Genomic DNA, 72089 nt, shown 5'->3' with positions numbered 1-72089 from the left:
TTTGCTACAATGTAAAGTAGTGAGTGTACAGCTTGTATAACAGTGTAAATTTGCTGTCCACTCAACATAACTCAACACACAGCCAATAATGTCTAAACTGCTGGCAACAAAAGTGAGTACACCCCTAGGTGAAAATGTCCAAATTGGGCCCAATTAGGTATTTTCTCTCCCTGGTGTCATGTGACTCATTAATGTTACAAGGTCTCAGGTGTAAATAGGGAGCAGGTGTGTTAAATGTGGTGTTCTCGCTCTCACTCTCTCATACTGGTCACTGGAAGTTAAACATGGCACCTCATGGCAATGAACTCTCTGAGGATCTGAAAAAAAGAATTGTTGCTCTACATAAAGGTGGCCTAGGCTATAAGAAGATTGCCAAGACCCTGAAACTGAGCTGCAGCACAGTGGCCAAGACCATACAGCAGTTTAACAGAATAGGTTCCACTCAGAACAGGCCTCGCCAGGGTCAACCAAAGAAGTTGAGTGCACGTGCTCAGCATCATATCCAGAGGTTATCTTTGGGAAATAGACGTATGAGTGCTGCCAACATTGCTGCAGAGTTTGAAGGGGTGGGGGATCAGCCTGTCAGTGCTCAGACCATATGTCGCACACTGAATCAAATTGGTCTGCATGGCTGCCGTCCCAGAAGGAAGCCTCTTCTAAAGATGATGCGCAAGAAAGCCCGCAAACAGTTTGCTGAAGACAAGCAGACAAAGGACATGGATTACTGAAACCATGTCCTGTGGTCTGATGAGACCAAGATAAACTTATTTGGTTCAGATGATGTCAAGCGTGTTGGCGGCAACCAGATGAGGAGTACAAAGACAAGTGTATTTTGCCTACAGTCAAGCATGGTGCTGGGAGTTTCATGTTCTGGGGCTGCATGAGTGCTACCAGCACTGGGGAGCTACAGTTCATTGAGGGAACCATGAATGCCAACGTGTACTGTGACATATTGAAGCAGAGCATGATCCCCTCCCTTCGAAGACTGGTTCGCAGGGTAGTATTCCAACATGATAACGACCCCAAACACACCTCTAAGATTACCACTGCCTTGCTAAAGAAGCTGAGGGTAAAGGTGATAAACTGGCCAAGCATCTCTCCAGACCTAAACCCTATTGAGCATCTGTGGGGCATCCTCAAACGGAGTCCTAGTTTTAATCAGTAGAGGTGGGACGTTCAAATTGAAAGTGCAAGACAAGTCGGCTGGAACCCGGGTGCCCAAGTACTTCAGTGCAGTAGATGTCCATTTAAAATTGAAGCTGGATCGTAGTGCAGACACAAGAGTAGGCGGCACTTCAACCCCATAGCTTCTGATTTACTATAATTGATCTTTAGGTTGGAGATATTCCCATAGATGTCAAATTCACGGAGAAGGTTCGGGAGTGAGATAGATGGGTTCGTTAGGGGAAAAAAGCAGGTCATGTGCATATGCAGACTTTATAGTGAGTGTCTCCTATTATAAGACCCTGTATATCTGGATTCATTCTAACTCTACACAGGAATGGCTCCAGAGATAGGGCGAGTAGGAGGGGCGACAATGGACAACCTTGCCTGGTTCCGTTTGCTATTTGAAAAGGGTCACATAGTACACCATTGGTTTTTACCTGCGCAGTAGGGGTTGAATAAATCTGAGCAATCCACTGAATCATGGTTTCCCCTATTCCGATGTGCTTTAAGACTGCAAACATATATTTCCAGTGGACGCGATCAAACGCCTTTTCCGCGTCAGTGTTTACAAAGATCGATGAGATTGAGTAGATATGTGGATCAAATTTAGAACTATGGTCGTACTGTCTCTGGCCTCTCTAGTGGGGATAAAGCCCATTTGGTCAAGATGGATTAGGTTTTGCAGATGTTAGGCTAAGCGGGTTGCCAAAATTTTGGTGAACAATTTAAGGTCCGTGTTTAGGAGGGAAATGGGTCTGTAACTGCTACATGATGTTGGGTCTTTACCTTCTTTTGGAATATTGGCAATATGTGCCCTGAGGGAGTCTCTATGAAAGGTTGCTGTCTGACTCAGGTCATTGTAAAAAGCAATCATCCGGGGGCTCAGAAATGGGAGTAATGTTTTGTAGCATTGAAGAGTGTAAACGTCAGGTCCCGGGGTTTTACCTGGTTTTGTAGAACCAATTGCTATTTCTAATTCCTTTGGGGTGATTGGGGCATCTAGATCCACTTCGCTTTCCAAAGATAACACAGGCATCAGTGCGGACTATATATAGTCATCTATGCAAGAAGGAAAGTTAGACGAGGTCGGGGTATTGTATAAGGCTTCATAGTAACCTCGAAATGTCTTAGTTATTTGTTTCGGTAAACTGACTTTAGCTCCCGTTGGCGTCTTAATGTGAGGAATACTTTTGCATCTTAATATCTTTGGCTAGAAGTTTCCCACATTTGTTTCCAGATTCGTACGTTGTGAGGCGCCGCCTTGGCCCTGTAGTTAAGGAGGTCATTGATTTGGGTTCGAAGGGAAGTAAGTTCTGCCCCCACCAGGGGATGGCTGGAGCGTTTATGATTTGTCTCAACCGTGTGTAGTTTAGCGAGGAGCGTTTATAATTGCTTTTCCCTTTCTCTTTTCACGAGAGCGCCATGTTTTATAAGTGTTCCCCTGATAACTGACTTGTGAGCCTCCCATACTGTCCCTGGAGTACAGTCCACTGACGTATTTGTTTGGAAGTAAGATTTCAACTCCGTACTCACTTCCTCTAGGACTTCTGATCTTTGTAAAAGGTTCTCATTGAGATGCCAGAAGCGAGTTCCGTGGGAGAGGTTGTTGGGGATTGCATACGTCAGAAAAATGGGGGCATGATCCGACATGTCCTCAGGCCAATTGAGGAGTTTCGTACTTCGTGAAGTTGGCTGTGGGGGATGAAGAAATAATCTATTCTTGTGTATATTTTATGGGGTGGGGAGTAGAATGTATAGTCACTTTCTCCTGCGTGCTGAAGACGCCACAAGTCAACTAATTGGGCTTTGTGTAAATGTTTGGGTGATGCGTTTGCGGGCGTTTGTTGGTACAGACGAGGAGCCTGACGAGGTGTCTACTGAGGGGGATAAGGGGATGTTAAAGTCTTCCCCGAGGATCAAATGTCCTGCTTGAAAGTCAGAAAGTTTGGATAGAGCGAGCCTTATGAAAGTACCTTGATGATCGTTTGGGGCATAGATGTTCGCTAATGTCAACTGCACATCACCTATAAGGCCCCTAATGAACGCGAAGCAACCTTCTACATCCAACATCGAGTCCTGAAGTGTCCATGGTAGTTTGCTAGATAGAAGGATGGAGACCACTCTAGATTTATTTTTGTTAGTTTGAATGGTATCTTAAGGGAAAGAATCTGTTCTTAAGGACAGGAAGTCGGTCCTCTTTTTAAAGTGAGTTTCCTGGATGAAGGCAACATCCACCTTGGCTGTCTTAAGTCATTCATAAGCACTCGTCGTCTCTGCGGCGTATTTAGGCCCTTCGCATTAAGGGAGTATATGTTAAGTCCATCCATCTTCAACCACGGGTGCCAGCGGGGGGAAAAGAAGGGGGGTCATGCAAGGGGGACAAGGAGAAGGAAGGGTGATAAAGGGAGGGAAAGGGGGGGGGAGTAGCCGCAGAGAGAAAAAGAAAGAGAGGTTTAGAACAGTGTTGCTAAAGACAGCAGGGGGGGAGAGAACAGCTAATAGTAGCAAGTAGCTTGCGTTTAACACAGCTCATCCACAATTGGATTAGAGGTTTGTCAACCTATTTGGGGGGTGACTGGGTCTAGCTGCGAGGAAACGCCCCCGATCCAGCCCAGCCCATCCATTGGATCTGAAATTTTTGGGTCCACGACGGCTCCCCACCTGACCCGCAGGGGGGGGTTGCAGGGGGCCCAGGCTGGAGCACCGCGCAAACCGCCCTCATCCATCACCTGGCATTTCAATGCTCGTAAATCAGCCCCACCGGGAACGAAGGGTCAAGCCTCCATGTCCCCATCAAGGAAAATCCAGAGCAACCACCCCCGGGGTCTTGTATCTTCTAATCTTGCTTCCCCCTCACATAACCCACCACCCTACCTTGGAAGCGAGAGGTCGTCCACCCGACAATTTTCACATCTCATTAAAATAGAGACGGGGATCTTCAATGGAGGCCACCGGGGGTGGGGGGGGGGGTCAGCAGTAGCCAGCCCATCCAAAGCAGCTTTCTTTTTGGTGAGGGCATACATTTCCCTGGTGTGGAGAAAGGCTTTGCTCAGGTGACGGCAGAACATCCATTCAGCCCTTGCTGCCCCCCCCCCCCCCCCCCCCCCAGCTCCTACTCCGGCGGAGCAGTTAAGTTTAAGTTTTAAGTGCTGGTGGGAGAGTCTCGGCCGGACCTATAGGTCTAAACAATCAGCAGAGCCTATAACAAGACCCCTCTATATTCTGTCTGGGTCATGTCCCTGCCCGGGAGTCTAAAAGTCCTGTAAACCACAGCATGTTCATATTTCAAGCTAACTTAAATTCACCGCTAAAGGAAACATGGGTTAATCACAGTGTCAAGGTAAAAACAAATCCAACAGGGGAAAAGTGTTGCATAGAATATAGCAGGAAACTGGGGAGAAGAGGACTCGTTCCCCCATTAAACATATAGGGAGACGGCCCCTTTCCTCCCAGTCAGGAGGTGCCCGTCCTTGTCCATATAAAACAAAAACGGAAAAAACAACCCTCCCTAAGTAGAGATCCCCCTCTTCTCCCAGGATTTTGGTGTCCGATTAGCCCCTCTGTGACCCCCACTGCGCTGGAGAAATACTTAAATGGCTTGGCTCAGCAGAGGTATGGGCCGTACCTAGATGTCCGTTTGATGCCAGCAAAAGCCTCTTCAGAAAGAGTAAGGGATAAGAAAAAAGGTGGGGGGGAGAGGAAGTCGGGTAAGGTCCGTGGGCTGTAGTTGCAGGGTACGTCTCTGATCAGGATCAGGATCGGCGGGTCACAAGTAGTATAGGAACCTGCTTGGTGGATGGGTGTGGGAAGCCAGACAGTGGACGGGTACTCACAATTATTGGTCTTGGCCATTGCCTTAGGACTCCCATGACCCGTCTGGCGTCCGCGCTTGTGACCTCAGGCGTTGTCATTGCTGTCTGGGTTGGGAAGTGTTTCTTGATGTCCCTGGACCCGAACAACTGCCCGACTGTGGGATAAAGAGGAACCAATTTTGCATCCTGATGGAAGCCACTTCCAGAAACACAAATAGAGCCGGCAGGTCCCTCGGTGAGCGGAGATTAAAGGTGCGCTGGTCCCTCTTAAAGAGGACTGACAGAGGGTATCCCCACCGGTATGTTACTGATTGCTGTTGGGCTAAGTCCAGGATGGGGCGAAGGATAGCTCTCCTCTGTAAAGTGGCCCGAGAGACGTCTGGCAGAATCTTGTACTTGCGCCCCGTCAAAGTCCACTGTTCCAGCTTCCCAAGCCCTACGGATGATGCTCTCTTTATGAGTGTAGTGGTGCAGACGGCAAATAACATCCCTCGGTCTGCCAGGGTCTGCCGATCGTGGACCCAACACCCTGTGAATTCGATAGAATTCCAATCGTTGAGGGAGAGCCTCTCCCAGCAGTTTACGGAATATGTCCGCCACCGTGGCCGCCAGCTCCTCGGCTCCTGTTGCTTCTGGAGGACCATGTAGGCACAGATTATTGCGCCTGCTCCTGTCCTCCATTTCTTCCATATGGGGCTGGAGCATCGTTGCAGCGACTATATGGGCATCTTGTAGATGTTCGAGATCAGCGACTCTCCATTCCAGGTCCGCCATCGAGGCTTCTCCCGCCGAGAGCCTGGTGAGAGGGATTTCATCTCCCCTTTCACTTCCCGCATCTCCTGGCGGTGTTGCTGCTCAATTCGGCCAATCAGTGACTCGATGTCGGTTTTAGTTGGGAGGGCCTTTAATAGAGCCCATAACTCTGCATCCGTGCCAGTCTCACGTAGGCCCGTCACCTGGGTCTGTGATCCTGGTTGTAGAGCCGTTGGGGTATCCGAGTATGAGTCGGATTCCATTGATGCTGCCGGAGATGCCGGCTGGCCATCTCGGCCTAGTGCTTCCTCCGTCTCTCCACATGCTTCCGCCATCTTGGAGGTAGTGGAGGTCGGCTGAGGGTGTGTAAGGTATTGTGCTATATCTCTTCCGTTTTTGATGGCTTTCACTGATTTAGCTGTCCCCTTGGTTCCCCTTGGTTCTTCTCTTCCTAGGGTACATGCCGTATGATTTTGGGTGGATATGGATCGTAGTAGGCTTAGCTAACTGGGCCAGGGACGGGAGCTCAGTAAAAACATGTCCTCACACAGCCATGTCCAGGCCACGCCCCTTGAATGAGGTTTTTACTGTAGCTTATCGGTTGTATCTATATGCATACCTTATAGACTATCTGGCTGAATGGTCTGATCTAGATGTGAAGAGGATTGGTGGTCATATGATATATCTATGTCTATCTGAATTCTTTGGATACTGGTCTGTTGGTGAGTTTGCAGTTGATTTTTATTTTTACTCCTCATTTGTATTTTCATGATGGCTAAGTGATTAGGCTTTTTCTTATTAACTTGTTATTGTGCCTAGATTCCACTAAACAGAATATTCCGGTAAAGAGATATCAAGTCCTTGAGCTTAATACCATCATTGATTATCACTTCAATATCACTGAGGTATTTATTATTTTGTTAAATTCTGTTTGATGGGAATATTAGGATAATGGATTCTGTATTTGGAGTAGTGATTATGCTTTATAATCAGATTCTTTTGGGCTCATGTCGTGAAACTAGCCAGAAAAAATATTGAGAATTGGTGGCTGACTCTTCTCTCTTTATCTTCTCTTTTGGGGTCCGATACCCAGTAAGTATTACATCATTAAAGTCATTGGATTATTATTATTATTATTGATACTAGCATCTTTTTGCATCCTTTTGGATGCCTATCTATCTCCTACCTACTATTAATTAATTTCTTCTGAATATGACCATTTGGTCAATTGCATCTGTTGGTTTATCCACCTATAGAAGACATAGGGGGTCATTTACTAAGATGAATGCACTGCGCTGGTTCAGACCTTAATTGGTGCGCTGGATAGATCCTTAATCCAGCGTGTGAACCAGCGCAGACACAGGAGTACCTGCACACGAGAATGGTTTCCAGTGCGATGGGATCGCGCTGGTTCTCGGCGAGGTACATCTCGCGCTCGCTGCAATAGGAAAAATACTCTTCCTATTAAAGCAGCACGAGAAAAAACGGCATAGGTTCCCCCCCCAGGGGCATACCAGGCCCTTCAGTCTGGTATGGATTTCAAGGGGAACCCCCTACGCCAAAAAAACAGACCCTAATCCGAGCATGCAGCCCGGTCGGTCAGGAAAGGGGGTCGGGACCAGCGAGCGGCCCTTCCTGAACCGTACCAGGCCGCATGCCCTCAACATGGGGGATAGGTGCTTTGGGGAAGGGGGGCGTGCTGCGGCCCCCACCCCAAAGCACCTTGTCCCCATGTTGATGAGGACAAGGGCCTCTTTCCGACAACCCTGGCCGTTGGTTGTCGGGGTCTGCGGGTGGGGGGCTTATCGGAATCCGGGAGCCCCCTTTAATAAGAGGGCCCCCAGATCCCGGCCCCCCACCTTATGCGAATGAGTATGGGGTACATGGTACTCCTACCCATTCACCTAGGGAAAAAGTGTCAATAAAAAAAAAACACACTGCACAGGTTTTTAAAGTAATTTATTAGATGGCTTCGGGGGTCTTCTTCCGACTTTGGGGTCTTCTTCCGTCTTCGGGGGTCTCTCCGGTTCTTCTCCACTGTCTCCGGCCTTTTCTCCCATTGTTCGACCTGTTCTTCGCGCTCTCCGGGTCTTCTGCCGGGCTCCTCCGCTATCTTCTGCTCTTTTGCTATAGCGGAGGAGCCCGGTCTGCTGCCTTCTTCCCTCTTCTTCCGATGTTGACACAACGCTCTCTCCGGCTGGAATGCTCTCTGAGCGCTCCGCTCTGACTTAGATAGGCGGTGACCCCGCCCCCTTATGCCATCACAGTCCCTGGGCATGCTTTTAACTGCGGCAGTATAGCTGTCCGTGTCAAAGGCGCCTAAGGCCCCTTTCACACTGGGGCGTTTTTCAGGCGCTATAGTGCTAAAAATAGCACCTGAAAAACGCCCTAAAGAAATGGCTCTATTCACTCCAGTGTGAATCGGGCTTTCACACTGGAGCGGTGCGCTAGCAGGACAGTAAGGCTCAATTCACATCTATGCATGTTGCTTTTTGAGTATTTCTGCAGTGCTTTTTGCGGTGCTTGCCGCGTTTTTGGACCGGCGATTTTTATGCGATTAGCGTGTTTTTTTTACACTGTATATAGCGAGTTGCTAAGGAGGGGGCCAGGAAGCCGGCCGCCGCATCCTTAACAACCCATGAGTCATCAGCTGACTTCCCGCTCAATGTAAAAAAAAAAAAAAAGAATGCTGGGCTCAAAAATAAAAAAAAAAAAAAACGAGAAAAAACAGCATGGGGTCCCCTCCCAGGTCCATACTAGGCCCTTGGGTCTAGTATGGATTCGGAGGGGACCCCCGTGCCAGAATTAAAAAAAAAAAAAAAAAAAGGCGTGGGGTCCCCCCAAAATCCATACCAGACCCTTATCCGAGCACGCAGCCCGGCAGGTCAGGAAAGGGAGGGGACGAGCAAGCGCCCCCCCCCCTCCTGAACCATACCAGGCCTGCAAGCCCTCAACATGGGGGGATGGGAGCTTTGGGGCATCGGAGGAAGGTCAGCGGGAGCAGAGAAAGAAGAACACTGGACAAAAGACAGAAGAAGAGCGGAAGAAGCAGGGGGAGAGAGAGAGAAGAGCGGAGGATGAAGATGCGGGAAAAGATGAAGGGAGAAGATTTGTAATAAAAGACTCATCAAAAACTTTCTACTGTATTTTTTAACACTACACTACTTTTTTTTTACAGGTGAATGGGTAGGGGTACAATGAACCACAAACAGACCCCGACAACCACTGGGCAAGGGTTGTCGGGAATAGGCCCTTGTCCCCATCAACATGGGGGCAAGGTGCTTTGGGGTGGGGGGCGCAGAGCCCCCCTGCCCCAAAGCACCCATCCCCCACATGTTGAGGGCATACGCCTGGTATGGTTCAGGAGGGGGAGGGGGCGCTCGCTCGTCCCCTCCCTTTCCTGACCTGCCAGGCTGCGTGCTCGGATAAGGGTCTGGTATGGATTTTGGGGGGACCCCCACGCCATTTTTTTTTTTTTTTAAATTTTGGCATGGGGGTCCCCTCCGAATACATACTAGACCCAACGACCTGGGGGGGGACCCCACGCTGTTTTTTTTTCAAGATTTTTTGTTTTAATCGGCATTTTTTTTTTTACATTGAGCAGGAAGTCAGCTGATGACTCATAGGTTGTTAAGGACGCGGCGCCCCCCTTCTTAGCAACCAGCTATATACAGTGTAAAAAAAACTAAATTAAAAAAAATGCAAAACGCGGTACTTGCGTTTTGGATGCAGGTCCATTAAAATCTATTACAAGCAAAACGCTGCATTTTGCGGGAAAAAAAGTCCACGACCCTTTCCAAAAACACAGAGGCACAAAAATGCATTGATGTGAACATGTTCCATAGGAACCCATTTTAAAAAAATTCCCATGCATTTCTGCAAAATGCATCAAAAAACGCATTAGTGTGAAAAGAGCCTAAGGCCCTTTTCACACTGGGGCGGGGGGGTGTCTGCAGTAAAGCGTTGCTATTTTTAGCGCTGCTTTACTGTCGTTTTAGCTGCGTTATTCGGCTGCTAGCGGGGCGATTTTAACCCCTCTGCTAGTGGCCGAAAAGGGGTTAAATCTGCCCGCAAAACACAGCTGTATCAGCATTTTGCCGGCGGTATCACAGCGCTGCCCTATTGATTTTAATGGGGAGGAGCAGTGAGTTCACCGCTCCAAAGAAGCTGCTGGCAGGACTTTTTGTGATGCCCTGCCATCGCACCGCTCCAGTGTGAAAGCCCTCACTGGAGTGAATGGAGCCGCTTCTTTAGGGCGTTTTTTCAGGCGCTATTTTTAGTGCTGTATCGCCTAAAAACGCCCCAGTGTGAAAGGGGCCTAAAAAAAAGTCCTACTAGCAGCATCTTTGGAGCGGTGTATAAACCGCTCCTGCCCATTGAAATCAATGGGACAGCGCGGCTATACCGCCGGCAAAACGCCGCTGCGGTGGCGTTTTGCGGGCGGATTTAACCCCTTTTCGGCCGCTATCGTGGGTTAAAACCGCTAGCGGCCGAATACCGCCGGTAAAGCAGTGCAAAAAATAGCGCAGTTTTAACGCTTCCGCCCGCACCGCCCCAGTGTGAAAGGAGCCTAAGGCTCCCCTCACATGGACGGACCTTTCAGGTCCACCTCGGACCTGAACGAACACTCCATAGACCTCTATGGAGGGTCGGATGTCAGTGGTGACATGTCCGCTGACATCCGACCCACTCCAATCCTAAAAAGTGTAACGGAGGAAAAACCTATTTTTCCCCTTTCGTCTTTCAGGACAGCCACCATGAGAGATAGTCTCCTCCTCTTCCTCTAGGAAACACTGCGCCAGCCCATAAATTCTCACTTCCCCCTGCCAGACCTCAGTATTAGTGTTTCCTCCAGTGGGGAGACACTGTGCAAGGAACCAGGCCATTCAGTCAGAGGGACTGTGGCTGTTTTTTGTTTTTTGAGCCTGTAATGGGAGCAGGGGCTTCCTAGGTGCATGGGGGGGACTTACCCCTCATTCGGTTGCCACCACTTCCTAGCTGAGCGCAGCTTCAGGCTGTGGGGGTTCCCTATCGCGGCTACAGGGCTGCAGCAGGCTGGCGTCCGCCCTTCCTGTATACTTTACAGGCCGCTCTTTTTTGGAACTAGGCGGGCCAGACGACGGGCGACGTCATTTCCGGCGGAAGGGCGAGGGCTTGCCTTTGACCCGCGGCTTCCGGTTCCGGGTCGCGGAGCTGATAGGGAAGCCAGGCACAGGCTGGAGACGAGTCTGGGACGCGCACAGGCAGAGTAGGACTCGGTAGTAGCAACCACCTGCAAGTCATGTCGGAAGCGGATGCTCAGCCAACGGACACTACCTCCAGCCTTCCTAAGGTAAGAGTGCCTTGGGGAAAAGTACTCTTTACCTAGGATTGTCCCTCCATGTATGGTTCCTGTCATGGGGGGGCAGATACCCTGGGTGGTCAGGGGAGGGAGGCTCAGATCCCCATAGATTAAGGAGGGTCTAGTGCACTCCCAGGGTTGTATCCTTGTTTTTAAAAAAAAAAAAAAAAGTGACAAAATGTTTGTTTTTTCCTTTCATGTATTTCAGAAAGCTACAGAAAAGTCTAAGTCTACCCATAGCTCTAAGAGGAGGTGTGCCTCTTGCAGGGACACATTAGGGGAAGCATGGACAAAGGTCTTGTGTAGGGAGTGCATAGACTCCCTTGTTAAAGAGAGGGACTCTGAACAGGAGTCAGGACTTGCAGCCTCAGTAAAGGAGCTCTCGTCCACCTTTTCTTCATTTAAAGCCTTATTTGAAAGGTTTCAACCTCCCATTAGTCCAGCTCCCCAGGATACAACCCCGCTTCAGTTAGGGCAGAGGAAGCTCCAGGGCCTTCCGGAGTGGAACTAAGACAGCCAGATAGTTCCTCCTCCGATTCCCAGGATGGTTCAGAGGGGGAGGACCAGGACGGGGAGTCCAGGAGATCCTCCAGATATAAATTATCCCTGGAAGAGGTAGAGGACCTCTTAGGGGCTATTTATACAACCCTCGGTATTCAGGAGGACAGGAAACCCCTGACCCTTCATGACCAGATGTACAGGGGCTTGGGGGAACAAAGGAGAAAGGTTTTTCCAGTTCACGAAGTACTGGTTGAAACTATTAAAAAGGAGTGGCAAGATCCCGAAAGGAAACCCTTTTTTTCTAGATCCTTAAAAAGGAGATTTCCGTTTTCGGATGATCCTACATCTATCTGGAATAAAAATCCCAAGTTAGATGCTGCTTTCTCCCAGGTTTCCAGACACACAGACCTGGCATTTGAGGACATGGGGGCCCTGGTGGATGTCATGGATAAGAGAATAGACTCTCTCCTTAAAAAGACGTGGGATTCAACAGTTGGTAATTTGAAACCTGAGTTGGCTGTCACAGTAGTGGCTCGCAATCTGGAGCACTGGCTCTCTAAGATTCAAGAGCATATTGAGGCTGGAACGGCAAAAGAAACCATTCTGTCTTCTTTCCCTACGATTCTGCGGGGTATCGCCTACATAGCTGATGCCTCGGCAGAGTCAGTACGTATGTCGGCCAGATCAGCGGCTCTGGCCAATTCGCCCAGGAGAGCCCTCTGGCTAAAAACGTGGCCGGGCGATAGCGCCTCTAAAGTCAAATTGTGCGGCATACCGTTAACGGGAGACCTTCTCTTCGGCCCAGGCTTAGAGACCGTCTTGGACCGCACAGCAGACAGGAAGAAATCCTTCCCGGTTAAGCGGAAAACCCCTGCACCTACAAAAAAGGGGTTTCGTCCGCAAAAGCGTAGAGACTCCAAAGCCGGTAGGGCAAAAGAAGTTTTGGGGTCAGAAAGGCAAGGGCAGAGGAGGGGCGATTTTTCGCCCTCCTGAACAGCCCCGTAAAAGTCAATGACTCCCCAACCATGGTGGGGGGAAGACTGGGGGCCTTCCTCCCACAGTGGGAGGCAATATCCCCCAATCGCTTTATCCTAGGGATTATAAGAAGGGGGTACCATATCGATTTCACAAATCCTCCTCCACGGAGATTTCTGGTCACGCACCTACCCAGGTGTACGGCAAAAGCCGAGGTTCTGTTGAAAGCATTAAGAGATCTGGTAGATCAAAATGTGGTTCTCAGAGTTCCAGAAGCCGAGGAGGGAGAGGGTTTCTATTCACACATCTTCGTAGTGAAGAAACCCACAGGGAAATTCAGACTGATTCTGAATCTAAAGCCCCTGAACAGGTCAGTGACATACAGGAGATTCCGTATGGAAACAATTTTCAGTCAGAACACTGTTGCCCCGCAACTGCTTTATGGTATCTCTGGACCTAAAGGACACGTATCTACACGTTCCTATAACAGAAGCCTCGCAGAGGTTTCTCCGGCTAGCGGTAGCTGTAGGTGGAACAACGGTACATCTACAGTTTCAGGCGCTGCCTTTCGGGCTATCCTCCTCGCCCCGCATTTTCACCAAGGTCTTGGCGGAGGTGATGGCCTTTCTTCGGCTCCAGGGAATATCAGTGATAGCATACCAGGATGACCTGCTCTTGTTTGCAGCGTGTCCACTGCAGTTAGTCAGGGATCTAGAACTTACAAAGAGAGTTCTTACAGGTCTAGGGTGGCTAATGAACTTGGAGAAATCCAGTTGATTCCCTCCCAGCGCATTACCTACTTGGGCTACCGGTTGGACTCAACGCTACTGAGAGTGTTTCTTCCAACAGAAAAAATACTAAAACTGGACAGGGCAGTGGCTGGTCTCCAGTGCAGCAGTCGGGTCTCCATAAGAGTTCTGATGTCGGCCCTGGGACTTTTGACCGCTACCCTCCCAGCAGTGCAATGGGCAGGTCTGCACTTTCGTCCCTTACAGTCCTTTGTCCTAAGGGTGTGGGATCACAGCCAGAGAAATCTGGATGCCTTGGTTCAGGTCCCACCCCAAGTAAAGAGATCCCTCTGGTGGTGGAGGAGGGTCTCAAACTTGTCGCAGGGTCGTCTGTGGTTCATCCCAGTCTCTCAGGTGGTAACCACAGACGCAAGCGGCAAAGGTTGGGGGGCGCATCTGGGCTCCCTTGTAGCACAGGACACCTGGGAGGGAGACGAACTCAGAAGGTCGTCCAATTGGAAGGAGCTGAAGGCAATCGGGCTAGCACTCAGGTTCTTCAAAAAGGAGCTACAGGGCCACCATGTTCAGGTGCAGTCGGACAACTCGTCCACCGTAGCTTATGTAAACAAACAGGGCGGCACGAAAAGCGGAGTCCTGTTGACATTGGCATCAGACATTCTGAGCTGGGCCGAGACTCACACTCTCTCACTCTCAGCAGTCTACCTGAGAGGAGAAAAGAATGTGATAGCAGACTTTCTCAGCCGAACCAAACTGAGAGAGGGCGATTGGATCCTCAACCAGGAGGTTTTCAATCTCATCTCAGAGAAATGGGGTCCTCCAGAGGTAGATCTGTTCGCGTCAAGAAGCAGCGCGAAAGCCCCTTGTTTTTTCTCCCTAAACAGAGGGGAGGGAGCGCGAGGGGTCGACGCATTGATCCAGGACTGGCATTTCAGAATCTGCTATGCCTTCCCGCCCCCAGCGTTATTACCAGCAGTTCTCAGGAAGTTCCAGATGGAAAACACGTGCCTGATTCTGGTAGCACCACATTGGCCAAAGAGGGCTTGGTTCTCAGTACTCAAGCAGCTAGCGGTCGAACCTCCCTTATTCCTGCCACCTCGAGAGGATCTCCTCTCACAGGGCCCAGTCCTCTGTCCACAGGTTCACCAATGGCAGTTAGCGGCCTGGCTACTGAGGAGGGTATGCTAAGAGCTAGGGGTTTTTCTGAGAAATTAATCTCCACCCTCCTCAATAGCAGGAAGAAGGAAACACGCCAGATTTATAAAAAAGTCTGGGTACGTTTCAATGAATGGTGTGCAGAAGGTTCCTTTGCGGTACATAGTCCCACAGCTGTGTTGGAATTCCTTCAGTGCGGGGCAGACAGGGGTTTATCCATAAGTACCCTTAAGGGTCAGGTGTCAGCACTCAGTGCTTATTTAGAAAAGCATCTGGCCACCAACCCATGGGTGGTCAGATTCTTTAAGGCTCTGTCCAGACAGAGACCGGTTCAAGGCCCCCCCTTTCCCAAGTGGGACCTATCTTTAGTTTTACAGGGCCTCACGGGAACCCCCTTTGAACCTTTAGAAGGATGTCTACTAAAGGATCTTACGTTAAAAACAGTTTTTTTGGTAGCAATAACAACTGCCAGGAGAGTCAGTGAGATTGAGGCCTTATCTGTTAGACCTCCTTTTTGCGTTATTTTTCCAGATCGGATCATCTTTAAGACCGATCCAGCATTTTTACCTAAGGTTGCTTCTGGTTTTCACAGAAGTCAGGAGGTAGTTCTACCCTCATTTTGTCCCAACCCCTCGGGGGAAAGGGAAGTAAAATTTCATTCTTTGGATGTAAGGAGATGTATCCTTCAGTACCTAGAGCTGACCAAGATGTTTTGTTTTCTGGGGCCAGAAAAGGATGCAAAGCGTCTCGACGCACTATTGCCAGATGGCTTAGAGTAACTATTGGCCAGGCCTATACATTAGCAGGGAAAGAAATCCCAATGGGTATAAGGGCACACTCTACCAGAGCTATGGCAGCTTCTCAGGCAGAAAAGGCTGGAGCAACGCCAGAGCAAATATGCAAGGCGGCAACATGGTCCAGCTATTCCACTTTCGTAAAGCACTACAGAGTGGACCTGGTGTCGGCTAGTGAGCAAGCCTTTGGGCGAAAGGTATTGCAAGCTGTAGTCCCACCCTAACTGGTAAGTGCTCGTTCATCCTCTCATGGTGGCTGTCCTGAAAGACGAAAGGGGAAAATTAAAGTTACGTACCGGTAACGTCTTTTCCAGTAGTCTTTCAGGACAGCCCTAGTTACCCACCCGAAATTTTGGGGGGTCTTATAAAAGACCAGAACGCAGCATGATAATGATATGGATTAGTATGTTATTAATGTGTTCTTGTGTCTCCCCAGCTGACCGGAGGTAATCTCGGAATATACTGAGGTCTGGCAGGGGGAAGTGAGAATTTATGGGCTGGCGCAGTGTTTCCTAGAGGAAGAGGAGGAGACTATCTCTCATGGTGGCTGTCCTGAAAGACTACTGGAAAAGACGTTACCGGTACGTAACTTTAATTTTCCATCCATCTGCGGATCGGATCGGGTGACGACGGACTCTGGTCCGTCATCATCCGATCCCCCATAGAGGAGAGCGGCACTCTGACAGGTCTGTCCCTGCACAGCGTGCAGAGACAGACCTGTCATCTGCCTGCTCAGCGGGGATCCACGGAGCGATCCCCCGCTGAGCAGAGCGGGCTCCGTACACGGGGTACAAAGTCCCATTGTGTGTATGAGGCTTAAACACCAGAAATTCAAGTTTTCATATCTTTAAAGGTCACCATACACTGGCCAATCAGTTAGATCTCCCATAAATTAGATTCATTGCAAGAGCCTGTTTGATTTTCTACAATTAGAAGTAATTCTTACAGTGCATCTTCCTATTACCGCTTTAGCCTAATGCTCTCTTTCCACTATTTCAACACCAAAGTTGCGTGATTTACAATGTGCTTTTTCGGCTTGTTTTCCACTATTGCAACTTGTGATGCCACTAGGGACCGAAAAGTTGCATCACAAGTTCTACCCCATGATTTACAATGAGTACCGTTCATATGTGTGTGACTTCAAGTCGCAGCAACTTCAAAGTAGCCCCTGCACTACTTTGGTCCCACTTTGATGTGACTTGAGGTCCATAGACCTCAAAAATAAACAGGCATTGCTTCAAATTTTGGCAAAAAGTTGCAGGAAACTCGCGGCAAAAAACACACAACTTTGGGCTTGCAATAGTGGAAACCGAGCATTAATGCTGTGTCATGCGACAAATTCAAAACATCTGAGAAAAAGTCGCACTGAAGTTGGAACAAAGTAGTACAAGAACTTTTTTTGGAGTTGCACCAATTAGAACGGGGGAACATTGAAATATATGTGTTTTGACTTGTCCTGCGACTTCACATGTGTCAAGTCGCACAACAACTCGCAGTAGTGGAAAGAGAGCCTAAGGCCACTTGGGACTGAAAATCTCCCATAAATTAGATTCATTGCAAGAGCCTGTTTGATTTTCTACAATTAGAAGTAATTCTTACAGTGCATCTTCCTATTACCGCTTTAGCCTAATGCTCTCTTTCCACTATTTCAACACCAAAGTTGCGTGATTTACAATGTGCTTTTTCGGCTTGTTTTCCACTATTGCAACTTGTGATGCCACTAGGGACCGAAAAGTTGCATCACAGGTTGTACCCCATGATTTACAATGAGTACCTTTCATATATGTGCGACTTGCTTACGCACATGCCGTATACACAGCGGGCACACATCTTTATTACAGAAATCCATAGTTGGCATGGAAATTAGCCACTTGCTTACTGGGCACTTAAACCCCTCTGCTGTCCTGACCAATTTTCAGCGCTGATCCATTTTGAATGACAATTGCGCGGTCATACTTGGCCAAATGTTTTTTTGTTTTTTTTTTTAAGTTCCCACAAATAGAGCATTCTTTGGGTGATACTTGATCGCCTGTGTGTTTTTTTTTCTTTTGTTCAAACAAAAGAAAAGACAGATTTTTATAATTTTGTATATTTTGATATTAAATTTTGCAAACAGGTAATTTTTCTCCTTCATTGATGTATGCTGATGAGGCGGCACTAATTGGTTACACTGATAGGCAGCACTGCTTGGGATCACTGGTGGGCATAGATGAGGCAGAATTGCCTCTTCGGGACCAATGTCCCTTGCACCTAAGCCAGTGATCAGCTTTTTTTTTATCCTCATTAGGAGAAAAAATAAAAACAGGTCGGCCCTTACTTCGATCTGTGATCATCCGAGTCTCAGTGACTACGTCTTATGACAGCCTCCCAGAAATTCAGGTCCACGCTGTGGCCGTCGTTTGGCTATAGCACAGACACCAAGTGGTTAATAGAAAAAACAGATGCAGATTTCTAGGACTGGCCAAAAATAATGTTTAGAGTCAAAGGCAACTGATGGCTTTCTATTAAAGGTCTAAATGGGCCATTAACATGCATCACAATTGAACTTAGGAATGTGTTGAGGACTGAGGCTGAAAACCACTGCTCAAAAACAAAATTGAATACTTAGCACTCTGAAATGTTACTTTCCTGGTCACTATCCATGCATGTGCTACCATGAAGGCACCAGGAAAGTAACTTAAAACGAAAAAATAAAAAAAAAATGAAAAAGGGATTTGTCCAAGACATGCCAATCAGCCTAGTTAAGCTGCAGCTGGGAAATCTGATGCTTGAAAAGAACACACATAAAAAACAAAAGAATTTGAAAAAATTTTTTATTGGTCCAAAAAATAAAAAACAGGACTTGGAAAAGAAGCAAGGAAAGCAAAATACACACATGTATGTTAATTTGAGACACTAAGACCCCTTTCACACTGGGGCGGTTTGCAGGCGGTATTGCGCTAAAAATACCGCCTGCAAACCGCCCCTAAACAGCCTCCGCTGTTTGTTCAGTGTGAAAGCCCGAGGGCTTTCACACTGAAGCGGTGCGCAGGCAGGACGGTAAAAAAAGTCCTGCAAACCGCTTTTTTGGAGCGGTGAAGGAGCGGTGTATTGAAATCAATGGGACAGCGCGGCTATACCGCGCTGTACGAGGGATTTTAACCCTTTTTCGGCCGCCATCGGAGGTTAAAACCGCACCGCTAGCGGCCGAATACCGCTGCAAGAACGATGGTACAGCAGCGCTAAAAATAGCGCTGTTGTACCGCCGACGCCCCCACCGCCCCAGTGTGAAAGGGGCCTTACAGAATAGGTTTGACCCTTTTGCAGTGAAAATTAACAGGAGTTAAAAGGAGTGCACCCACAAATGGACATCTATTAAGGATTAAAAACAACATTAGGCACAACATCTTGAGAAGAATTTTAAAAATAAATGCAGCACAGACAGTTAAAGCGGGGTTCCACCCAAATTTTGAACATTATCTCTATGCATTCTCTTCCTTGCCTAGATGCTGACATGCTGTGTAAAAAAATTTAAATCGCCGTAATTACCTTTTTTTTTTTCTAATCTTCTTAGCACTTCTTGGTTTTTCCTCCCATGGGAGTAGGCGTGTTTCTAGCCTCTCCCAGACCTCCCACAGTCCCCTGGGAGCTAGTCTCAGGCTTCCCAGCATGCATTGTGCAACAGCGTCATCACAACATCTCGGTGAATGCTGGGAGCACAGCATTCACCGCATCCAGGAAATACATGCTTGTGGGCTTCAAATGCCCACAATGAAGATGGAAACCGCCTTCAGTGAATTTTATAAGTTATTCTTTACAACGAAATCGGACACAGGCGGACTTATTACACAGAACATGTGAGTAGATAATCATGAGAAGAAAAGTTTGTGAATGAACTCAAAAAACGATAGATAGGTGGACCCCCGCTTTAAATCAAAGTGAACAACGTAAAAACAACAAAAATTGCCAACATAAAAAAGATTTCATGGTAAAATAACGACCACCCAAAAAAAAAAAAAAAAACAGCAAACCAAAGTAACAAATCAATTGCATAAAAACACATCTGTTTTGCAACAACATAACAAACAAAATACAAATACCTGTGTTAGAAACTCGATAAGGACACCCAAATGAACCCCCCCCAAACTTGGCTCTTTTCAGGGCAAAGTAAAGATTGCTATCGGCAAGCTTTATATAACATAGGGTTGTGTGCTAATGAGGCAATTGCAAACACATGGACAGTCCATTAACCACACAAAATGCAAGTTCACCCAACGTAGAGACTGAACTTCAAAGTGGGTACACCTGTTAAGGATGTCCTTAAATTACTAACCCAAAAAACACACTCTGAGCATGCCCAGAAACATCCAAGTGCTGTTCACACACAAAAAGCACCACCAAAAAAAAAAAAAACAAAGTCCCTGAGCATGCTCAGAACAACCCAAATGCAGCTAGCACAAAATAAGCCACCCCACTGTCCAAAATTAAGCACGTCATCCAACATGCACCAAAACTACAGATGGGACAAAACACCCCCCAGTCCAGGGGGGCAACTAAAGAGTCTAACGTGCAAAAGTTACACAACAAATACCATTGCAGTCTAAGGGAACTGACTTGGCAATTTTACTAGTCCCCACTTGGCTGGCTTATCTTCTAGTTATTGCATTAAAATGAGTATGGGGCCCAGGTCCCACCCTAAGGGACATAAATCAATGTCACCAATTGGACAACCCCAAAAATGAAACAAGGAGAAATGCCTTTAAATATGCCAAATTGCTTAAGGGCCAGTTCACACCAATGCAGTCCAGTGCATATTTTATGCATCAAAAATGCATGGAAATTCGGTTATATGTTGTGCAATGGCATAGTTCACACCAGTGCTTGCTGTTCCAGTGCGTTCCAGTTCCAGAAAAAAAAAGTAGAACATGCTGCATTTTTTCTGCACTGGACTGTACTGAAAAGCTGTAAAACGCATCAAAAACGCAATGGAACGCACTTGTCCTTATTTTAGGTTAAGAAAAAAGAGGGGGGGGGGGAAGCACTGGACTGCATCAAAAACGCACCAAAAACGCACTGAAACACATCAAAAACGTGCATGCAGAAAAGCACCTGGAACGAGTCCGGACTGCATTTCTACGGTGTGAACTGGCCCTAAGGGCAAGATCATACCATAGAAACGCAGTCCGGATGCGTTCCAGGTGCTTTTCTGCATGCACGTTTTTTATGTGTTCCAGTGCGTTTTTCGTACATTTTTGATGCAGTCCAGTGCCCCCCCCTCTTTTTTCTTAACCTTAAATAAGGACAAGTGTGTTGCAGAGTGCGTTTTTGATGCATTTTACAGCGATCCAGTACAGTCCAGTGCATAAAAAATGCAGCATGTTCGACTTTTTTTTTGGGGAGCTGGAAACGCACTGGAACTGCAAGCACTGGTGTGAACTATGCCATTGAAAACCATATAACCTACTTTCCGTGCGTTTTTGATGCAGAAAAAAAAACGCACTGGACTGCATGTGGTGTGAACTGGCCCTTAAGGAATAAAAGTTATTTAAAACTACTCGCGGCTATGAAATGTCGGTCCGGCAATTAGGGATGAGCCGAACACCCCCTTGTTCGGTTCGCACCAGAACTTGCGAGCAGGCAAAAAATTTGTTCGAACACACGAACACCATTAAAGTCTATGGGACACGAACATGCATAATCAAAAGTGCTAATTTTAAAGGCTTATATGCAAGTTATTGTCATAAAAAGTGTTTGGGGACCCGGGTCCTGCCCCAGGGGACATGGATCAATGCAAAAAAAAGTTTTAAAAACGGATGTTTTTTCGGGAGCAGTGATTTTAATAATGCTTAAAGTGAAACAATAAAAGTGTAATATTCCTTTAAATTTCGTACCTGGGGGGTGTCTATAGTATGCCTGTAAAGGGGCACGTTTCCCGTGTTTAGAACAGTCTGACAGCAAAATGACATTTCAAAGGAAAAAAAGTCATTTAAAACTACTCACGGCTATTAATGCATTGCCGGTACGACAATACACATAGAAGTGCATTGATAAAAACAGCATGGGAATTCCCCACAGGGGAACCCCGAACCAAAATTTAAAAAAAAAATGACGTGGGGGGTCCCCCTAAATTCCATACCAGGCCCTTCAGGTCTGGTATGGTTATTAAGGGGAACCCCAGCCAAAATTAAAAAAAAAAAAAAAATGGCATGGGGTCCCCCTCAAAATCTATACCAGACCGTTCAGGTCTGGTATGGATTTTAAGGGGAACCCCGCGCCAAAATAAAAAAAAAAAAAAAACGGCGTGGGGTCCAATCCATACCAGACCCTTATCCAAGCACGCAGCCTGGCAGGCCGCAGGAAAAGAGGGGGGGGACCAGAGAGCGCCCCCCCCCCTTCTGAACTGTACCAGGCCACATGCCCTCAACATTGGGAGGGTGCTTTGGGGTAGCCCCCCAAAACACCTTGTCCCCATGTTGATGAGGACAAGGGCCTCAACCCCACAACCCTGGCCGGTGGTTGTGGGGGTCTTATCGGAATCTGGAAGCCCCCTTTAACAAGGGGACCCCCAGATCCCGGCCCTCCCCCCTGTGGGAAATTGTAAGGGGGTACAAAAGTACCCCTACCATTTCACAAAAAAAACTCAAAAATGTTAAAAATGACAAGAGACAGTTTTTGACAATTCCTTTATTTAAATGCTTCTTCTATCGGTTTCTTCCTCCATCTTCTTCTTCTTCTGGTTCTTCCTCCGGTGTTCTCGTCCGGCATCTCCTCTGTGGCGGCGGTGGCTTCTTCTTCCCCTCTTCTCCTCATCTTCTTGTCATCATCTTCTTTTCGGGCCTCTCCGCATCCATGATGGCATGGCATGTGTGACGTTTCTCCTCTTCTGACGGCTCTTAAATAACGGGGGGGGGCCACCCAGTGACCCCGCCCCCTCTCACGCATGGTGACTTGACGGGACTTCCCTGTGGCATTCCCCGTTGGGGGGGCCGCTCTCTCGTCCCCCCTCTTTTCCTGCGGCCTGCCAGGTTGCGTGCTTGGATAAGGGTCTGGTATGGATTTTTAGGGGGACCTCACGCCGTTTTTTTTTTTTTTTTTAATTTTGGTTCGGGGTTCCCCTGTGGGGAAATTCCCATGCCGTTTTTATCAATGAACTTCTATGTGTATTGTCGGACCGGCAATGCATTAATAGCCACGAGTAGTTTTAAATGACTTTTTTCCTTTGAAATGTAATTTTGCTGTCAGACTGTTCTAAACACGGGAAACATGCGCCCCTTTACAGGCATACTATAGACACCCCACAGGTACAAAATTTAAAGGGATATTACACTTTTATTGTTTCACTTTAAGCATTATTAAAATCACTGCTCCCGAAAAAACGGCCGTTTTTTTAACTTTTTTTTGGCATTGATCCATGTCCCCTGGGGCAGGACCCAGGTCCCCAAACACTTTTTATGACAATAACTTGCATCTAAGCCTTTAAAATGTAGCACTTTTGATTATTCATGTACGTGTCCCATAGACTTTAATGGTGTTCGCATGTTCTGGTGCAAACCGAACAGGGGGGTGTTCGGCTCATCCCTACTCGCGGCTATAATGGATTGCCGGTCCGACAATACACATAAAAGTTCATTGATAAAAACAGCATGGGATTTCCCCACAGGGGAACCCCGAACCAAAATTAAAAAAAAAAAATGACGTGGGGGTCCCCCTAAATTCCATACCAGGCCCTTCAGGTCTGGTATGGATATTAAGGGGAACCCCGGCCAAAATAAAAAAAATGGCGTGGGGGCCCCCTCAAAATCTATACCAGACCCTTCAGGTCTGGTATGGATTTTAAGGGGAACCCCGCGCCAAAATTAAAAAGAAAAAAACGGCGTGAGGTCCCCCTAAAAATCCATACCAGACCCTTATCCAAGCACGCAACCTGGCAGGCCGCAGGAAAAGAGGGGGGGACGAGAGAGCGCCCCCCCTTCTGAACTGTACCAGGCCACATGCCCTCAACATTGGGGGGGTGCTTTGGGGTAGCCCCCCAAAACACCTTGTCCCCATGTTGAGGACAAGGGCCTCATCCCCACAACCCTGGCCGGTGGTTGTGGGGGTCTGCGGGCGGGGGGCTTATCGGAATCTGGAAGCCCCCTTTAACAAGGGGACCCCAGATCCCGGCCCTCCCCCCTGTGCGAAATGGTAAGGGGGTACTTACCCCTACCATTTCACTAAAAAAAAACTGTCAAAAATGTTAAAAATGACAAGAGACAGTTGTCTATCTTCCTTCGGTTTCTTCCTCCATCTTCTTCTTCTTCTGGTTCTTCCTCCGGTGTTCTCGTCTGGCATCTCCTCCGCGGCGTCGGGTCTTCTTCCCTTCTTCTCCTCGGGCCGCTTTGCATCCATGATGGCATGGAGGGAGGCTCACGCTCTTCTCTTCATCTTCTTGTCTTCATCTTCTTTTCGGGCCGCTCCGCATCCATGATGGCATGGCATGTGTGACATTTCTCCTCTTCTGACGGTTCTTAAATAACGGGGGGGGCCACCCAGTGACCCTGCCCCCTCTCACGCATGGTGACTTGACGGGACTTCCCTGTGGCATTCCCCGTGGGGGGGGGGCCTGCTCTCTCGTCCCCCCTCTTTTCCTGCGGCCTGCCAGGTTGCGTGCTCGGATAAGGGTCTGGTATGGATTTTTAGGGGGACCTCACGCAGTTTTTTTCTTTTTAATTTTGGCGCGGGGTTCCCCTTAAAATCCATACCAGACCTGAAGGGTCTGGTATAGATTTTGAGGGGGCCCCCACGCCATTTTTTTTTAAATTTTGGCCGGGGTTCCCCTTAATATCCATACCAGACCTGAAGGGCCTGGTATGGAATTTAGGGGGACCCCCCCACGTCATTTTTTTTTTTTAATTTTGGTTCGGGGTTCCCCTGTGGGGAAATCCCATGCCATTTTTATCAATAAACTTCTATGTGTATTGTCGGACCGGCAATGCATTAATAGCTGCGAGTAGTTTTAAATGACTTTTTTCCTTTGAAATGTAATTTTGCTGTCAGACTGTTCTAAACACGGGAAACATGCGCCCCTTTACAGGCATACTATAGACACCCCACAGGTACAAAATTTAAAGAGATATTACACTTTTATTGTTTCACTTTAAGCATTATTAAAATCACTGCTCCCGAAAAAACGGCCGTTTTTAAAACTTTTTTTTGCATTGATCCATGTCCCCTGGGGCAGGACCCAGGTCCCCAAACACTTTTTATGACAATAACTTGCATCTAAGCCTTTAAAATGTAGCACTTTTGATTATTCATGTACGTGTCCCATAGACTTTAATGGTGTTCGCATGTTCTGGTGCAACAGGGGGGTGTTCGGCTCATCCCTACTCGCGGCTATAATGAATTGCCGGTCCGACAATACACATAAAAGTTCATTGATAAAAACGGCATGGGATTTCCCCACAGGGGAACCCCGAACCAAAATGAAAAAAAAAATGACGTGAAAAAAAAAAATCCATACCAGACCTTCAGGTCTGGTATGGATATTAAGGGGAACCCCGGCCAAAAAAAAAAAAAAAAAAAAATGGTGTGGGGTCCCCCTAAAAATCCATACCAGACCCTTATCTGAGCACGCAACCTGGCAGGCCGCAGGAAAAGGGGGGGGGACGAGAGAGCGCCCCCCCTCCTGAACCGTACCAGGCCACATGCCCTCAACATTGGGAGGGTGCTTTGGGGTAGCCCCCCAAAACACCTTGTCCCCATGTTGATGGGGACAAGGGCCTCATCCCCACAACCCTTGGCCGGTGGTTGTGGGGGTCTGCGGGCGGGGGGCTTATCGGAATCTGGAAGCCCCCTTTAACAAGGGGACCCCCAGATCCCGGCCCTCCCCCCTGTGTGAAATGGTAAGGGGGTACAAAAGTACCCCTACCATTTCACCAAAAAACTGTCAAAAATGACAAGAGACAGTTTTTGACAATGCCTTTATTTAAATGCTTCTTCTTTCTTTTATCTTCTATCTTCCTTCGGTTTCTTCCTCCATCTTCTTCTTCTTCTTCTGGTTCTTCCTCCGGTGTTCTCGTCCGGCATTTCCTCCGCGGCGTCGGTGTCTTCTTCCCTTCTTCTCCTCTGGCCACTCCACATCCATGATGGCATGGAGGGAGGCTCCCGCTGTGTGACGCTTCTCTCTTCATCTTCTTGTCTTCATCTTCTTCTCGGGCCGCTCCGCATCCATGATGGCATGGAGGGAGGCTCACGCTGTGTGACGCTTCTCCTCTTCTAAAGGTTCTTAAATAGAGGGGGGGCACCCGGTGACCCGCCCCCCCTGACGTCATGGGGAATGCCACAGGGAAGTCCCTGTGCGTCAAAGGGGGGCGGGGTCACCGGGTGGCCCCGCCCCCCATTATTTAAGAACCGTCAGAAGAGGAGAAGCGTCACACAGCGGGAGCCTCCCTCCATGCCTTCATGGATGCGGAGGTGCCCGAAAAGAAGATGATGACAAGAAGATGAAGAGAGAAGCGTCACACAGCGGGAGCCTCCCTCCATGCCATCATGGATGCGAAGCGGCCCGAGGAGAAGAAGGGAAGAAGAAGCCACCGCCGCCGCGGAGGAGATGCCGGACGAGAACACCGGAGGAAGAACCAGAAGAAGAAGAAGATGGAGGAAGAAACCGATAGAAGAAGCATTTAAATAAAGGAATTGTCAAAAACTGTCTCTTGTAATTTTTAACATTTTTGAGTTTTTTTGTGAAATGGTAGGGGTACTTTTGTACCCCCTTACCATTTCACACAGGGGGGTGAGCCGGGATCTGGGGGTCCCCTTGTTAAAGGGGGCTTCCATATTCCGATAAGCCCCCCCGCCCGCAGACCCCCACAACCACCGGCCAGGGTTGTGGGGATGAGGCCCTTGTCCTCATCAACATGGGGACAAGGTGCTTTGGGGGGGACCCCAAAGCACCCTCCCAATGTTGAAGGCATGTGGCCTGGTACGGTTCAGGAGGGGGGGCGCATTCTCGTTCCCCCCTCTTTTCCTGCGACCTGCCAGGTTGCGTGCTCGGATAAGGGCCTGGTATGGATTTTTGGGGGGACCCAACGTCTTTTTTTTTTTGGCGTGGGGTTCCCCTTAATATCCATACAGACCTGAAGGGCCTGGTATTGAATTTTGGGGGAACCCCACGCATTTTTTTTTCTGAATTGTGTTTTCATCAATGAACTTGTATGTGTATTGCCCGACCGACATTTCATTAGAGCCGCACGAAGTGAACCAGCGTTAAAAAAAAAAAGTCTAGAGGTGCGCCTGTTCAACCTATGCAAATGCTTTTACGTTGCCTGACATTTACTAATATTTTGCCGGCGCACTGAACTAAAGTATTTTAACAAGCGCAAATGCCGTTTCAGCATGCGCAGTGTATAAATTCACCTCCCGCAGTTTAAATGTATTTGCCGGCGCTGCCAGCTTGTTCCGAGAAAGTCACTTTCTCGTTCTATATTGGCCAAATTTGTGACTTGGGCAGTTAGTACAACACTTCCCCACATCACCCCCAAATTATTGGCACTTCCAGCTTGTTTAAATTTGAAGTTAAACATGCCGTGCACCAGGTCCATAGTGGCGTACAGATCACCTCTTCCCGTGCATCGGGAAGAGAATAGTAAATGGGGCATCTCGCTGTGTTACCGGCACAAATGCTTTGTAAATACGAAAATGTCATTTGCGCATCGGCGTGCACCGCAAGTCATGGCGCAAATGCTTCTTAAATCAGCCCCATAGTCTGTGAACCGCTTCCAGATGACACTAGGCACGCCACCTCTATGAGAGCGTTTTTCCATCTGTAAGTGGCACTCCTTGCACATTGTACCTCATATACATATATGGGGATTATATTGATAAAATGTTATGGTGCACTTTTTTCCCCTCCTTTCTCTTTTGTATAGGATCTCTGTCTATAGTCAAGGGAATAAAGGTCCTGAGGAAGCATAAAGGCGAAACATCGACCTCTTTTGACCTAGTAGTGATAGAGATCTATTATGATATCAAATAAGTAGTCATATTAATGAGAGCTCAATTTTTCTTGTTTTTATAGTGTACTAACACGTTTTAACCTAATAATTCCTTTGTAAAAAAAAAAAAAAAAGATTTGTAATAAAGAGATTTGGTATTATTATGTAGTGTTGGTCATTTTCTGGTACCGGTAAAGTCCGCTCCAATTCTCTTTACATGGATGGAGGTTACTGCAATATTTATGTGGAAGAATAACAGACAGTAACAATATTTATTCTAGTAATCAACATAGAGAGCAATAACTGAGATTTATGAGCAATATAGCTCTCAAGCTGCATTCAGGGGATTCCAAACACTAGAATGTCTCCAAGAGCAGAGGCACACTTAAATGGTAAATAAATCACCATATGGCACTTCAAATTAGATTGGTTACCTCTACTCAGATTGGCTCTGAGTCCAGTCTGGAGGAGAACAGAGGAATGACTCCCTTTGTGTCAAGCCTCTCTCTACTGTCCCCTGACACCACAGGCCCAACTTTACACACCTATTCAAGTCAATAAACAATGGTTTAACTTTACAGATAAACTATCCCACAAACCCAATACATATGCAGAGCCCTTGAATATGTGTGTGCGGATCCGTATGGCACTAACAGCTTCAGTCCTTTTTGAAGCAAAGGTAAAATTTGGTGTCTTCAGCTAGCTACTTTCGATGGTGCACTTTAACTCCTGGGTAGCAGGGCAAACAACATAACTGGCCCAGATTTTTAAGTGAAACAAACAGGATTTTGTTCAAGGTGAGAGGACAATGGTGTCTGTATACAGAGTCCCAGAAATGGATAGTCTTATCCTTTATCCCTGTAGTACTACAAGTGTCAGCAAGATGACTACTAGCAATGATGTTTGTATACAGTGTTCAAATAACTTGTTCTGTAGTGCAGTGTCTGTTCCCTGCAGATAGGCAGAAATGCCCTCTCACCAATTCCTGCAAACGTCCCCCTACACTGGAACGGTTCACCGTTTGTGGAGATGCACGTCAATATTCACCTGGGATCCCCCTCTCTTAGGCTGGATGTCCCAACTCATGGTGGAGGCCTGAATCGCGCAGGGAGATCGTCTGAGAGACAACACCTCTCCCTCAGGTCTGGTCTCTCCACTCTCCCATTGCTGACTAAACTTTACCTCAGGACACAAAAATGGAGTCTTTTACTTTCCTGTCAGCAAAGCCTGCTGGGATTTGTATTTCTCACTGTACACAAGTCTATGGGGCCGTTTTTATGTGGGAACTACATGTCCCAGAATCCATTGCTGTTCTCCCTGCAGTTCAGTACAATCTCTTCCATTGGCTGTTGTAACTGTGCCCTTAATTGGTTTTCCTCTTCCGGCCAATAGGAGCACAAGAGAGGCCACTGAATGCAAAGCTCTGTGTGTGTCAGCTCAAATTACATTAACTCAGTCAGTGAAAACAAGAAGGGGGGGTGTGGGTGTGTGTGTGTGTGTGTGTGTGAGAACCCCCCCTACAGCTGCTAGCAGGCAGCTCTCCCTAACTCAAGCTGGAAAACCTGTGTACAGTGTTCGGGCCATCTTGGTGGGATTTGCAGGTTATAGTGTATAACGGTGGTCATCAATCCTGTCCTCAGGGCCCACTAACAGGCCAGGTTTGCAAGATAACTGAAATACATCACAGGTGATATCATTTGCTGCTCAGTGATTGCAGTATTCTAGTCTGCATCTCCCATATGTAATACATAAAACCTGGCCCGCTACATATAAAGTAGATAGATCTGAGTTTGACTCCAACACTGACCTAAATCAAAGCTCAGGGTCAGTGTATTTTGGGTAAATTTAAAAATGTGTTTTTTGTTTTTATTTTTTACTATTTTGGACAATTTTTCCATTGATAATTAACCACTTCAATACTGGGCATTTTCACCCTCTTCCTGCCCAGGCCAATTTTCAGTTTTCATCGCTGTCACACTTTGAATGACAATTGCGCGGTCATGCAACACTGTACCCAAATGAAATTTTTATATTTTTTTCCCCACAAATAGAGCTTTCTTTTGGTGGTATTTGATCATCTCTGCGGTTTTTATTTTCTGCGCTATAAACAAAAGAAGAGCGACAAGTTTGAAAAAAAAACAATATTTTTTACTTTTTGATATAATAAATATGCCAATTTAAAAAAAAAAAAACAAAAAAAAAAAAATTTTTTTTCCTCGGTTTAGGCCGATATGTATTCTTCTACATATTTTTGGTAGGGAAAAAAAAAAAATAAAAAATCGCAATAAGCATATATTGATTGGTTTGTGCAAAAGTTATAGTGTCTACAATATTGGGGATTATAGCAATTTTATTATTTATTTATTTTTTTTTACTAGTAATGGCAGCGATCTGCGATTTTTATCGTGACTGCGACATTGTGGTAAACATATCGGTCCATTCACATTTATACAGTGATCAGTGCTATAAAAATGCATTGATAACTGTATAAATGTCACTGGCAGGGAAGGGGTTAACACTAGAGGGGCAATTAAGGGGTTAACTGTTACCTAGGGAGTGATTCTAACTGTAGGGGGAGGGGACTCACAAGGGGAGGAGACCTATCGGTGTTCCTCTGTACTGGGAACACACGATTGGTCTCCTCACACCTAACAGGACGTGGATCTGTGTGTTTACACACACAGATCCACGTTCCTGCTGTTATCAGGCAATCATGGGTGCCCGGCGGACATCACGGCTGCCGGGCACGCGCATCAGCTTCCGAGTGATGCGGCGCTCACGCCCCCCAGAAGGCCGGGAAGCCCAGGACGTCATATGATGCCCGGCCAGGATGGAAGATCCCTCCTGCGGACGTCATACGACTATGGGCGGTATTGAAGTGGTTAAACAAATTCAAGAGATACCCATCATCATTTACCACCAAATGAAACTCCAATTTGTCCTAAAAAATAAGGTATAATCCAACTAGATACACTAAGTACTTGCAATGATATGTAAAGTTTTACTAACACGTGTATGCAGGCATTAGAAGTTGTTTTAACCTCCATCTTGAAGGGGATTAACCGCTTGCCTACTGTATGACTTACATATATGGCAGCAAGGCAGCTCTGTTGCGCAGGATCATGTACCTAGTACGTGATTCTGCACTTCTGGATCTGTGGCGCGCATTCGTACCAGCACGCTCCTGCTGCGATTATGCGGGTGATCTGCGGGTACCATGGACTCAATGTTTCCTGGCACCCGCTGATCATTAGGCAGAGAGCCAGAACAGTAATCTGGCTATGTAAACAAGACAGATCGCCCTTCTGTCAGTAAGGAGGGCATATATCCTGTGTTCCTGCAAAGCAGGGACACGGATCAATATCTTCTCCTAATAAAAGCACCTCCCACACAGTACACAAACAGTGGCTAGGCACACATGGAAACGGCTACTAAACCCTCTTTATTTTATTTTTAAATAACAAACATAATATTTGCGTCCACTGTGCAGTTCATTTTGCACAGAGTGGCCCCGAACCTTGCCTTCTGGGGTCCCCCGGCAGCACTCGCGGCTCCTCCTGGCATCAGTAAAGCCAGCATGTGTGTCCATAGACACAGAATGCTGGACTCGGCCCCGCGTCATTGGATTTAAATGACAGCAGTGGGAGCCAATGACTGCGCTGCTATCAATCTATCCAATCAAGAGCCGAGAACCCCAGGCAGAGAGGTAGAGCGTGTCTCTGCCATGGGAACGAACGGGCTTAGGTGAGTAAAACGGGGGCTGCTGAGTGACAGTTTTTCACCTTAATGCATAGGATGCATTAAGGTGAAAAAAACTCAAGGGTTTACAACACCTTTAACCCTTTGATCGCCCCTGATGTTAACCCCTTCCCTGCCAGTGTCAGTACAGTGACAGTGCGTATAATTATCACTGTATTTATGCAGCTGGTCCCCAAAAAGTGTCAATTGGTGTCCGATTTGTCCGCCGCAATATCGCAATCCCGCTAAAGGAAGTCGCTCATCGCCGCCATTACTAGGTAAAAATAAATAAAAATTCCATAAATATACTATATCCTCCGTAGATGCTATAACTTTTGTGCAAACCATTATATGCTTACTGGGAATTTTTTTTACCAAAAATATGTAGCATAAGTTGATGAAGAGATTAGATTTTTTATTGGATAGGTTTTATAGCAGAAAGCATTTTTTTTTTTTAATTGTTGGGCTTTTTTGTTTATAGTGCAAAAAAACAAAATTAAAATTAAAAACCACCTCCAAAAAAAAAAAAAAAAAAAAAAAAAAACCCTGCAGAAGTGATCAAACACCACCAAAAGAAAGCACTATGTGTGGGAAAAAAAGGACCTACATTTTATTTGGGTACAGTGTTGCAATTGTCAGTTAAATTAACGCAGTGCCGTATCGCAAACAATGGCCTGGTCATGAAGGGGGTAAATCTTCCGAAGGTCAAGTGTTTAAGTACCTGAATTTGGTGTGGTACCTCCTTCTTGCAAACCCCTGCACAAAAAAAGCTCAGATTGGGAGAATGAGCAGCAGTACAAGGAGCCAATAATAATAATATGCAGCACCAATGTTTTCACTAGGGACAGGCCGGTTGAAGGAGACAACAAAGTGTCAAAAAGATGGGTTAAATCAGTCTGCTAGTTCTCCTTAACTGTCTAGTTAGATAGGGTTGGGAGGAGACCTAGCTGGATTGATTGCAACAGGATCTATTCCCCAGACCGCCTGTGTTCTGTCACAGAGCTGTATAAATCTCATGCGCAAATAGGCAGAAATCGTAATTCTTTGGCAGGTAAAACAGCTTCCATACAAGTATTTCATCTGTGGATTTAGGACACTTTTACACTGACGGAGCGATCGGGTCCGACTGAGTTTTACAGGCGGACCCGATTGGACCATGCGTTGCTCTCCATGGAGCGGCGGATGTCCGCTGACATCTGCTGACATCCGATCCTGTCCCCTAAAAATAGGCTGATGGGGATTCGTTCCCCATCTGTCTGGCGGATCGGATTGAGTGAAAGTCTGATTGGAGAAAAAAAAAAAAAAAAAAAAAAAACGGGCAGGCAGCCCGCTTCCATCCAACAATCACATAGAGAACAGTGGGCTATGTCCATGTCCGCTCTGCGTAGTGGAGCTGACACGGACCTGTTAGCCACCTGCTCAGTGGGCATCAGCAGACACAGATCCCTCCCTGAGCAGGCAGATCCGCTTAGCAGAGTCTGCCCCGTCTGCAAGAGGCCTTAACTGTTTTTTTTATGTGGGGCTCAGCTCTAAAGTATCTTCTGGTGAAATTGTAGCATAAGACTCAATCAAAAACATATCACCTTCTCATTGGATTTATTTATCATCTACAAAGTTTACAAACAAGTCCCAAAGAAAGGAATTTTTAGGGACCCATAAAAAGCAAATACATTAAAAGTGATACAATATATTCTCAAACAGTTTTCACAGAAAACAATTTTCCAGAACAGAAACCAAAACCTCCTTCCCACTTTGTGGTACCAATGAGACTGAAAGCCAGAGTTTCCCCCGTTAACACTGTATTTAAATACACTTTGGGAGTGATAACAAAAAAAAATGTATTAAACTGGTATCAAAACTGCAAACTTAGTATATATACTGTTGAATAGGGGATGAGCTGTGGGCCAAAATAGGTCAATGATGCAGCAAGTATGGTAGGGCCCATTTTATATACATGCAGCTGTGCGGTAGGGATGCTTCAGATTTAAAGTAGAGCTATAGGCAAAACTTTATTTCCGTTTTTTTTTTTTTTGCAATCTTTGTCCCATTGTGGAGATTTGCCTTCACTCCCTGTACCATAGCCAAACAGGAAGTGAGAGGAAATACCTGTAAATAAAGGGAATTCCTTGGGGACCCCCAGGTTACTGGAACTAGCATCCCTATTGAAAGATTTTCCCTCTTACTTTTCTGGGGACAACCCAAAATTTGGGGTTTTCTTTTACTTTCAATGATAATGGTAAACAGGACAAATAGAGAGGGTGAATCTCCTTAATGGGGGTAGAGACAGCAATAAAAACTGACAGGGGTTTTAATCCCTCTCCACTCTATCCAAAACTAAAAATAAAAAGTTATACCTTTAGTTATACTTTAACCCAATATGGTCCTGAACTCATATTGGGTCAATGATGTCATGAGCATCCCTGCCTCTTTGTGTATGTTAGCTGCAGGGTGGCAAATCTCCTGCCCACAGGTCATTGGCCCAGCAATGCCAGCTAACCTCCAGGGTCGGGCTGAGCCTAAGCTTGAACCCGAGCTCATCACTACTGATGAACATAGCTCATATCTGCTTCATGGTAAACATACATAATTTTTATATATATTAAAAAAAGTATAAAACACAGATAGTTCAGAGATTTCCATTGCTGGTCTAGTACACCACAGTGCATATTTTGGGAAATATTCCCATTTTAGTGTAAAAGTCAGCAGTCAGTGTTAATACTTGTAAGTGCAGGTTTTTCTTTGAAGTTGCACTGAAGAGAGGAGCCAAGTTACCCGGCTAAGGATAAGACACCTCTGAGCCATGTATTTAGTGTTATCGGGATGTCAGAAGATAATGAATGCTGGGATGGCCAACACTGAAAAATGTGCAAGAAAAAAAAAAAAAAAAAAAAAACGACAACTGGAAAAAGCCAAAAGGTCTCATCTTCATCAGTGGTATTTCAAGGTCACCCAAGCAACGAGTGGAGAAGAGACTGGCTTTTTTTTTTCAAGTAACAGAAAGTATACTGAAGGAAAAATTTAGGCCTCACAGAAGCCATAATATAATAAAGTTCAACTTGTTCGGTTATTTTCAGGAAAACACTGATTTGGTCAGTTTTTAAGGTAGAGGCGGTCCATTAATTCCTGGGTGGTAAAAGGCACAATCGTTTTCATATCGACAGCTGCCCTTGTATCTGAAATGTCGACACACCGGTCGAAAGGACATATCTGAAAAAGAAAAAAAAAAAAAAGGATTTGTAAACCATGACATGGATTTTATGTCTTTAATCACTTCAATACAGGGCATTTCACCCCCTTCCTGCCCAAGCCAATTTTCAGCTTTCAGCGCTGTAACATTTTGAATGACAATTGCGCGGTTATGCAACACTGTACCCAAATAACATTTTTATCAATTCCCCCCCCCCCACGAATAGAGCTTTCTTTTGGTGGTATTTGATCACCTCTGCGGTTTTTATTTTTTGCGCTATAAACAAAAAAAAAAAAAAAAGCGCAACAAGTTTGAAAACAAAAACACAATATTTTTTTTTATTGCTATAATAAATATCCCAAATTTTCAAAAAAATTCTCCTCAGTTTAGGCCGATATGTATTCTACATATTTTTTTAGAGAAAAAAAATAAAAATCGCAATAAAAGTATATTGATTGGTTTGCGCAAAAGTTATAGCGCCTACAAAATAGGTTATTGATTTATGGCATTTTTATTAGTTATTTATTTTTTTTACTAGTATTGGCGGTGATCTGCGATTTTTATCATGATTGACGTTGCGGCGGAAAGATCAGACACGTCAATATTTTGGCACCATTGACATTTATACAGCAATCAGTGCTATAAATATGCACTGATTACTGTATAAATGTCACTGGCAGGGAAGGGGTTAAATGTGTTACCTAGGGAGCAATTCTAACTGTGGGGGATGGGACTAGGGGAGGGGTCCTATACACTAGGAACATGATCTGTCACCTCCCCCGACCGATCGCGGGTGCCAGCGGACATTGCAGCCGCCGGGCACGCGCAACGGCTCCTCGGTGACGCGCGACAACCCCCCCCCCCCCCCCCCAATACCGCTGGGAAGACGAGTACGTCATTTGACGCTCCCACCCAGGATGAGAGATCCCATCTGCGGACGTCATATGACACAATGGGCGGGATGGGAAGTGGTTAAAGATTTCATAATCTTTTAGGATAACAATAATAATAAATTACCTCCACCTTGACCATGACCGTGCTCTCCTCCATGGCCTCTGTGCTCTCCTCCATGGCCTCTGTGCTCTCCTCCATGGCCTCTGTGCTCTCCTCCATGGCCTCTGTGCTCTCCTCCATGGCCTCTGTGCTCTCCTCCATGGCCTCTGTGCTCTCCACTGTAACCTCTGTGCTCTCCACCATGTCCCATACTATGTGGACCATCGCGTCCACGAGGCCCCCTTTCTCCTCCCCTTCCACCTCGTCCTCTAAATCCTGGGTCACCTCCTCTGCTTCCTCTGCCTCTGTGAAATGGGGGAGGATGTCCTCTATCCCCTCTCATTCCGCCTCCTCTCCCCACCATGGGCTCGTGGTGTTCACCTCTAATTTCATTTGGCGGCGGTTCCCAATAACCTTCATGTTGTGGAGGTGGTGGACCCATCATTCGTGGACCACCAGGAGGTCCATGTGGCCCTACAAAATAAAAACATATATGTTGAGTTTCTGTTTTAAACCTTACTGCATGGATTTGACAACAAGTATTACTTCAGTATTTCAAGGACTGGCACGACAGCAATAGGCAACCAGACAAGATTGCATTCACTTATTTATATAGCACTAACAATTTTCTGAAGAGCTTTAGGCTTGGTTTACATATATGTAACATAGGATGCGTTTTTTAACCGCATCCGATTCACATAACATATGAACCAGACCGGCTTTCAATGGAGCCGCTTCACACGTTCGGGGTGGCCGCGGTCCATTGTTTGAAAAGAGTCCTGTGTGATTTTGGGTCTGGTTCAGGTGCAAATTTAAGTAAAAATTTGCACCTGAATCACACCTGAGCAGGTGAACAAAACAGCAGCTGGACATCTGTGAACCTAGCCTTAGAAAACTCTAAACCAGTTACAATGAGATTTTTTTATTTAAAGCATACCAAGGAATAAGGAACATAAAAAGTTTACGGAGTGGATAAAACTCCAGACAGGTTTTTCTTTGTATGCTCAAAGGGTTGGTTCAAAACAACTGCATATTTAGGCAAGGGGCACCTGTAGATAAACTATGCAGCTTGGGACAAGGTTGAATGATGCCCTTGCTATAGGTGTAGGCCATTTACGTACCTCCCGAAGCCTGTCTGAAATGCCCCCAGAAAAGGTATCATCCCTTCCGGCTTTGTTGTTAGGGCATTGCTTATTTTAGTTAAAGCTGCACAGTTTGTTTTTATCTATAGGCACCCCTTACCTGCATAAGCAGTTTTGGTAAAGGTGAACTAACCCTTTAAGATAGTGAATTTGATGGTGCAGAAACCCTACATGGATCTTATGCTGCACCTGTGATTGATATAAAAAAAAAAACTCCACCAATATTACCACGATAGGCCATCTGGGTGATGTGTAGGCACCACAGAAAGCCTCGAGAAGTATACTTGTTGGATCAAGAGATTGGAGTGCCAAATCAAAATGTTGTAATTAAAAAAAATACAGCAGTTTTAAGCCACACATGCAGTTAAAGTAATAGCCAACACGTTTCGGGGACTTGCGTTATAAATAAAATCAGAATAATTGTACATTAAAAATCTTCAGCAGCTGGTGGACTTTATAGTCTATGTCCTGTTAGGGGGATTTCCCTACACTTCTGGTCACAGAGCCACAAAAAGACAATAAGTAGTGATGTAATCAAATCCCCTTCTTAGTTGTCATTAGAATAGGTGTCCCCACTGAAAGATTTCCCTTTACCTACTGCTCGGATAAAAACATTATTATTTTGGATCTCTCATTGTTGACAGTGGACACAAAAGACAAAATAGGGAGGGTGAATCTTTCCAGAGGGAGGACACTAATAGAAACATGATACAACACATTCACAATCTATACAAAATTAACCCTTTCTCTGATCTCAGGTACACGCTAAATAACGGCGAACAGATGCCTTGACTTTCTTCACTAGGAACTTGGCTGTTCGAAAGCCCCTTAACCAACAAAGCAATGCAACACTGTTAATGACAAAGTTTGGAAAGCCTTTCTTCCATGTGCACCCAAAGAATTTGTTGAACAATTATTTCATAAGCATTGCAAATAGTGACAGATTTTCTTACAACCTCCAAAAAACATTTTATGGCAAGCCCAGACAAAAATAAACTACCTGGGAATGGCCCACCAGGCCCAGGTGGTGGGTAATGTTGAGGAGGCAGCTGCTGTGGTGGGTTTTTAGGTGTAGGTGGTGCAAAGCCATTGGAGGCAGACATGGGTCCTGCTAGAAAAGAGATGAGAAAATAATTATTAAACTAAAATCCTGAGAGATCTTAAAGCTAAACTCCAGGTACAAAAACTCCCATGAAATAAGGTGATTTAACAGCCATAAAGGCTAGAAATCTATTTTGTCAAATATCTTTGCAAACCCAGGTATTACCTAAGAAAAGGCAACCAGCATGCTCCACCCAGTACAGTCTGCCTTCAGAAAACTGCAGGAGGGGGGAGTGACCAGGTCACCGTGTACAAGTAGAGAGTAGCAGTGTATGTGTGTATATATATATATATATATATATATATATATATGTATATACATATATATTAGATATCTATATATTTATTCTTCTTTGAATCTTGGCATGATTTGTGTACACAATGTGTGTGTAATAAATATATATATATATATATATATATATATATATATATATATATATATATATATATATATATATATATATATATATATATTTTACACATACATACATACACATACATAGTATCTCACAAAAGTGAGTACACCCCTCACATTTTTGTAAATATTTTATTACATCTTTTCATGTGACAACACTGAAGAAATTACACTTTGCTACAATGTAAAGTAGTGAGTGTACAGCTTGTATAACAGTATAAATTTGCTGTCCCCTCAAAATAACTCAACACACAGCCATTAATGTCTAAACCGCTGGCAACAAAAGTGAATACACCACTAAGTGAAAATGTCCACATTGGGCCCAATTAGCAGTTTTCTCTCCCCGGTGTCATGTGACTCGTTAGTGTTACAAGGTCTCAGGCGTGAATGGGGAGCAGGTGTGTTAAATTTGGTTATCACTCTCACTCTCTCATACTGGTCACTGGAAGTTCAACATGACACCTCATGGCGAAGAACTCAGCTGAAAAAAAAGAATTGTTGCTCTACATAAAGATGGCCTGGGCTATAAGAAGATTGACAAGACCCTGAAACTGAGCTGCATCACGGTGGCCAAGACCATACAGCGCGGTTTATCAGGTTCCACTCAGAACAGGCCTCGCCATGGTTGACCAAAGAAGCTGAGTGCTCAGCTACATATCCAGAGGTTGTCTTTGGGAAATAGACATATAAGTGCTGCTGCAGAGGTTGAAGGAGTGGGGGGGGGGGTCAGCCTGTCAGTGCTCAGACCATACGCTGCACACTGCACCAAATTAGTCTGTATGGCTGTTGTCCCAGAAGGAAGCCTCTTCTAAAGATGAAGATCAAGAAAGCCCGCAAACAGTGACCACACAAAATATTGTCACTTTGGGCCCAATTTGGACATTTTCACTTAGGAGTGTACTCACTTTTGTTGCCAGCGGTTTAGACATTAATGGCTGTGTGCTGATTTATTTTGAGGGGACAGCAAATTTACACTGTTATACAAGCTGCACACTCACTACTTTACATTGAATTTCAGTAGCATGGCAGCTTTCAACGGACTACACATGTACAGTTAGGCAATCTTGTGGCCAAGGGCTTCTTTGTGAGGTACTGGGGCCACAAATTCAAACAGTTGGACATCCTGCCATTTAGGCAGGATATATGAAGCCCATATTTGGCTGCTGGGTGGCTTTTACAGGCAGCGGGAGGGGACATCCTCCGGTGCCTTATCGGGGCTCTCCCATGCGATCAGGAAACCAGAGATCCGATGGCGGCGCTGGATTACCATAGAGTTGGGCGAGGACAGGATGGTCCCCGGCCATCTCTATGACCCTGGAAGCTACGTCATGAGGTCATGTCCGGCTCTGGCAGATGTAAACACTGCCATTTTTCCCTGAAAAGCAGAGATGGGTTGTTTTTTTATCTCAAGCTTTCCGGGGTAGAGGAGATATCTGGGGTATTACTGACTCCAGATCTCTTTATAAAAGGAGGACCTGTCATGCCTTATTCCTATTACAAGGGATGTTTACCTTTCTTGTAATTGGAATAAAAGTGATCGGAAAAAAAAAAATAAAGGGAACAGTGTAAAAAATAATTATATAATAAGAATTTTAAAGTGCCCCTGTCCCCTCGTGCCCACACACATAAGCATATAGATACGTAGGTTGCGCCCGCATATGTAAATGGCGTTCGCACCACACGTGAGGTATCACCATGAACGTTAGAGTGAGAGCAATAATTCTAGTGGAAGACCTCCTCTGTAACACTAAAGCTCCATTCACATCAGGGCAACGAATTGCAGTAAAATCGCGCAAACAGAATCGCAGGACACCTGCCGCCCAAAAGAAGTTCAGAATCGTGGGACTTAAACCACGGTTTCTCGGGAGACAATCGCAGCAAAATCGCACAGCGATTTGGATGCAAACATAATGGGGATCGCAAGGGCATCCCGCGATTTGCCGTGTTTCAGAATTACAGGCGGAATGGAACCCCATGGTGTGAATGGAGCCTAAACTGATAACCTGCAAACATTTTTAAAGAATAGCCTTTGCAGATTTTTAACCACTTGCTTACTGGGCACTTAAACCCCCTTCTTGCCCAGACCAATTTTCAGCTTTCAGTGCTGTCACTCTTTGAATGACAATTGCGCGGTCATGCAACATTGTACCCAAATATTTTTTTCCCCACAAACAGAGCTTTCTTTTGGTGGTAGTAGTTAAGCACTGCTGGGATTTCTATTTTTTGCTAATAAACAACAAAACAGACTGAAAAAAATAACCAGTTTTAATTAATTTTTCTCCTTCATTGATGTGTGCTGATAAGGCAGCACTGGTGGGCCCTGATGAGGTGGCACTGAGAGGTGGTACAGCTGGGTGGCACAGATGGGCGGCACTGAAAGGTGCCACCGATAGGTAGCACTGATAGGTGTCACTGATGGGTGGCACTGGTGGGCACAGATACTTGGGTGATGTCTCATCCTCTCTTCGGAACCGCTGTCCTGACAAAAGCTGGTGATTGGCTGATTTTTTTTTTTTTTCTGCTCGCGCGATTACCAATCTTTTGTTTACATCACATGATCAGCTGTCATTGGCTGACAGCTGATCACGTGGTAAGGGGCCAGGATCGGCCCCTTACTCCGATCTGTGATCAGCCGAGTCTCATTGACTCGATGATCAGAGAGCGCAGACAGCTCATGCACGGGAAGATGTCATATGGCGGCCTTCCGGCAATTAAGGTCCACGCTGTAGCAGTCATTCGGCTACATTTAAAGAAACAGTTAAGTACTGAAGTTTGGTGCCTTTCCACGAGTGTGCGCAATTTTAAAGCGTGACATGTTAGGTATCTACTTACTCGGCGTAACATCTTTTATATTTTACCAAAAATCGGGTTATATTATTGCGTTTGTTTGCATTAAAATTAATGTGTATTTTTTCCAAAAAAAATAAATTGTGTTTGGAAAATTGCTGCACAAATACCATGTGACATGACAAATTGCATCGACTGCCATTTTATGCTCTAGGAGATACATACATACATATATATATATATATATATATATATTTTTTTTTTTTTAATATGTTTGGGGGTTCTGAGTAATTCTCTAGCAAAAATAAAGATTTTTACATGTAAGAGAAAAATTTCAGAATTGGCCTGGGTGGAAAGTGGTTAATGTACACTTAAATGGATTTACAAAAATTAAATATTTAACAAATTACAAAATAAAATTAATTTGAAGCCCCCCCCCCTTTTAAGTGTTATATGGATTATCACAGCTGGATCTACTGGCAGGATCAACAGTAATAAAAACTATGTTATGGGGATGTAAAAAAAAAAAAAAAAAAAAAAACACTCAAAAAACTGCTGTGTTAATGCAGTAGGCATCAAGGGGAAAAGTTAATTTCCACATTGACCAGTTGCTTCAGCTTAGCAGGAAAATTGTAGCTTACATAATAAACTTTGTGACCACAAAAAAAAAAAAAAAAAAAAATTACCTGGTGCTGGTGTGGCCTGACTCTGGTTTTGCAGTGAGCCAAGAAGCTGCTTGATCTTATCGGAGAAGTCTGGTTGCTTCATCAGATCTTCTGGTTTAGCATTACCCTGTGCTCCCTGCAACACAACATTTGTGGAAAAGTGATAAATACAAATAGCACAATGCAAAATAACACTTAAAAGTCTCAGATGCTTCAGGAAAATGCATGTTATTTGCAGAAATATTTAGCCAGGTAAGCTATCAAATCTCATTGGCTGTTACTGCTGAAAATAATCGTCATTATAGCAAGTACTGTTATAGCGAAGTGAACTGAGCTATGATGGTTATAACCATAGCACATACATAACCTCTAGTAATCAATTAGCAATAGAGCTGAATACAGAACTCCGAGAGGTTTCCATGACTAACTGTGAGGAATAATGCTGACAGGGTTTCGATTTACAAAATAGACCATGGATCATAAATGGTGCACAACATGCAAATCTACTCACCATGATGGAAGTCAGAATCTCTTGCATGGTCCCGGGCAGTGGGTTTGTTTGTGACTTTGGATTTCCCACACTGCCCATTAGGTTAGCAAGTACAGGAGGCAGCTTAGCACCAGATGACAGGTCTGGAGATTGAGACCCTCCAATTTCATCCATTGCTTCAACATAAGAACTATCATCCATGGAACAATCCTAATGAATGTAAGAAAAAGTGATGTTTGTAATAAAAAGTACTTTTTCATACTTGAGTCAAACGGTAACTAATTATATTGTTTTAGTTACAAAACATGCTATCCAGCCGACAGATCTTTTGATATGTTTGTTTATTAAAGCGGAGGTCCGCCAGATTATACATTTTTTTTTTTTAAAGTCAGCAGCTACAAATACTGCAGCTGCTGACTTTTAAAATATGGACACTTACCTGTCCAGGGAGCCCGCGATGTCGGCACCCAAAGCCCATCTGTCCCTCTGCTCTCAGGTGGAGGCGCCGCCATCTTCGGTAAAAGAATCAGGAAGTGAAGCCTTGTGGCTTCACAGCCTGGTTCCCTACTGCGCATGCACGAGTCGCGCTGTGCGATCCCACTGATCCCTGCTGCCTTCTGGGACCTGTGTGTCTCCCAGAAGACAGCGAGGGGATGGAGGAGGTGCCGGATATAGTATACATATCCGCGGATACTGCAGCTATCTATGCCCGGAAGTGGGAGCAAATACGTGGATTATACAGGTATATGCTCCCCCCTGAAATGTGCCAAATGTAACATGGGGGGATCTTTGTACTTACCTATTTTTAATCTGGTCCAGCAGTTTTGGCACTGTCAGTGAGCAGCTACTGTAGGGGGGAGGAAGGAGTGCTGACTATGGCTGAACCATGGGAGCCTATGGGTTTTATATTACAGCACTGGAATTGTTGAATGCTCACTTACACAGGGGAGCCAGAGCTGATGAATCATATAACCGGACCAGATTTAAAAAAAAAAAAAAAAACAAGTAACAAGTACGCGGATAGTATGAAGAGAAGATGGGCAGGACTTTGTTGCAGGAAATTATCGTTGGATTAGAGAGTAAAGTTATGTCAGGTGGGCTTCATGCTGGGGGATGACTAAAGGTATCATTGTGGTGTGAAGTAGTATCTTAAAAAAACAAAAAACGTACCTCATCCAATGGTATGAGCTTTGGAGGCATCGGTTCATAAGGCTCAAGGTCCGGTTCATGTGGGGTGTCAGGAACACTGCAAGGAATGAAATTAAAAAGAAAAAAAAAAAAATGAATAATAAGTTTAAACTTGGCAGTCTGAATAAAATAAATTCACACCCTTAAAATCTTGTGTACATACCATGCTGTAAAAAACAAAAAATAGGCTTATGTAAAATTTGTTTTACAGTGCTTAATGTGCAAACTAACCTTTCCTTGGAGAGAAAAAGCTCTTGCAGGATGCCCATCTCCCGCTCAGCTTGGGTGTGCTTTTCTGTGCTGTTGCTCCCATTTTGTACAAGTGTTCCCAGGTGCAAAAACGGCCGTGGAAGGACCCAAGGAATGACTTCCTCCATGGTGTCATGGCTAAGACGGCGGGCGTTCTGGAATGCCTGACGATCCTTCTGCATCTCCCGCTTGGCGGCTTCACCAAAGTCCTTAATCTTGTTCACATTAACTGTAAATAGGCATAGAAGGAAAGACGGTTATAAGCACAAAGCTGTACAGAGCCATGTGGATTACAAGGATATAATGTCAGAGAGTTAGATATTCCATGTACCTCTCTCTGTTTCATCTAACTCAAAGTAGAAGTACTCCCGAAGTTGACCCTCTTCTGGCCAGCTAACCGTTTTCTTCTTCTTTCCCTTTTTAGTTAGTTGGGGAACTTCTGGCTCAGCAGGTTTCACTTCTGCTGGGGCTGGGGCAGGTGTAGATGCAGATACTGATGCTGCAAAATGAAAGACAAAATTAGCCATATGAGAAATATATTCAGCAGGAGAAAGGACGGGAATGGTTAAAGCTTGGAAAAGTATAGAATGCCTTACTGTCCATAGGCTCAGGGAGTTCAACAGGAACTGGAGTCCCAGGTCGTTCCACTTCCATTGCCTCAGCTGGGGGCTCTGGTTCTGGAGAAGAGGGCTTGGTGACTGCTGGTACATCACCTTGGGGCTTGTTGTCAAATGGACTGGACTGTATAAACAAAACAGATGTGGTTTTAGGTCTCTGTAGGGCAGTTTCAAAAACATTTCAACACAATCTGTATTTAAATGATTTTTATATCCCAGATGACCAACAAATACTGTAGATTACGTAAATATATCAGACTACCATAAGAACATTCCAGTGTTTTTTAAAGCAATTAAATTACCTTATTGCTAGTTGGAGAAACTGCTTTCTTCTTCTTTTTAATCTTAGTTCCAGTTATTGGTGCTGAATTCAGTGCATCCAAGAAACCTAAACTCTCCATAGCTACAAGGGAAAAAAAAAAATGCATATTAGGACCCTTTCACAGGGGCGGATAGAATTCAGCTTTAGCTGCGGATAGATGAAGTAATCTACCGCAGCTAAACTCACACAATGCTTTCCTATGGCCCCATTCACACACTGCATTTAGTGATGGTTTTATTACATGGGGTTTTGTGCAGTGAGAAAAAATAAAATTTGACTGCGTCTATGACTGATTTAGCGCAGCTATCTTCACAAAACCGCAGGTAATCGCAGTGTACTATTTCTCCTGCGGATAGCAGTGGCAATGAGGAAAGAAAAACAACAAAAAGCACATCAGAAATGGTAAAAATGTTCCACCACAGCCGCACGTAAACGCTGCTAATCGCAATGTACAACTGCAAGTGATCGCTGTGCCTGGAGTCTTGAAATTTCAAAATAACAAAACGCGCTTTTAACAGAGGCAGAACATCCGCCCATGTAAAAGAGGTCTTACTGAAGAGTTTAAAATATTGCAATTTAAAATAGCATCTTGAAAGAATGCTAGTCCTGTGTAGCATGCACAATGGGTCTCTACATCACCATCTAGTGATTATTAGTGGAATTACATGAATCTGTTTGACAACAGTACTATAACAGCATGTGTCATTCTTAAAGCAGAACTTCAAGTGTTTGATAACCCCCCAAAAAAACAACAAAAACAGATCCTGTTCCCTTAAAGCATGTTATACAGCACATCATGTAATTTGGCCCCCTGTATCACCTGTAATAAATCGGTCCGATCCTGCCTGGCTATACCTTCCCCCCTGTACTTTGGCCACGATATAGCAAGGCTGCTGAGCCCTGACAGCATACGTGCCTCCGTCAGCCGCAGCCCTGTCTGTGTCCTCTCCCCTCTCTGACTGTCAACACCTGCCCCCCCCCACCCCCCCGCTCTCTTCATACTTAACATTAAAAGCTCCCACCCCCTCTGTATTAGAACATGTTCCCCTGTGTTATATCATAAATATGCTTATCTGTACTGATAACACACTATCTTCCTGCGATCATGTGACTCCTCGGCTCTGTCTCTCCTGCCCGGCTGACCTCAGCGGCAGTGCTCGGCCCCATCCGCTGGGACTGTCACCCGGGCAGAGGAGAGGAGGCAACCAATCACAGGAGGACGGTGTATTAGCAGTACAGATAAGCATATTTATGCTATAACACAGACACAGGGGAACTTATTGTTCTAATACAGAGGGGATGGGAGCTTTTTATACAAGTGGCTTAACAACCACTTTAAAGAGGAGCTTTGTCATTTCTTTCGATCCAAGCAGAAATAGGAGCAGGCCCCTTTTGGGTGAAGTTCTGCTTTAACTGTATGTGAGCATCACAAACTGAAAACTATATTCAATGCATGCCCATAAAAGACTCGAGATGTATAATATAATTTTGGCCTATACCAGAAACCAGGAAGCAACTGAGGAAATGGAAGTTTAAAATAAAAAAGTATATATATATATACAGTCCTATCTATTTACTAAAGCTAGCAGCATAGCACTTAAAAAATAGTTAATGTGGATTGAGAGTTTACTTTCACTTGAAGGACTACTAATCCTTAGGCTGCATTCACATTACAGCGTTTTGAAACGCGGGCAGATTTGCCACGGATCTGCCTGCGATTTGACAGCGCCAAGGTGTGAATGACAAAACGCGGGACTCACATTCGAGATGCCATGCATTTGAATGACACCTCAAATCGCGGTGCGGGTCTGCCGCGATTGCAACGCGTTTTATCATGTGACAATCGCGGGACGCACTATGCCCGTAAAATAGTTCAGGTGCTACTTTTGGGCGACATGCGTCCCGCGATTTATCACGCGGCAGACTAGCACTGCTATTTGAGGTGTCATTCAAATGAATGGCATCTCGAATGCGAGTCCCGCATTTTGCCGTTCACACCTCGGCGCTGTCAAATCACAGGCAGAATCGCAGCACATCTGCCCGCGATTCAAAATGCTGCAGTGTGAATTCAGCCTTAATAAAAAAAAATGCTAGTCCCCAAACGCAATCAAAATCATTTCCTAAATAAAAACCAAAAAAAAAAAACGCTTCCTTAAAAAGGAGTACAGCCAAAGCTCATTTGGCTGTACTTATCAGAGGAGTGCAGTTTGTTCTGCACTCCTGTGACCCGTTTTCAGCAGACAATGGGCTGTAGTTCATTGTCGGCTGACACCCGAGCCTGGACTGGCTGTGTGACAAGATTGCGACAATAAAGTCAGGATCCGCCAACATGCCTGGACCAGCACCCGGCTCAGCCTCTTAGTGAGCCACTAAGAGCCTGAGCTGGCCACTCCCATCCCCTCCACAGCCCAGTGCTTCAGTAAGAGCAGGGGGACAGAGCAGAAAGCCGGCAAGTATGATTCTGAAAAAAACTAAACCCATACATCTCTTTTAACACTTTTTACATTTACAAGAGCCATGCACATAATCACAGTATTGTGTACTAGAACCTTTGAAGGCTGTGTGCCCCTATGCAGGATTAGAAGCTGTAACTTAGAGCACTGCTGGAATCGAAAAGTTCCAGAATGCTTTGCACTGTCCCAGTGCACAGCGTATGGTGGTCTGGAGGCTGGCCAATGACACTGCCCACTTCAGCAGAGAGCAGAAGTATCGGTTCTCATTGAGTCAACACTTCCCCTTGGGAGCAAGCAGACAAGGATGTCAACACTACCTCTCAAAGATTAAAATACAAATGCAGCATTCTCACAATATCAGTAACAATGTGGGAGGCTTTTTTTTTTTTGGATGTTGGTTTCTCACTAAACATTCTATATCTACCTCCCAAATGCTCCACTGATCGGGTGTCGAACCATATAGGAGTTTATTTACCCTTTTGCTATACACAGGGCGTTGCTCTTTCCCATTGTCCTCGTGTTAGAGCTTGGGCCTGACCATTACCTTTCAGGCTTCAAGCGCCATATTGTGGGAGTTATGGGTAGTGTAAAGTTTCCTCAAAACCAAAGTATCCGGGCTTTTTGAAGTAATCCAGAAGAAGAGCACTGGAAAAGTGCTTACAGAGTGCTTACTCTGGTTGTAATTAAGCAAGTTGTTGCTCCTGCTAAGGTACACCTTAAAGCGGAATTAAACCTCCCCTGACTAGTGATCCCCTCAAGCACTGCAAGTGCTCCAAACAGGCACTGCACGCCTCTCCTGGTCTTCCTTAGGAGTTCTGAGTTTTTGGTCAATTGGTTGGTCACATGTGCTTGGAAGTCACATTGTCACAACACAGAGCTGTGCCGTAAATCTACGCTTAGCTGCAACTGCACAACTCAGGGTAAACAAAAGCTGACAGGAAGGGAGAAGGGTTTATGACAAAAGGGACCAAAAGGGGTCTCTTCTGTCATAAAAATCCTACCCGTCAGTTTGTTTTGTTTTCACTTTAAGTGAACTTTGAAATAAAATGCAACCACCGTAAATTAAGGAATACGAAGTAGGTTATGACACATACGCTGTGGAGGAATGATCTTCACTTTGATCTCCTTGGCAGAATTTGGTATAGCATTGAGTGGTTTGTATTTCTTTTCGGCAGGTGTTGCATCACTGGGTGGTGGAACCGAACTAGGAAAGAAAAAACAAATGTAAGCAAAGCAACACAGCTGTAAACATAAAAAAATAATGCAGCTTGTATTTTAAAAGAAACACTGAAGTGTTAATAAAATGCATTTATTTGGAAACCCTTTAAATGAGTCCGCTGTTGTTAATCAGCAGGCCTCTTAAACCCAATGACTGAGGCCACAAAACCACTGGCTGAGCATGCACACATTACAACCATTTAATGCTGACAGTGTCCACTTTGTGTTCTCACCTTTGTCGTTTAACAGGAACAGGTTTCATGTATTTGTCTGATATAAGTGGAACAGAAGCTGGCTTCTTAATGGGAGCTTGCGATGGCGTTTCCACCTCAAGACCTGTGTTAGGGTAATAGAACAAAATTAGTCAAAGATAGAGGAAAAGGTTAATTTACAGAGGACAGTGCTTGTGGTTCCTTACCTGTAGATCTGAACTTTGCATGACTAGGGGCAGTAGTGCGCTGTATTTTGGGCTTTTCTTTCTTTCTATCCCCTTGATCCTCTACACAGGACTCAGCTTTGGCTTCTGCAGTCTTATCAGGCACAGCAGATCGCCCTTTTGGGTCCTCTTTCTTTTTCTTTTTATCCTTTTCTAGAAGAGTAAGACAATTATATGAGATTTGTAAGGCTTGTTGAAATGGTAAGGTTTAGGGAATGGCTGCAGTAGGAGAATGTGCTGTGGTAATAACAGAATAAACAAAGCTGCTCTGTTTAGAAATCATGTGCAGTGATAACAGACCCAGGCACACTCCATTTTCCCAGAAACAAAATCTTTATTTAATATCCAAACTAACTTCTGTAAATTACACAACCCTTAATAGAAGCTGCACCCTCTTTAGTTACCATATTATGTGACAGCAGAATGTGTCATGTGAACAACTTCCAGCTTTATATGCATAGGGAAACATTATGCTCTAAAGCTACTAAAATGTAATAGGCAAAAGAAGAGACAGCTGCGTCTCGTATGTCTTCCTCCCAGAAGCTGTTGTTCCTTTTAACAACTTTCCTACCAGAGGAAAAAAAATCTGCTTTGGAGTGACCACCATTAACTCCTACTGGCCCATCAATGCTTTAACTCAAAGAGACACTGCCACCTTCTTTCTCATGCAGGGCAAAGTTATATAGTCTATGAAAAGCATTGCCCAACCACCCTGTACTAATCTTGCCTACATTCCCCCAGAGCAAATCCCCAGTCAATGACACTACATAGAACTTATTGATATGGGAGAGCACGAGACTTGCTTCCCTATGACAATACTCAGCCTAGCAGCCAAACTGCAGGCCTTAATCTGTGGCAATTGTGGAGCAGCAAGGAGCACATGTAAGGTGAAGAATGTGGAGGTCGGAGGCTGACATTTACAGAGACAACTCTATAGACAAGGCGAGAGTCTCTAGATACACCTCTGTTGATAAACAAAGTACCAACTCACCAGCAGGCAAAAGATTACTCTGGGTCCTGATTACATTCATCCAGTCATTGACAAGTATAAGTGCTACCTTCCGAAGTTCTGAGGTTAAAAAAATAAATTAAAAAAATGTAAACATACTTCCAAATGCAAGAAACACATTGAACTATTGTAAATCAGCATAAACTATGTACCATACCTTCATCCTCACTGGTTTTGCTAAGCTGCTTCACCAGTTTAGCTGTGTTATTCTGTAAATTCAAGACAGAAGAATATATTATATAGCACAATATTAGAGTCTGCATCCTGCATATAAATGATCAAAACATCAGTCTAAGACTTTTTACCTGCTTTAGGTGGTCCACGGTCAGAGGTAAATGCTGAAGTGTCAGCAGAATTCGATGAAGCAGAGGGCTGTTGTTGCTGTTACGAGCATATGTCAGCCAAACATTTAAAAGTTTGTATCCACCAACCCGGATGAACCTGAAACAAACATTCAGTAAAGGTCAGTCCACCAAATATATAAAAACATAAGAAATTAAGATTAGAGAGCCCTGAGAATGCAGTCAATTTATATTCTCAGATTCATATATGTTATGTACAAAAAACATTTACTTTATTACATTATGCTGAAAATAAACAGATAAATGAAGCACCTATTGTAAAACGTTTTGATTCAGACTTGCTCAGCAGAGATTTGCCAATACATTTAACCACTTAAAAAGAAAATGTAAACCCAATTCATGAAATTTGAGCTGGGCACATATCTGTAGTGTTTTCTTATCTCTCATCAAACTAAGTCCAGTAGGGTCTCTTGCTCAGTAGCTCTGTTATCAGCCTGATAACTTATCACAGGTTCTCAGTGATGGGAGATAGAAGTGTGTGTCAAGGGAGGCTTCTATAAATAGATTAGCAGTCAGTCTGCCATCTCAGAGCAGAGCTGTGAAAGCACTTTCATTCTTCTACCAATGTGGAGGGGGTGTGCCTTTCCTCCAATCAGCTACTCCCAGTGTAATCCAAGCCTTCTCTAACAGTACAGAATGAGGAAGTGAAAATTCATACCTGATGTAAGTATTCTAAAGCATATATACAGATGAAGACAGAAGATATACATGTAAAACTTGTAGGGATATTTGTTTCATCTCTGTGTATCATCTGAGGCTGTTCACTTCACTGGGTATATGTGAGGGTTTACATCCACTTTAAGGTCCACCCTATTGCAGTTTTACACACAGCGGAAGCTGATCGCGGGTGCACGGTTCTCGATGTCCTCCGGCACCAGCTGATCATCCAGCAGAGACACAGAACTGCGACCTGCCCAAGTAAACAAGGCAGATCGCTGTTCTGACAGAAGGGAAGGGATGGAATTTGTGTCCCTACAAAGCAGGAAATAAATTCCATCCTCTTCCCTAGTAAAAGCAGCTCACACGGTATAGGAGGCATGCAGTTAACCCCTTCCCAGCCAGTGTCATTAGTACAGTGAAAGTGCATATTTTTAGCCAGGATCACTTTATTAGTGTCACTGGTCCCCAAAAAGTGTCAAAAGTGTCAGGATGTCCGCTGCAATAAAAAAGTCCCGCTATAAGTCGCTGATCACCACCATTACTAGTAAAAATAAATCAGTTTTTAGACTAAATTTTGCGCAAACCAATCAATATACGGTTATTGGGATTTTTTTTTTTACCAAACATATAGCAGGATATTGGCCTAAATTTATGAAGAAATTAGATTTTTTTCAAATTTTTTTTTTTTATAGAATATATCTTATAGCAGAACATAAAAAAAACTTTTTTTCAAAATTGTGGGTCGTTGTTTATAGCATTAAAAAAAAAAAAAAAAAAATTAAAATTAAAAAAAAATATATATAAGTAATCAAATACCAAGAAAAAAAAAAAACTATTTGTGGGGAAAAAAATGACAAATTTTATTTGGGTACAGAGTTGCATGACCGCGCAATTGTCAGTTAACCACTTAAGTCCCGGACCATTTGGCTGGCCAAAGACCACAGCACTTTTTGCGATTCGGCACTGCGTCGCTTTAACTGACAATTGTGCGGTCGTGCGACGTGACTCCCAAACAAAATAGACATCCTTTTTTTCCCACAAATAGAGCTTTCTTTTGGTGGTATTTGATCACCTCTGCGGTTTTTATTTTTTGCGCTATAAACAAAAAAAAGCGACAATTTTGAAAAAACACATTTTTTTACGTTTTGCTATAATAACCCCCAAAAATATATCAAAATACAAATTTTTTCCCTCAGTTTAAGCCGATATGTATTCTTCTACATATTTTTGGTTAAAAAAAAAAAAAAAAAAAAAAATTATTATATTATATATATATATGCGTTTATTGATTGGTTTGCACAAAAGTTATAGCCTCTACAAAATAGGGGATAGTTTTATGGCATTTTTATTGATAATTTTTTTTTTTTACTAGTAATGGCGGGGATCTGCGATTTTTATCGTGACTTCGACATTATGGCGGAAAGATTGGACACTTTTGGCGCTATTTTGGGACTATTCACATTTTTACAGCGATCAGTGCGATTAAAAATGCATTGATTACTGTGTAAATGTGACTGGCAGTGAAGGAGTTAACCAGGAGGGGGCGCTGCAGGGGTTAAGTGTGTCCTAGGGAGTGATTCTAACTGTAGGAGGCATGGGCTACGTGTGACACAACACTGATCACCGCTCCCGAACCACAGGGAGCTGTGATCAGTGTCCTGTCATTAGGCAGAATGGGGAAATACTTGTTTACATCAGCATTTCCCCATTCTTCCTCTCCGTGAGATGATTGCGGGTATCCCCGCAGACATCGAGTCCATGTGACCCGCGATCACAGTCACGGAGCGCGCGGCAAATTTAAAGGGATGTACCATTTGCCCGTCCATGCCATTCCACCAACGTAAATGTTCGTGCGGCGGTCGGCAAGCAGTGCCGTATCGCCAAAAATGGCCTGGTCATGGAGGGGGTGGGGGAGGTAAATCTTCCAGAGGTCAAGTGGTTAAAGTAGACCTAAATACTTCACTAAGAAAAAATATACAACACATCCCTATGCCCCACTAACAAAGGCTATATAGTGGTTAGATACTAAACTGTCACCAAAAACGTTTTATGCCTTTTTGCCCTTTGGTGCCAATGATGAGGTCTACCTTGACTAGGAGACAAAGCCACTAATAACCTAGTTCTACTTGAATCACCACAGAGACCACATGACTGAAAGCTTGGCATTGATTACATGATTAAGGGATTTCAGCACTTTCTACAGCTTACAAAAAATACTCCCCACGTGCTGCTTAAAAGTCCACTTTAAAAATTAGACATCTGTGATCATCAGAGCGGAATAAGTTTTGAAAAAAGGGAGGGTATAAATCACATTTGCTGCTTACTTAGAAAGGAGTTCTGGGGAATTTGTCTGGCATATGATGTTCATGTAGATACACCGACTAACCATCTTCTGAGATTCTTTCATCAAGCTAAAAGACAGGTAAAAAATTAATAAAACAGGATCTAAAAACAGCACACAGTCACCAGTATATGTATTATTATAAAGGATTTATATAGCACCAACAGTTTGTGCAAAGCATTACAACATTCATGTTCTTACTTGTATATTTTTGTTATTCCAGTGACAGCTTTTACTTCTCCCTTTTGTCCCAACAAACAATCCAGACCCTTGAGCAGCTCATTGGGATCTATGGGTCCTGACCCCATTTTACTAACCTGGAAAAATGAAAACAGAGGACATTATATTTTGATATATATGGACATGTAGCAAATTACTATACGTATAAGTAGATCTAGAATTTCACTTTGAACATATACAAAAAAGATGTTTTAAAGCATATTGTTTATTATGTTTCACTTTTTGGAGGATAATTTGTACAATACAAATTTTAATTGACAGTGACAGGTATAACCACTAAGAACTTGTAAGAATTAATGTTCAGTGTGGCTATATATTACCATTACCAGGAATGCAAAACCTAAAAAGAAGCCAAGGGTTACAGCGAGTATCTAAAATCTGCAAGGGACTGCACCCACCTAATCCCCAAAAATATTACTAAACTTTAGTGATTACCATATTTACAGTCATTTATAATATTCTAACCTAAAGGGGACATAAAACATCTTTCTGATTTACCTGTAAAGTACATATAAAAGATGAAGCTATAAATATGAAATCTAGTATGGTTCTTCATTTCGTTTGAATTCTTAACCTGACCAAAGGCTGCAAAGGAATAGTGAATAGGCCACATTTTGAAAAGCTTCTTTTAAATTGTTATGCGACGGGGGGCACTTTATTTTTATTATTTTATTTTGAGTTATCAAAATGTAACATGGCCTATCAAATTGTGATCATACTACAAACATGTAGGATAAAGTCTACTTTCATGTATTTCATGGTTTTCAGCCATCGTACAACATATTTAAGCTCCAAAAACTATTCTGACTTATTGGATAAAAGTGTTCAGGAAACAAACATTATGGCTGCTACATACAGTAGATTGCCATGAATGTGAGCTTTTAAGGGGCCACATACCACCACTTTTTTAGTCTAGCATTATACATTAAAGCAGAACTTCACTCTCAGTCAACATTGACCTTTTTAACCCGTATACTGCTTGCATTAATAAATAGATAGGAAGGAATATCATATTTACTTGTTTTTTTTTTTAAACATTCCTTTAGTTAATTGCTGGTTTCCCAGCCTCGGCAAAGGATTTCATACATCCCAGGAGTCTTCAGGAGGGGTTTTCTTAGCTAAGCACACCCTCCTGCCTGTATGTCTGAGCTAAGGGCAGATAGATCCCTCTATCTGCCCGTACTCAAGATGGCCAGAAATGCTGGTAACATGATTTCTTAGCAAAATAAAGAATGGAGGCATGGCTGGATGGGCGAGTTCATTTTGAATATTAAAAATGAATTAAACAGTGTTTTTGGTTTGTGATGCTCAGATGCAGTGAAGTTCCTCTTTAAGTTGTGTCAGAGTTCTATTACTACTGTGTTGATCAAGTTGAGCTCAGTCTGAACACTATAGGTTCAATTGACTAACCTATAGCAATCATTACAATTAATGTTATAAATAAAAAACATTATTATTACAACTAAAAAAGGCAATCATATCAGAGACATGACTTGCACTTAAATCAATTTTGAATATGTGGATTTAGAACAACCATGTGTTAGCCCATTGACCCATTCCACACCTGTGCATTCCTAAACATACAATGGGGGTTATTTACGAAAGGCAAATCTAGTGCACTTGAAAGTGCAGTCGCTGTAAATCTTCCCACTCTGTGGGAAGATCTAAAATGCACTTGTAGTGCAAAGTGGATTTGCCTTTCGTAAATAACCCCCAATATGCGTTGTGTTAAGATGACTCATTAATTTACAATTGGCTCTCAACTCACCAAAAACTATACCTGCACCTTCATTCCCCTATGAAACGCACCATAATGCAAAAGGAGTGTGATACTGTGTGTTTCACTGCCATACAGATTAGATGCATAAGTGTGTTGGGGTGCCATTCAGAATGAATAGCATCACACTGCACCAGTGCACTCATGCTACAGTACCACAATGGTGTGATGCCCGTCTGAATTTTTTTTTTCTTCTAGTACCAAGCTTTACAGTGTCCATTATAGTGAAGCTTATGTCAGTCAGTTTTATAAGCCAATTAAAATGCACTATAGAGCATAAGGTGCTTAACCTTATGTTTAGGCACCAAGTGTTAGTATATTGTTGTCTGGGACCCCAAATGTCTACCATAATTAAAATCACAAATATGGTATACCCATGTATGTGGGACACACTGCTGGGTCCCAAACCACATGTAAATACACCAAAGTACATATAGATGACACAAAACAATCATTGAATAGCTGAAGGTTGTGTAACTGCAATTTTACAAGCCAAAAAATATAAAACAAGATGTGGCTGTGCTTTTAGTTTGAAACAACAAGTTTAAAGTACACTTGTCAGGAGTGAATCATTTAGACCACCATTGCTGATCTCTTTTGGGAATGTTAGCTTGCTGCCTGCAATACCGGTTCTTTAGCTTCACACTTTGAGTTGGCTGACCCAGAATAAGAAGAAATGAATTGTACACTTTTCTTGCAGCCCCCATAGTTCATTCATGAAAGTTGTACTAAACAAGATTACTAAATTGTAGATTGTACTAAACAAGATTATATAGCCATCTTTAGGAAAATTTGTGTGATGGGACTTGTAGCACCCTTCATTTAATCACTGTTAGGCTGGGTTCACACTGCCATATGGAGCGGCTCACAGCAGGGGTCCGATACGTCCCTGTTCACCATTTCAGTCCAACTTTTTGGCTGAATTCAGACCTGAAACTGACCAGAAGACACACAGGACTCCTGTGCAATTCACTACGCAGCCGCTTCGGAGATGTGTGAACTAGCTCCATTGAGAGCCAGTCACAATCTCCTGACATGCACAATAGTGTGAACCTTAGTCAAAAAAAGCCTTAGTAAAAAAAAAAATATATTATTTATATATGTGTGTGTGTGTGTGAATAGAGGCGTTTGTTTCCTTCCTATATAAAGGGACTATTACAGCCGTGGTCAAAAGTTTTGAGAATGACACAAATATTTATTTTCACAGTCTGCTGCCTCAGTTTTTATCATGGCAATTTGCAGATACTCCAGAATGTTATGAAGAGTGAACAGATGCATTGCAATCAATTGCAAAGTCCCTCTTTGCCATGAAAATTAAATTAATCCCCTCAAAAAACATTTCCACTGCATTTATGAAGAAGGCTTTAGGGCGCCCAAGAAAGTCCAGCAAGCGTCAGGACCGTCCCCTACAGTTGATTTAGCTGCGGGATCAGGGCACCACCTGTGCAGAGCTTGCTCGGAAATGACAGCAGGCAGGTGTGAATGTATCTGAACACACAGTGAGACTAAGAATTTTAGAGCATGGCCTGGTGTCAAGAAGGGCAGCAAGGAAGCCACTTCTCTCCAGGAAAAACATCAGGGACCGACAGATATTCTGCCAAAGGTACAGGGATTGGACTGCAGTAAAGTCATTTTCTCTGATGAATGCCCTTTCTAATTGTTTGGGGCATCCGGAAAAAACCTTGTCCAGAGAAGAAAAGGTGAGCGCTACCATCAGTCCTTTGTCATGCCAACAGTAATGCATCCTGAGACCATTCATGTGTGGGGTTGCTTCTCAGTCAAGGCAGTGGGCTCACTCACACAGCCATGAATAAAGTACAGTACAAAAACATCCTCCGACGGCAACTTCTCCCAACCATCCAAGAAGAGTTTGATGATGAACAATGACTTTTCCAGCATGATGGAGCACCTTGCCATAAGACAAAAGTGATAACTAAGTGGCTTGGGGAACAAAACAGACATTTGGGGTCCATGGCCAGGAAACTCCCCAGACCTTCATCCCATTGAGAACTTTTGGTCAATCCTCGAGAGGCAGGTGCACAAAAAAAAAAAAAAAAAAAAAACCCAAGCATTGATGCAAGAATGGGCTGCCATCAGTGAGGATGTGGCCCAGAAGTTGATTGACAGCATGCCAGTGCAAATTGCAGGTCTTGAAAAAGGGTCAACACTGCAAATATTGACTCTTTGCATAAACTTAATGTAATTGTCAATAAAAGCCTTTGACACTTATGAAATGCTTGTAATTATACTTCAGTATACCATAGTAACATCTGACAAAAAGATCTAAAACCTGAAGCAGCAGACTTTGTGAAAGTTAATATTTGTGTCATTCTCAAAACTTTTGGCCACGGCTGTACATTTGCCAGCATTGATGGATTCTTGAACATGGCTCACACTGTTTGGGATGATTTTGACAAGGAGTCCATAAAGCTGCAGAGAAGCCTTGCATAAACGGTTTTGTTTCTTCCAAACTTATAACTTTTTATTCAGTCTATTTGTTTACATTAGAATATGTTACCTGATGAATACATGTTATAAAAGTCAGAACAATTCTGAACCTTCTTCTACCTTATGGAAGTTGTAAACTTACACTATCCATGGGCTGACCTCTAGCATGACTAAGTCGAACAGCTGCTTGCATTGCCCTTTGCTGTGTAATATACTTTGTACAGTGGAGGCGGACGGGCACATGTAGCTATTTCTCCTTTAACAGATAGAGGGAGATGGGGAGACTTCAAAATGATGTAACAGTCCCCGCCTATCTCAATTCTCCAGCAGCTGAAGCGTACACACACACACACACACACAGGCTCTGTAGTCTATCAGATGAACACGCACACTGCTTATACCAGGATGAACTCACACGTCTAATCCCATGTCACTGGGCATGTGCTCAAATCTAGAGGCAAGGACGTGAATTTTTATTTTATACAAGAAAAAGATCATTGCTCTTATATCAAGTATATTATATATGCATGCGAATGTGAATGTATTACACCAATTCAGGAAAAAAGCGTGCAGGGTTAGAGAGGACATTATTGTATATATTGCACCTATAGAGAAGAGTATTCTGCACTGACATGTAAGCTATCACTGCTGGAATTTTGTTATGCACTGTACAGACCTAAGCTTAAAAGTGTAACCAATAAAACTGGATTTTTATGAAAGTTAGGTTATTTTAATAAAAATGTTGCCTTTCATAACAGGTTATACTTACCGGTTCAGTGCAATAGTATTGAACATTGTGGCCCCAAACCTCCTCTTCTGGGATCCCCACCAGAGCTTTTGGCTCCTCTTCTGTCTGCTCCCACAGCAAGCACTTGCTATGGGGGGCAGACGTCTGGGCTTGTTCCCAAGCGGGGCTTTGTGTGTCCATAGACAGTGTAGCTAGTCCCCCACCCTCCTCACAGGATTTGACAGCAACAGGAGCCAATGGCTAATCTGGCACAGTACTGGATCCAGAAAGGGGCAAAGTAAGTATTCAGGAGCAGCTGCAGGAAGCCAATACGGGAAGATTTACCTTAAGGCCCCTTTCACACTTGTGTGACTTGTCCTGAAACTTGGGACTGCAAAGTCACATGACAACTCGTACCCCATGATTTTGAATGAGTACCATTCATATCTGTGCAACTTCAAAAGTAGTCCCTGCACTACTTTGGTGCGACTTGAGGTCCATAGACCTCAAGATTACACGAGCATTGCGACTTTCAGGTTGCACAAGTGTGAATGGGGCCTAAAGTGGTAGTAAAGCCTTTTTTGTATATATTGCAAATGATGCATACTAGCACATGACGACATTAATTTGCAGAGAGAGGATTTTTTTTTTTTTTTTCGCAGTTTACTACCGCTTTAAGGTCTCGCGTTCCTCCTGGCAGCAGCGCTTTGGCAAAAAAAAACACCTGGTGCTTGTAAAAGTGTGCCTTTACCCACGTGAAGCACTTGGGTGTTCATTCATTTTATTGCCCAGAATAATTCTGGCCATGGAAATGAATTACCACTCAAGCGCTAAACGCGCTTAGTGTTAACGCATGTTTACACGCATTTACAAGCATCAAGCATTTTTTTTTTCTGCCCAAACTCTGCTGCGCCTGGACGCACTAGCAGTGGGTTTTATTTCCTGCCTCTAAAAGCTGCTAAAAGTCTGTGTGCATGGACACATAGGCTAACATGCAGGGGAGTTTAGCGAGAGGTACAAAAAAATAAAATAAAACCACCAGATGCTCATAGGAGCAGCTGTGGAAACATCCAATGTGCAGGAGGTCTTATAAAACCCTAAGCCTTGGGAACAACTTTAAAACTGTACCTATGCCATACCATAATCTTGCCCATGCCATCATCTTCAGTATATTTTGCTGGGAGTATGTCATCAGACTTTAAAATGGAACTAAAGGCTAAAATGTAAAAACTGCAAGCGGGCAGGCTCTTTATTGCAAATGTCTCTCTGCAATAAAAAGACCTACCTGCTAGCTCAGTCTTCTTGAAATCAAACGCTGAGCTGCACACGCTCAGAGTACATTTCAGCATAGTATCTGTGTGTCGGTTGACTGAAATTCTGCACCGGCCAATATAGGAGGCCAAAGATCGGCACCTGGAAGAAGCCAGGAAAAAGAAGTCAGCACCGGCGAGGGACCTCACACATATTGGACAGCTGAAACAGCGGTAAGTATTGCGGCCTTCAGTTCTACTTTAAGGCTTGGTTCACAATGTTGTGCTGCATTGGTGCACTGTGGTGAGCTGCATTACAAAATAAAAAGATAGCATGTGCACCTTTTTTGGTCCATTAGGCCCATTGCAGAAGGGGCAGACTCCATCAAGCAGATCCACCTGCCTAGCAGGGATCTGTGCAATGACCCCGCTGAGCAGGCGGTTACAGGTCCGTGTCCTCTCCGCTATGCAGAGTGGACACAGACACAGCTGAGCCCGCTGTTCTCTATGGGGCCTGTCCATTTCCATCCGACTAGCGGGACGGATCCCCATTTGTCTGTTTTAAGCGGAACAGATCGGATGCTGGAAGGTGTCAGTGGACACGTCCGCTGCCATGCGCCATAAAAGAGCAATGGAAGGTCCGACAGAAAAATTGACAGGTGGACCTGATCGGTCTGGCCAGTGTGAAATGGGCCTCAAATGATTCAAAGTATCTCTTTGCTACTTAGGGCTTGTTCACACCATCCCTGTTGGGCTGCATTGTCCAACACAAAGAAAAAGCTTTGCATTTTATAGGGTTGTTTACAATAATGTTCTGGTGCAGGCATACATTTTATAGAAATCCACTGAAGTGTAGAAAATTAACAGTTAAAAGAAAAAAGTGAACACTCCAATGTGTTAACAACGCATACACAATATGATGTGTTGCTGTGGGAATGAGCCTTAACACTAGAATTGTAGTTAGATTCTGCAGGGGATCATTAGAACACAACAGTGTGACTGATTTATTAAAACTGGAGCAAAGCTAGAGCTGTTAAATAAAATTCTATGATTGAATTCCCATATACCAGTAAACACTGGTTTGACATGGACCCAAAGCCACAAAGATGAAAATGTTAAATTGACTTCTGTAAATTGACTTCTGTTGGGGAACCCCTAAATCTGATTGGTAGTTATGCGACAAAAGACAGTTCTAAAGACAAGAAATGGCAGTTCATTAGTTATACCTAAAGCCATTATTTTTTTCCTGGTACCTCCATGGCAGTATACTGAATCACGTGTATGCTGACGTGGATAGGCACCAGGAAAAGAAAATTACGGTATGATACAATTTTCAGTTTTTTTAAATGTTGGATAGGGTAAAGGATGGTTAAAACCTCTGGTAGTTTTTCCCCGTGTTTTATTCAGGATTTACACCTTCCCTTTCTGTCAGAGAAACAAAAAAAGTAAGAAACCTCTCTACCTCAAACTTTTCCTGTTCTAGTGACAACTCAACTTGGGACTTTCCTTCACTTTCCTAGTAACAATGGTCTAGGACAAAGACAGTAAATCTCCACATGTGGGGACACAGATAGCAATAAAAGCCTAACAGGCATTTAACTTTTCCCTTTACTATTCAAAACGCGGATACACTTTAAAGTAGACCTAAACCATATTTAATTTGCTAAAGTACTGCACATTAAATGTTTGTCTTATTTCATAAAGTACTGGTTTCACCTTTTTTACATCTCAGTGCTGCTAATCTCCTACAGCCTTTTTCAGCCACTTCCTGTCTACATGATCTGTCTTAAGCAGTGGCTGCTCATTATTGCTCTGGGTCGGCTTCCTAGCAACAATGCACGACGTCTGCACAGCAACTTGCAGTCTCCACCAGGGACATCTGACAGGGTGACAATGCAATGGCACATTTGTCAGAAAGCTGTTAACCAATAACAGGAAGAGCATGAACAGAGGTTCTATTAATGAGAGCTGCAGATTAGGGCCTCCCCCACATGAGTATTTGCTTGCATACACCGAATTCCAGCAGCAAACTAGCCTGTATTGCTTCATAGCAACCAGATTTAAATCTAAAACCAAAGATCACTGGAATCTTAGGGATCTGTTTTTACATATTTTCCCATTTGAATCCAATTACAAAAGTGTGACTCTTGGGGGAAAGATAAAAACGCATATATATATAGCCATCAAAGTTTAAAGCTGCTTAATCTGGTGCAATACAGACAGGCCCTAGAATGTCGGTAGCCCTATATCAAGTGGACTAAACCCTAAACTGGAAAATGTCAGCATGAAATACGGAATCTGGCTAAATACCCTGAAAAAACAGACAGGTATTTTCCCAATTTATTAAATTAGGCTCATTATCTTTATTTTGGCTACGATAAGCCTTGTGTATGAAAATGGTTTTAAAGAAACGGTTGCTGACCCCAATAGCAACTGGATTTTAAGCTGAAATCTTTCTAGTTTAGATTACAACAGGGAATATTTGGTTGCTTTGTTCAACACTAACTTTTCTTAAAAAGAAAAAAAAAAATTCTAAAAGCATCTCCACTGTACAGAAAAGCTAATGTACCATAGCTGGTTAAGACTGCCATGTGTACATAGCATTTATATAACAGTTCAGTGCATAGGTTTAAACTGCAAAGGGTAAATAAACACATAAGCATGCATACATTTTTGTGCTTGCAATAACTGCTAGCACTTAAAAGATTTTCAACATCAAGTTGCAAACTTTTATAAAGTTAACAAGAGATGGGCAAAGTGTGCATATAGGCACATGTTTGCGATTGTTTGCTTACCAATACTTGAGCTGGCCTTTCATCTCAGTGACAGGGATTTTCCTCTAGTTCATCCAACACACACAATGACGGTATCTGTAACAGCTGACCCTGTGCTAAAGGCATTCATACTCATGCCAACAACTGACAGTGGCGCCTTAATACCATTGACTCCAGGCTGACCACTGCCTGCAGCTGGCTATGGTATGGGAAGCAATATCAGAATACTTACCCAGAGTGCCGAAGGTTGTGTTTCAGATATTTATACATGTGGTATAATGTGAATCTCAGCGATGAAGCAAGAACAAAATAGAATTAAAACTGCATTAAAAAGAGAAGGGGTTGTTTTCCACACTCAAGTATGATAGTAAAATAAAAACTTTCAGTAAAGTTTACTAAACATTTTAATGTTTAGGGAAAAAAAAAAGTGACAGCCATGTTTTCACCCCCAAAAACGCCAGATAAAGGAAGAACACTACAAAAAAAAAAACAAAAAAAAAAAAAAAAAAAAACGCATTTATCACTAAACAGAGCCCAATTTATACTGGCAGTAAATCACCAGAATATTGAAAGCAAAACACATCAACTGATCAACTGTAGTATCTTTTTTCTTTTGGGGGGGGGGGGGAGGAATACTTGACCGTGGCATAAGAAATAACAATAAAAAAAATGAATGGCTTTAGTTAAAATCTTAAAAAAAAGGAACATGCTTTTTTTTTTAAAGTTAAAACAAAAAAAAGGCGGAAAATAGTGGTTATAATTCTTGAGTACCCCACACATGCACACACACACACACTCAAAACATACAACACAATGCACAGTTCAATCATTTCTAGGCCTATATTTTTACTAAATTATATATATAAAATGAATACCTCAAACACACAAATATGATGAAGATTTTTGGGGGAAAAAAAAGCTTACTTGAAAAATTGCAAGTATGAAAAAAAAATCCAGTTGATAGCTAAAAGGTCTATGTTTCCGAAACTGGCTACAAAAAAATACAAGTTAATTAGTAGAGATAAAAGCACGAGTGAAATGTGCAATGTAAACTTAAACACTGTGGAGCATGTGGGTACTTAATGAATAAAATAAAAAAGTGTATTTAATTACTATAAATAATGGCTATTGTAGCAATTATCTTGTGCTTTACAGTGGTAAATATTGTTTTCCTATTTATTGTGTGCTGCATAACATAAATTACTATCTGAAAAGCAGAAAGGCTTTGGCTTATAGAATAAAATGCTGAAAAAAAACTAAACATGGCTTTCTATCCACCACTCGAACATCTATATTAGATGTCTGGCTAAGCAGGGGGCATAAGCAGAAGAGAAAAGGGTGTTTCCATGAGCTGTGCACATTGGCCAACCCCTTTGCAGCACAATTCGTCCGTCCGCCCCTGCTGCAAACAAAGAAGGAGTGACAGAAGCCATTTTGATGTTGGAACACACCAGACTAAAAAACAACAAGCAGAGCAGCCATTTTGAAGAACAGTCCAAATGCACTGCAATGAATGCTTTAAAAAATAAAAAATCCTGTGGTAAACGACTGAAAAAAAATGGTATATATAATATTTTTCATGCATTAAAAAAAATATATTAGTACAGATCCAATATCGCAGATAATTTTGCCTCAACCTTGAAATATTTAAGATGCATATTGCCTCTTCTGCATACAATAATGACCCCAATTTCATGGAAAAAAAAAAGGATGAAATGTGTGTTGTGGCAAATAATATTCAGAAATGGGAGTTATGAAATGACATACATTACTTTTTAAATAATACACGTGTCGACTTACACAAAATCTATAAAAAAAAAAGGGAATGACAGAATTAAAGAAAAAAAAAAATTAAGGGTCTACCCACGCTACACTTTTGCCACATTGCCTAAGACACAGTCATTATTGGAAAGCGTTGCATTTTAGATATGTGCCAACACTTTTTTTTAGTATTTTGTAGGCAGAAGCTATGCAATCTTTATTACTAGATTGCTTGTAATTCTCTTCTCTTAAAATGTACAGTGAAAAAAATGACTCCACTGCTGTGTAATTATATCCATACAGAGCCCACAGGATTGTAAAGAAAAAAAAGTGCAAAACAAGAGGAAGAGTCCTTGGATGGAATGGTTAATCCTCCATTAATCAATCTGCTCTCATCTACTGCTTTCCTTAAGCTCCTTTATGCTGCCTGCCTGGACACAAAATTGTTCCTGGCCATCTCGGAATATGGGGGGTCATCCTCCTTGGTGTCTGAGCAGCCTCCTCTGCCTGCAATCTTTATGTACAGATTGCTCATGGATCTATTATTACAGCTAATCTTAAATTCCCCACTAACCCAAGTTAAATGCCGTCTCCCACACAGAGATGAAGCCCTTCAGGCAAAACTCCCAACCTCATCTCAAGTATGGGAGCTCATTTTTTCCACTGAAATCTATATTATATCTAGGTTTTACAGCTCAATATTTCCTTATTGCCTAGCTACAGATTATAAATCATTACTGCCTGGCTAGACCAGCCAGCCCCTCTAATTTTAATGGCTTAGTCATAGAACAAAAGGCATGCCAACCTAATTATACAATTTAAATACACAATTCAGGTCTCTGCAGCTTTAAGGCTTTCCTGGTAATGAGTGTCACTGTAGCATGGAATTACTGATACCATTATATGTTCAGATCTACATTGAGGAAGAAAAACAAAAAACCTGGGAGTTTAGAGAACCCCACATGGATTTTATATGTGGGGGAAAAAGGTTTTGGGGGGAAGTTTGTCAAAAGGTCGTTTGAAAAATCACTTACTATCCAAAATTCTCCTCCTGTGCTTCGAAACGTAGGTTTTTTTTTTGGGCTAAAAAGTGAAGAAAAAGAGGGCAAAGAGGGGCTTTCTAATTCCTCTTAGAAGGGCCAATGTGCCTCTATAAGGTTACAGCAGCATGACAAAGACTGCAGCCACCATCTTTATAAAGGGCGTAGTACAGCTCAGGGTTGTAAACTGTCCAGTGAATCCATACTGAAGGGGAACTTAGCCACACAAAAAGTGGCTGAAATTCAGTTTAAAAGTCTAGCTTTCAGTAATACTGTTTCTAGCTTTTTTTTTATTATTATTACCAATTATTGTTATTCTAACGTCTCAACCGCCCTATGGTGTTTAGATGAGTTCAGATTCATGAGAACGGCATAAATTTGAGGGGGGAAGACGTGTAGATGGAGCAGATGAGGGATTTTTTTTTTCCCCTTGATCTTCAGTATGGTCCAAGCAGAGAGAAGCTTCTGGATTCTTTAGAGATTAATAACTATCCTCCAACATGATCATTCAAACGCTGAGGAGCCAGAACAATTCGTGGAGGCAGTGACCTGTACAGGAGACAAAATAAACACACATTAAATACGAACACAAAATAAGGGAGCAGACACACACAATGGCGGCGAGGTCGTGGAGAAGGACAATGAAAAGGGAGGGGCAAGCGCCAAAATCGCCACCACAAATTCTCTCCTAACATACCTGACGACTGAGCCTCGAATGGCGGCGACAGGCGACGCCCGCCGTTATAAGGCGCCGTGACGTAAGGGGAAGGGCGTGGAAACCGGAGGCTAAAACGAGGAAGCTGGTTGGTCAAGCGCTAAAGGCAAATTTGAAGCAGGAAGATGGCGACAGGTGACGTCATCTGGCCAACCAATAGAAACCTGAGACACCTTCAAAGTGCTTAGTCACAACTTCTTTAGCTTATTCGTATGCTATGCGTTTCTAAGTAAGATAATTCAGGGTCCGTGTTCGGACGTTCCATACTAGCCGCACGCTACAGCCTAACGAAATCGCCACTCTTCAACATGTAGAGCGCGAGTCGCCTCGCTAGTTGTGTCGTCGTTGGAAGCCATTTTGCCTTAGGCATTTTTGCTATGAATAACATTGAAGCGGTCCCCAGAAAAATGGCGCCTTTACTTGTGCTAGTGCAAAAGAACTCGAGACACGTTTTTTACAGTAAGGACTTACAGACACCGAGAGAATTTTTTTTATATGTCGCGATACGCAGACATGAGCACATCAGCACTAAGTTGTTAGTCATGTGCTTTGTTTTGTCATCGTCACACCTTAATTGCCTAACAGCATACCAGCGCCTGCACGTCACACTTTACAGATTGTGGGCGGCTACGATCACTTGTTGCTTTTGTTGGGTACTAATTATTATTAACTATTCGACAGCCGTGTATACAAATGTAGTAATAAGGATAGTTACTGTGAACAAATGCAGTTCTAGTATCTTCCAACGTCAGAGTGTAAATTGTCAATAAAGATCAATGAAGGAAAAAAGTCCTGCGGAGGGGAATGGAGGGTTATTGACTCCATTCTTTGGCAGCCATGTGACTGCAATAGATTAAAGCGGAAGTAAACTCGTGTTTTTTTTTTTTACCCTGCAAAGTAAAGGCATAATGTACTAGTATGCAGTATTGTGGGACACTTACCTGAAAACAAAGCACACGTAGGGTCGCCACCTTTTCTTCAAGTCAAACCCGAACACTTTAGTGGCACACGGAAATTTATAACACCTTTTGCCGGCGTCTGACGTTTTTACAGCTCTAGCGTTGGAGCCTCAGAACGCACTGGTCCTGGGGTTTTTTTTGCAGCTTAAATACGTCTATGCCATTTACAGATGAAAAACGCCATGGTGGGCATGAGGCCCTAGGCTAACATGGAGAGGCGTTTTTAAGCTGCAAAAAAAGCTCAAAAAAGCGGCTGTAAAAACGTCCGTGGGCATGAGGCCTTATAGGATAAACTATACATGTATTTTGCTATTAAATAACATTTCTAATCATATGAAGTTAATAACAAGAGTCCCCCTTTACATCATAATCCACAGAGTTCCACTTTTACATCTGAACTCGCAGAATTCCCTTTCACTGTAAGGGGGGATTCTGCAGACTTTGATGTAAGGGAGAACTCTGGGGACTCTAACATAAGGGATGCTCCGGGAACCCTGATTTAAGAGGGAACACTGAGAACTCTGATGTATGGAGAGGACTCTGATGTAAGGGGGAACACTGTGGTCTCTGGTGTAAAGGGGAACTCTGATGTAAGGGGTGCTTTGAGAACCCTGATTTGCCTTGATGTACTTACTCAGAGGCAGGAGAGAGAAGGGGGGAGAATTCAGTAACAGACAGGGATGGATGGTGAGCTCACTCACCCCTTGGCAGTCAGCACCTCTCATCCAGATGTATCTGAGGCTGCTGGACTTCAAATTTCCGGCCCCAACTTTCATTTTCTGAGGCACAGTGCCAGGGATTGGAGTGGAGTGGAGTTATGGGTACAGTTTTAAGGCTAGCACCTATCTTTATTTATTTTGCAAGTTCAATGTGTATGTTTAAAGCGCTAGACCAATGTATGGTCTGGTATCTCAAGAAGTGATCTGGCCTGCATTGTCCTTCAAGGCGACTTGTAGACTTCGAAAGTATGGTATCAGTGAGCACTGATAGGGACTCAACTGCTGCCTTTCAGGTACTGATGGAAAGAAGCTCTGCAGGATAAACTCGGATGGGTGTAGAGGCACGCTTGGTATAGAGGTTCATTAATTGAGGTTAATATTTAAATATTATGTGGTTACTATTTAAAGATTTTATTGAAATTGACAGTTCACAGGTGATGAGATCTTTATCTTTCCTAAGAGAAATATACAATTGGTTACTGCTGACCTCCTCCTGAACTAATGTATGTAAAGCCTGGTACACACTATGAGTTTGAATGAAAAAAACTGTCAGCTCTGGTCAGGGCCACTGTACTAACAGTCCATCGTTAGTACAGTGATCTTCCCAGCTGAGCTGTTGTGTTCTGACAGGAGGACGGCCCCCCGCCAGAACACTCCGATCAGGGCTCTCCGACATTGGCGGAGAGCGCTGATCGGGAGTTCGTCGGTTGCTGGTTTTCCAGCATGCTCGTCTGACAGAAGCCGGGCAAACGGACCAGCTGGCGTACACACGAGCTGAATGTTGGTCTTTTTTTTTTTTTAACTGGCCGATGTCTCTTGACACTCGGCCTGTTTGTACAGTGGGGTTGCCACCTTTTCTTCAAGTCAAACCCGAACACTTTAGCTGCCTGGGACACCATTGGATGCCCCAAGGACAGTAGTAATCCGGTGCGCATAGCATACCACGGCGAACAGTGGGTGTGGCCAAATTGCTCTTGCTGACATCCTCGCCCTGCCCCCAAGGCAGCCGCCCACAGCTCCTGGACGGCAACAGATTTGTGTGTGACTATCTTGGTTACTTGGGGAGCCACAGCCCGGTCTGAAGAACGTGTTCGGGTTTCAGCCTGCCTTAAACCCATACACATAATTCATAACCCAGACTGTTCGGGTGAACCCCGGACAGGTGGCAACCCTAGTGTACACGAATTAAAAAGGTTGTTTTCAAGTTGCACCTGTAGGTATACATGCACAGTTTAGGAGATATTTACTTTGTACTGCACCGATGATGTCCCTCCAGGCCGTTTCTTCATGAGCGAGTGCCATGACTGGTGGCTCCCGTGTGCATGCGCAGGAGTGACGTCACGTGTCTCGGGCCAGTCACCAAGCCAGAGTCTGCGGTCCCGAAATGAAGAGGGGCGAACATGGATGCAGCCTCCAGCGGGTTAACACTAGGGGGCGATCAAGGTGTTAACTGTGTTCCCTAGGTGTGTTCTAACTGTAGGGGGGATGGGCTTCCTGGGACAACACAAAAATCACTGTTCTCGATTACTGGGAACAGTAGATCTCTGTCATGTCTCCTGTCAGAACTGGGATCCGCCTTCTTTACAAAGGCAGGTGCCCATTCTGCCTCTGTACTAGGTGATCTTGGGTCACCGGCGGACATCAAGTCTGCCCTACCAGCAGGCACGCTCCCACAGCTTGCAGCGGGCGCGCCCCCCCCCCCCCCGCAACTGTGCCTGCGAGAGCCGACGTACAATGACGGCAATTCGCGCAGGAGAGCCAACCTGCCACAGTACAACTGGTTAAAGAGGTTGTATACCCTCCTGTAAGCTTTGTACCTATAGGTAAGCCTATAATAAGGCTTACCTATAGGTACTTTAAATATTTCCTAAACATACACTGTTTAGGAGATATGTACTGTATACTGTGCCAATGATGTCATCGGGGCATGCGCTCTGAAGGAACGGCTGCCCTTCGTGAGCCGCAGGAGTGACGTCATGCGAGGCACACAGCCAGAGTACCTGGCCCCGGAAGGAAGACAGGCGAAGATAGATGTGACTAGCAGTGGGGAAAACGTGTGCTTTGAACCCAAGACACCAATACCTCCTTTATCAACCACATAGCCTCTCTCTGGAGTTCAACAAACCAATTATGGAATGATTTCATCCCTAAATCTTTGATGCTATCTCCCAGGGCTGGATATACTATTGTAACCTTGCTATATGGACTGTTTTTCTGTTGTTAATGTTTTTATATCTATTTTCTATGTTTAATAAATGTATAGCTTTTTATACTAAATATTTCTTGTGATCGTGCCTATAAAGTCCAAGCCCTCCAAATTTCAATTTTGTTTCCTAAACATACACTGTTTAGGAGATATGTACTGTATACTGTGCCGATGATATAATCGGGGCATGCACTCTGAAGGAACGGCTGCCCTTCGTGGCCGGCAGCTCCCGCGCGCATGCGCAGGAGTGACGTCATGCGAGGCACACAGCCGGAGTTCGTGGTCCCGGAAGGTAGACAGGCAAAGATGGGTGCGACTAGCAGTGGGGACAACGTGTGCTTAGGGTTGCCACCTGTCCAGGATTCACCCGGACAGTTCGAATTTGGAATCATCTGTCCGGGTTTCAGACTGCCTGAAACCCAGACACATTATTTAGACTGGACTATGGCTTCCCAGCAGGGTTGCTGGCTGCAGTTGTCTAAGCTGAGAGTGTCTGTTACACTCTTTCACACTGCCCAAAGCCAGCACTATCAACCCCCCCCCCCACCAAACACACCAAAAAACAGGAGAGGAAAGAAAGCTCGATCTACCCATAACAACTTGATAAAAAATAATGTTCTTTAGCAAGGAACATACTGTACATTCCACATTGATAAATATACTACCAAAATTAGTGTGGGCTATAAATTGCCTCCAGCATTGTTCTTCTTGCTGGAGGCTGCCATGTTTCTGAAGCGCAGAGCCCCAGCAGTAAATCGTAAAGCGGAACTAAACCCATTGATTTAAATGGTTTAAAAAAACAGTAATGTAGCAACCTGGTGTTTAGGCAGGTTTGCTAACAAATTTAGTTTGCCAGGTAATAATTGTCCTGGTTAATTGTTAGTAGATGCACTGATTCCTCTCTAATTCTGGAATTGCTGCACCTTTTCTCTTCTGTCACTAGGTGGCACTGTAGCTGGTTACATTAGATTGACAAGGGTTTTGCAAGGTCAAATTATGAATGGATGGGCCTCTCAGCCAGTTGGCAGGGGTTTATTTAGTCCCTTGACCTGCTGGGAGAGCCTATTTATTTGGGTGGAGTCAGGTGATCAGGGTTCTGTGCCACCTGGACAGCTGTCTGGGTGGATGTGTGTTATGTCACCCCGGCTGCTAGGTCAGAAGTCTGAGGCCTATCCCGGGGACACCTGGCTGCTAGGCACAGGAAAAGCAGTGTAGGGTTAGGACTGCAGGATTGGAATCCAACCGAGTTGCGAAGGTTCAGCCGGACGGGGAACCAGTTGAGAAAGGACCGTGCATGCTCCGTCTGAGTCTTGTGCATGCTCTGAAATGCATTGTGTTTCCCCCATACCCCGATGACGACACACGCTGGGGTGCTCCCAGAGCCAAATACCTCCAACTCCTCCAGCCACCGAGAGGATCAGTTTCTTCCAGGATCATCGCGGCTACCGCAGCTGGACATTCCTCTCACACAGGACACACCAGAGACGTTGGAGACCAAATCCTGGAGATCTCACTTGCCATGAGCTTGTCATCCCTTACTTTGATGTAAGTGTTGGATAACATGCAACCTTGCACTCAGAGGTGCTTTTCTGTTTTTTCTTGTGTTTACCAGAGCTGGCTTCGCTCATGTAAAAAGCTGTGTCCTCAGTGCTGGTCTTATCCCTGAGATGTCATAACATCAGAGCTTTTTTTCAGCGTGAATGTGGGGGAACACAGTTCCAGCACCTCCAGCCCCAAATGTATGTAATAGCAAGGGATGTGCTGGAGGGTCTATTGATGCTGTCTGCTGGGGGATTTATGGTCATTGGTGGGATCTGTTTTTGTGTGAGGGTCTATTATTGCTTGTGGGGGATATGTTGTTGCTGGGGGGGGTGTCTTATGGTGTTTGTAGGCATCTACTGTTGAGGGAGAGGTCTATTGTTGCTGGCTGCTGGAGGGTCTATTAATGCTGACCACTGTGAGATCTTTTGATGCTGCAGGGGGGGTGGGGTCTAATGTTGCTGGGGTGGATCTTTTGTTGCTGAGGGTGGTATTTTGTTGTGGATGGTCCATTGTTTCTGTGTCTATTGTTGTGTGGGGGGGTCTATTGTTGTGTGGAGAACTATTGTTGCTGGGGTGGGGTCTGTTGTTGCTGGGGGGGGGGGACTATTGTTACTGGGGTGGGGACCATTGTTGCTGGGGGAGTCTATTGCTGTGTGAGGGATCTATTGCTGCTGGGAGGGGAACCTATTGTTGTTGGGGTGGGGTCCATTGTTGCTGGGGGAGTCTATTGTTATGTGAGGGCTCTATTGTTGCTTGGGTGGGGTCTATTATTGCTGGGTGGGGAATTTTTGTTGCTTGGGAGGACCTATTGTTGTTGGGGCGGGGTCTATTATTGGTGGGAGGGGAATCTATTGTTGCTTGGGAGGATCTATTATTACCGGGGTGGGCTCTATTGTTGCTGGGTCCAGTGCATCTATTTTTACTGCTTTTCTTGTTATTAGACAAGAAAAAATTCCATACAAATTATTTAGCAAATGATACTTGGGGCAGTACTGGGAGGTGGTTAGGGGGAGGAATCAAGGGACGGTGCTTGGAGGTGGGTAGGGGCGGAGACAAGGGGGGGACTAAGAAGGGGGGAGTTCCTGCACCTATTCTCTGAGAAAAAAAGCCCTGCATAACATCCACCTTTAAGGAAATATCGTCACAATCTACTTGGACATTTTTTAACCCTTACCCCTGGACTTAGTAAGTTTAGTAAGTAAGTTTATTTAAGATAAAGACACATGTGCAAACCAAACAACAAACCATAAACCAGTAATAAGTGCAAGACACAGCAAAAACCCCAAAAACACCAAACTATCTAACTAATAAATGATATATTCATAAGTACAGGAAACAAACATACAGTCAGGTCCATAAA

General features: G+C 44.1%; 1 protein-coding gene across 3 annotated transcripts; it reads right to left on the bottom strand.

The window, feature by feature from the left end:
- Positions 1-32515: 32515 nt before the first annotated feature.
- PPP1R10 (protein phosphatase 1 regulatory subunit 10) lies at positions 32516-65420 on the bottom strand. 3 transcript variants are annotated; one of them, XM_073598901.1, is made up of 20 exons: positions 65286-65420; positions 64583-65137; positions 52773-52888; positions 52555-52641; positions 49514-49649; positions 49366-49417; positions 49191-49268; positions 48182-48352; positions 47997-48099; positions 47640-47749; positions 44073-44173; positions 43750-43894; positions 43485-43652; positions 43136-43382; positions 42887-42962; positions 41738-41926; positions 41248-41362; positions 37259-37366; positions 35141-35590; positions 32516-34143 (listed from the first exon to the last, which is right to left on the bottom strand). In XM_073598901.1, the coding sequence occupies exons 3-20, from the start codon at positions 52877-52879 to the stop codon at positions 34034-34036; spliced, it is 2553 nt and encodes an 850-aa protein (XP_073455002.1). In that variant the 5' UTR covers positions 52880-52888; positions 64583-65137; positions 65286-65420; the 3' UTR covers positions 32516-34033. The 3 variants fall into 3 exon arrangements, with proteins under 3 accessions (XP_073455002.1, XP_073454999.1, XP_073455000.1); XM_073598898.1 differs by having other exon boundaries at positions 37259-37369; positions 65286-65419; XM_073598899.1 differs by having other exon boundaries at positions 37259-37369; positions 64892-65137; positions 65286-65419.
- Between the last annotated feature and the right edge of the window lie 6669 nt (positions 65421-72089).

The sequence above is a fragment of the Aquarana catesbeiana genome, linkage group LG09 (genome assembly GCF_042186555.1).
Source record: "Aquarana catesbeiana isolate 2022-GZ linkage group LG09, ASM4218655v1, whole genome shotgun sequence".
NCBI lineage: Eukaryota > Metazoa > Chordata > Amphibia > Anura > Ranidae > Aquarana > Aquarana catesbeiana.
This window is presented reverse-complemented; position numbering and strand designations above follow the sequence as displayed.

Bases quoted from the DNA above. Each gene is read 5' to 3' on its own strand.
- PPP1R10 (XM_073598898.1), bottom strand. From the start codon at position 52,879: ATGGGGTCAGGACCCATAGATCCCAATGAGCTGCTCAAGGGTCTGGAT. The intron at 47,750-47,996 runs GTGAGAACACAA...TTTCTTTCCTAG, and splicing joins GTTCCTGTTAAACGACAAAG to TTCGGTTCCACCACCCAGTG. The intron at 34,144-35,140 runs GTAATTTATTAT...TTTCTTTTTCAG, and splicing joins CGGTCATGGTCAAGGTGGAG to ATATGTCCTTTCGACCGGTG.